General features: G+C 38.0%; 1 protein-coding gene across 1 annotated transcript; it reads left to right on the forward strand.

Moving 5' to 3' along the window:
- The first annotated feature begins 33,977 nt into the window (after positions 1-33,977).
- Positions 33,978-51,017, forward strand: LOC129241391 (homeotic protein labial). The gene is made up of 3 exons (XM_054877679.1): positions 33,978-34,840; positions 46,328-46,568; positions 50,412-51,017. Exons 1-3 carry the CDS (start codon positions 33,978-33,980, stop codon positions 50,790-50,792), a joined length of 1,485 nt encoding a protein of 494 aa, XP_054733654.1. The 3' UTR covers positions 50,793-51,017.
- Positions 51,018-72,089: the final 21,072 nt, after the last annotated feature.

A 72,089-nucleotide genomic window follows, 5' to 3' on the forward strand; every position in this document is an offset into this window, starting at 1 on the left:
CGCTGTACGTAGCACGCATACTTTTGATGGCAGACTTATCTGGCCGTGATGCAATGAGTCTTTAGGTTGACTGTTGCAGTACCTTTCAGGGCTTTTTCGAAAACAGTTTGGCAAATAAGTGCCACACTTTATCACCGATTTCGCTTAGTACGACGTTGGATTTAACAGTGCGAAGCATTCCCGTGTATGTTGTTTCTTCAGCCATTTTTCGATTATGATCGCATTGGATATCAGGCACAATGAACCGCAGGGCTTCCTATCCTTTGCGGGCTTCTTTTTAAATTAACTCTCTGCCATTTTTCTTTACAATCCGTCTTCTTCTTAATCGGCCCGATAACCGCTTACGCGGTTTTGATCGAGTTTAACAAATCACCCAAGTCGTTTCTTTCATGAGGTAACCGGTGCCAGTTGGACACATCAAGTGAAGTCAAGTCCTTCTCCACCTGACGTAGAGGAGGACTTCCACTTTTTCTGCTACCACCAGCTGGTACCGTAGCGAATACTTTCAGAGTCGGAGCATTTGTATCCATTCGGTCGACATGACACAACCAACGTAGCCGCTGGATCTTTATTCGCTGCGCTATCTCTATGTCATCGTAAAACTCATCGCTCCATCGCCTGCGATATTCGCCGTCATCAGCGTGCAAAGGTCCAAAAATCTTGCGCAGAATCTTTATCTCAAGCACTCCAAGTCACGCCTCATCGTCAGAACGAGCATGATGAGAGCCTTGTAGAGTGTATGTAAGTGTTATTCGACGAGAAAGGACTTTACTACTCAATTACCTACACTTTTTGGCAAGAGCAATTCTACGTTCGACTTCAAAGCTGACATTCTTATCGGTGTTAATGCTGGTTCCTAAATAAACGAAGTCTTTTACAACCTCGAAAACATAACTATCAACAGGGACGTGGGTGTTAATATGCGAGTGCGCAAACTGTTTGTTTGATGACAGGAGGTACTTCGTTTTGTCCTCGTACTTCACCAGACCCATTCGCTTTGCTTCTTTATCCTGTTTGGAAAAGAAAGAACTAATAGCTCAGATTTTAAGGCTGATGATGTTAATATCATCGGCAAACGCCAACAATTGTACACTGTTATAAAAAAATTTCGATCTACTCTTCTTGGGGTCAGGCGATATTTCTTTTCCATAAGCTACCTTAGTACTAACTTTAGTTCTCACTCTTTTAGCGAAGAGTTACAGTTTTTTCAACCAGCGCTATGATTCAACATACTGACAACAGATTGTTGATATCCTTTCCCATGCGCTCAATCAATTCTGCTAACACCCAGGTTTTTGGCGCAAAGTTTCTGTTTGCCGGAGTTTGCATACTGTTTTGCTGTCCACTTTGCACCCTCGGGATAATCACTAGCTGCTGCTGGTGGCTGGTCGGGGTAGCTGACAAGGTGCTTATTCGCCTGGTCACAGAGGATTCAACAGAAAGAGCTGGAATTTATACCGCTTCCTCCTCTCCTGCCGCTCATTGTCGGGAATTGATCATTTGTCAAATACTTATTCGCAACTGACCTGGTACTACAGGCTGTCCGGTTGTCTGCTACCTGCCGATCCCCTTGGTAGCTTAGAGCTCAGCTGACCGCAGAAGGGAGAGGGACTCAATTGTAATAGGGGCATATTTTTATATGCACATTAGCCCAGGCATACATACATATGTATGTATACTGAAATATGAGTTGTTGGTCTGAGTTTGAATGTCTATCATTTGTTTACACATTGAAGGTGCATTAATTTGATTGCGGTCGCACATCCTTAAAATCGATTATTGACAGAGTGCAAAGGTGCTATAAGTAGCTGCTCGTAAACCTGCCGGAGCGTGTGATTTATGACTATAGCTAATCATCCTAACTGACGGCGTACAAATAAACATATCAACTGATTAGCTATTGATATACCTACAATGTTTATTTATAAACCTACATACGTTGACACTTCATACAGAGTATGTGCATATTATATGTGCATTTGACTGAATGCTATTTCCTGCCTACCTGTTGTCTCACGAGCCCTGAAATCTATCGCTTCGAACGCAAAAACAAAGTGAACTTTCTGACACAAAAATATTTCATACGTGAGCTCAGCGATATTCACGTAAGATTATGTTTTCCTACTTTTTATTATATGTTTTAATGGTTACATTTTTTTTAAATGCTTATGTTTCTTAAAATCCCAACATGAATTGAGTCGATTCTATTTATTAATTATTTTCAGAAATTTGCTGTACGATGAGAATCTGTTCAATTATATGTTAGTTGACTATGTCGATCATATCCGCACCGCCTGATATGATTAACTCACTTGTCGTCTATTGAAATTTTGCCACAGTAGGGTAATAGAAGGTTAATTTCGTTGTCCATGAATTCTGTGCTTAGGCTTTTTATCTGCTTAGTTGTCTGCTCTGTACCGTAAGAAATGGAGTTAAAGTGCTCTCTCCACATCTGCACCTTCTACTATTTAAATGTCATTTGTCAAATTTGTGTTTTGATTTTGTCGCGTTTTCGCACGTGGCGTCAAACAAACTATTGCTGTATTCGTGAATGAAGATTGTTATGTCAAACTTCGAAATGAAATATATAAAAGGTATAGCTGTAGTTCCTAAATCGTATGGTATTCTTGAATGCGATTTGAGCCTGCGCATTAAAAAAAAAATTACCTTTACACAAAACAAGTTTTTTCATTCCTTGTCTGTGTTACCATGAATTCAACTTTTCCTTAAACTTTTGCTTAAAAAATGTCTCATTTCCGACCTATGGCTTCTTCTACACTTTCTTTAAAAAATATCTTCAGAAACCGAAAATACCATACGATTTGTCGACAACTTTCCGTCCGACAAATTTACCCACCCTAACGTACATATACCAGGCGCCGTAGCTGAATGGATTGGTGCGTGAGTACCTTTCGGAATTTAGAGAAAACGTAGGTTCAAATCTCCGTGAAACACCAAAGTGGTACAAATTCAAGGCGCACACCATATAGCACCAGTAATATTATATATATATATATATATATCTGGTACAACGGCCGCCGTAGCCGAATGGGTTGGTGCGTGATTACCATTCGGGATTCACAGAGAGGTCGTTGGTTCGAATCTCGGTGAAAGCAAAATTAATAAAAACATTTTTCTAATAGCGGTCGCCCCTCGGCAGGCAATGGCAAACCTCCGAGTGTATCTCTGCCATGAAAAAGCTCCTCATAAAAAATATCTGCCGTTCGGAATCGGCTTAAAACTGTAGGTCCCCCCATTTGTGGAACAACATCAAGACGCACACCACTAATAGGAGAAGAAGCTCGGCCAAACACCTAACAGAAGTGTATGCGCCAATTATTTATTTATTTTATATCTGGTACATATGGGGATGCAAAATTTGTATAGATTAAATTTCGCATTGGCAGCTCAGCTCAGCCCCAACGGCACTCAGTGGGTTTATTTTCTGCAAAAATACTATTTTTAGGTACCTAACTGAAATAATGAATTGAATCGGACCATGAATACGATTTATGGAAATATCTCTTATATGTTTGTCTGTCCGGTATACCGTTCATCCGATTACGATTGTTACGGATATGCCAGGGATGGTTTATAAGTTTATTTTACTTAAAAAACACCAAGCATGCAAGCCAGAAAATTATAAAATTTTTTTTTAATTTATGCAAGATCTATGATTCTAGATTTCTGATAGAAATCACTTGTTGGGTTTCTGTAAACAAAAGTAATCGAATTGATTGACAACCGTGGTAGTCAGGTGCCGCGTTCCATTGCATTTTAGTACGAATACTCGAAAAGGTTTCTGCAACCAAATGAAAGAAATATTGTCGATCATTATTCTCACTTGGATTTTAGGTGGTGATGACCCACATTCCGTATACATATGTGAATACTCTGCGCATGTCACAGAGAATCTGAGGATCCTGATACACAAATCGTTGTCGACGGAACTGTAGTTCCGCTACCCGACTATGACGAGATTAGAAGCGATAACGCGGCTAAGGAACAACACAGCCAGGGGATTCGACGGACTGCTGGCTGAGCTATTCATACATGGCGGAGAGGAGTATACGAAAAGGAGTTACCTGCATGTCGCGATGTCTGAATTTGGTATCCCGATAAAACTAAGACGAATGATATTGACATCATCGGCCTTAACAACCGCGCTGTCAGTTCTGCCTTTTTCAAACTGGATGAAGAAGCAAAACGAATGAGTCTAGTGGTGAACGCGATATCTCGTGTCATTTAATAAACAGATGGTGCACTCACGTATCGGCACTGTTGACAGTTATGATTTTGGGGTTGTAAGATACTTTGTTTATCTAAGAACCAGTATTAACACCAACAACAAAGTTAGCCTTGAAATCCAACATAGAATATATCTTTCGAACAAGTGCTACTTTGGACTAAGTAGGCAATTGAATAGTAAAGCCGTCTCTCGGCGAACAAAATTAAGAAAGCTCTCATTTTGGCCGTCCTAACGTATTGCGCAGAAGTTTGGACGATGACAAAATCCGATGAGTCGTCCCTTGGAAGATTTTGCGGAAGATTTCTGGATCTTTACGACAACATATACACACCACTGCGAGTAAAGATCCAGCGGCTACGTTGGCTGGGTCATGTCGTCCGAATGGATAAAAACGCTCCGGTTCTGAAAGTATTCGAAGCGGTACCAGATGGTAGTGGCAGAGGAAGAGGAAGGCATCCTCTGCGGTGGAAAGATGAGGTGGAGAAGGACTTGACTTCACTTGGTGTGTCCAACTGGAGCCGGTTAGCACAAGAAAGAAACGATTGGCGCGCTTTGTTAAATTCGGCCAAAATCACGTAAGCCGTTATCACGCCAATTAAGAAGAAACAACCAAATCTAGCATCTATCTTTGTTTTTTTAATTTTTAATTATGTACAATAATTAATTACGGAAGTGGTTCTTACTCGTAGTATTTCACACGGCTCTTTGCTTACTTACATTCTGAAGATTTCTTTATGAAATCGTTAGGAACGGGTGCAACGAGAATCCAGAGTCTCCAGTCAATTAATCTCTAGAGCCATTGGCAGTGTATTCACTTAACATGTGTAGCAAACAGTATACCTACGTGCCAACCCCTTAACTCCGTCACTTCCACCACTCTCCCTGCGGACCTGCTTCAACGTATTACTTCGCATGGTTGGTTAGCTATGTATACATACTCGTATACAGTATGTAGCTTCGCTAATTTCTATCGGACTCTCATTTGTTTAATGTATCTAAATTCTTTTTGAATTTTCATAACATACACAGGCACCTTCCCCATTTCTCTTTTCACTCCAACACGAACTCAACTACATCGGTTGCATTTGGAAGTCTTCTTCCATTCATAAAGTGTGGACAGTGGAAACCGCGTTTTCTTCTGCTTTGATGCAGACTGAGCAGTAATGGCGGTCATCGTGCCCCAACTTATGTAGGTATTTTCTCAATTCCCCGTGTCCATATAGAAACTGAGTCAGGTGATAGCTAGCACCGCCGAAACTCCGATTTAACCACGCCCGTAAGTCAGAAATAATTTTATAGGCCAATCGTCTCTTCTTTAACCGCCTTTTTATTTATTTCCAGCTCTACTTATTTCCAACTGTGTGCATGCGCGCGTATCGCGAATGTATTGCGAGCCTACGTGCAACGTGACGCAGTAAGAAAAGTCGCTACACTTGAGTGCTGTTGCGGCACTACTGTCTTCGAGATGATTGCTCTATAATGTGCCGCGAGAAAATCGTATTTTGATTTGTTTTCGCTTATATTTACTTGTATTTAGCCGCATGCACATAAATATAAGTGTGCATGTGTGTTGACTCAGGAATTTAAAATGCATTTGCTTGTGTTTGCATCATTTGTTGCTTCAGTGTGCAATTTTCCAACTCAATGGCACAAGCACCTAGTTGTTTATTTATTTGTTTATCAGTTTGTATGATGATGATCTATACATAAATAACTATATAAGTATGCAAGGGCATTAAAAACACACGTACATGTATGTGTTGTATGAAGATACCATCACATCCGTGCTGATATGCACCTACATGGATATATACATATGTATCAGTATCAATTTGTTTTTGATTTCTCATACGTATTTACTAACGAGTATTTGCCGTGTCAACTCAATTGCTGAGATAATGATGTTTGCAATCGATGACAAATCGCTGCTGAACTTCAAGCCCTCTCTGTTGCACCTTTCGTCGTTCCCATGCAAAATTCATACTTACATACATATGTACGCGTGCATCCTTACACACCATTCTGGTCATTCCTATTACTTATCTGGCTCTACACGTTTCCGCATTGCACGCGCACTAAGGTACCTGAATGCTCGTGCATATATACGTACACATATATATTCAAATTAACATATACATATACATACAAATATGTATGTATGTAAATAATTGTATCGATACTTAACATTTCAAGAGTATTTGCTTTCATGTAGCAATTTACTATATTTAAATGCACTCACTCGCGTCAATTTGCATTACCTACAGTATTTTAATTAATTTATAACGTTATCTGTGCCGATGTTATCATATGATTCGCCTAAAGCAAGCGCACAAGCAAAAACGAACGTTGGCTACTACCTGCTTTCGATTCAACACTTCCTTGCTCGCTAGAGAATTCCGCTGCTCCCCAAGCGAAAAAGTTGTATGTGAAGGCAAAACAGCTTAACGATGCTCAAGCTAAATACTTTGCTTTTTGCCTTTTAGATCACACGCGACATGCTTAGGCCAGTCCTTCCAAGTATAATCAGAGATTTCTTTATTATATGTTCGTAATCAAATTTGATTTTAAGTTTATTTTTCCTAATTTTAAATTCAATTAATTATTGTACATTTAGATGTATTTTGCCCCTTTTCCTCTTATTTGATAAACAAAAAAATATTTAAAGGGCCAAAAATATTTTTTTTTTTGTTTGGGCGGGACAGACTAGCAAGTACAGCACTCAAACAGTCCATTGTACTGCACTCGGGTTCCCTTTTTAATTTTATTTAAATCTATCGGACCTCAGTGGAAATTTGACTGGATCTTGTGGTGCTAAGGAGTCAACGTGGTCGCTACTTAACACATCAGTGCCAAAGACCTGAAGCCTGATTTGAGCGAAAGTGGGGCAGACGCACAGAAAGTGGTCCGCCGTCTCATTCTTCTCTCCATTAGCTAAGCAGGGTGCACTGTCTGTGGTGTCTAGAAAGTGGTCCATTATCAGTCCAACCAGCTGCCTATAGTCCCTTCTGCTTAATTACAGGAGGATCTGCGACAGTCGGTCGGACATGACAGGTATCATCAGTTTTGTTCATCTGCAGCCTCTCTCCCTACCAAGCTCGCTTTTTGAAGTGAAACTTCTTTTGTCTCGAAGGATGAAACGCTGTGAGGAGTAAAACCATAGCGTTTCATCGATATGTGACGCTACGCCAGCGCCATCTGTTAAAAGCGTGGCGTGGATGAAACGCTGTGAGGAGTAAAACTACGCTAAACTACGTAAAACTCACGCTATGCCAGCGCCATCTGTTAAAAGACTGGCGTGGCGTGTCGTCTTATCGAATGTAATTTGTAAATATGACATTTGATTGATGGCCGCCGTAGCCGAGTGGGTTGGTGCGTGATCACCATTCGGAATTCACAGAGAGGTCGTTGGTTCGAATCTCGGTGAAAGCAAAATTAATGAAAACATTTTTCTAATAGCGGTCGCCCCTCGGCAGGCAATGGCAAACCTCCGAGTGTATTTCTGCCATGAAAAAAATCTGCTCATAAACATATCATAAAACAAATTGAAATAAATGTATAAAAAAAAAAAAAAAAAAAATTTTCTTGTGATTCGAACCAAGGATTTCGGATCGGAAGCCCACATTGCTAGCCGCTGGGCTATCGCGCTGTGCTGTCGACGCAAAATAATGTATCATAAATCTGTTTACCATACCAAAGACCATACACTTTGCGAACGCATTTCGGTGGAAACAGTTGACAGTTATCCCAAACACAATATTATTAGTAACGCGAGACGCGTCATAGAGTGTGTGTGTAGTTTTGAGCAAATCTTACAAACATATTTTGTTTTGTTGATTGATTTCTGTTAAATATGGCATCAAATCAACAAAAACGGAAACCGAAAACAGGTGCTGAACGGCAACGTGAGTATTTGGAGCGTAAAAAATTAAGAGCTACTGTTGAACACCGTGACAGTGAATCCTCCGGTTGTACGATAAGTGATAATTTGTAGTACCAACAACAAGATGCGGAACTACCATTGATGCAGTATTTCATCGATACCTTGATAGATTAGAATGTAGATCATTTTTTACGTATTTCAGTTACCATAAAGCCCTTGTTTCATTTTTGGAAAACGAATCCAATAATGATAATGACAATGCCGAGAACCAAATGTAATTGAGTACAATAAATTCATTTCTTTTTATATTAAAATAAATAAATAGTTCTGTTTAATAAAATTCCATTCCATGCTTTCCATGACTTCTGCATGCATTATATTGAAATAATAGTTAAATTATTGATTTGTTGATAAAAGAAGTTTCACTTCAATCGTGCGGGTTCCGTGAACTACCACACACTTTCTTTTTTTTGGTTGAAGTGACCCGTTTGCTAACCGTAGCTTTGATGGCTGTGGAAGGAAGTGGCAGAACGGGCTATGGGCTAAGGAGGTTGGCATTCTGATGCTCTGACTCATCCTAGCTAAAGAGTTAGAGATCACATTACCCGCGATAATATGTCCACCAGCCTGGATTTACAGGATGCAACTACTCGTGAAATGGTTGGAGGGCCGTGAGGTCCATGAGCGTAGCTTTGCTGTCGCTGCAGAGACAAACAGATCTGTATCTCCATCTGTTTTACACAACAAAGTTCATTGATTCTTGAATGGTATACACATCCGTTTGAAAAATAGTTCCGCAAAAATATTGCAGAGTTGCAAAATCATACACAACGTTGGTTTCAAGGGGAATTTTCGCTAAATAATTTGTGAATTGAAAACAAGTTTTGAAGCGCAAAACTAATCGCAAATAAAGTTGGATGACTAATTTTGCGGTACCTTGTATTCATTAATTTTTACAAAGAATATTGGGCAATTATATAATAATTCCGTGAAAAAAAGCAAAACTGACACCTGCAAACATGGCTCCTAAGTAGCACTATCACATATTCTACACACATACATACATATGTACATGCATACTAACATGTTGTTTATCATTTAAAACTAATTTCCTTGATATACCCACTTAAGCTATAAATACTTAAAAATAAAGTACGAAAAGAGTTAATGAAATTAATTTCCCACTTCAACAACATTTGTACAAGTGCATACATACATATCATACATATGTACTTATGTACATATGTAAGCTAGCACTGCATACACTAGAAGCGGCCGAATTATGCTGACACTATGTCTGCATTGCACGTGGGAATTACTTAAGTATCAAAACTTTCAGGAAGGATGTCACGTGGTAATGAAGGTAACATCTGGCAATGCAGGTAGCATCGTCGTTTCAGGTTCAGTTTAGAATTAAGTTCATTTTCGTATTCAGTTCATAAGTCAGCCTAATAAAGTAAAGACGGAGTTTGCTCCACAGTATTTCTTAAAAAAATGATTTTAATTCCTAGAGTTTTAATATGTATAAGTACAATACATACATAGCACATGGGCTAAAAAGTCCCGGGCCTAGCAAAAAAAAAACACGTTTTGCTTTTGTGCAAAATTAGTTTTATTAATCGACGTCATTTCCATCCAGAACAACGCAATCATTCCAGCGCCGCTCTATCATTTCAACACCACTTTTGTAGAACGATTTATCTTTCGCCTCAAAATAAGTCAAAATAGGTTTCCATATAACCTCTTCATTCGAGCGAAATTTCTTAACTGCGAGCATTTTGATTAAGGTTCGCGAACAGCTAGTAGTCACTGGGAGCCAACTTTGGCAAATGCGGAGTAATTCGAAGTTTAATTCATGTAGTTCTGCCACTACTCAGAATCATCAGCAAGTTCTTGTTTTCGGTCAACAGTGAGCAAACGCGGCACCCACTTTGAAGAGAGCTTTCTCATAGTCAATTTCTCATGCAATATAAAGCCAACACATTCGTCTGACATCTTTACGATGTCAGCTAACTCACGCAACTTCACTTTTCGACCATTCAAAACGATTTTGTGGACTTTGTTTTATGTTTTCGGGTGTTACCGTCTCATTTGTACGTCCATTGTGTTGTGCATCATCGGTGTCTCTACCATCGCTGTATTGTATTTTCTGATGGAGCGGAGTCCCATATCACTTTTCAAGTCATTGCTTCGCTTGATTTTTTTCTATTCAAGAAGCAGTGTAAAACTAAAACCCGAAATTCTATTTGATCTATTTTTTTGAAAATAACAAAAGTAGCGTCACTCTTAGCACAACAACTCACGAACTAATGAATGGAATATCATGAAATTTTAACAGCTGTCCTTCCAAGGTTAGAGCCAACTGAAAAAGGGGTGAATGTAATAAAACTAGTGCCAGCTATGTGATAAGCCCGGGACTTTTCAACCCATGTGTTGTATGGTTTTGATCGCCGCCAAGTATGGAAACAACCGTTTGAATTTTGTAGAAATAAAAGTACAACGAAAATGCTTTCAGAGAAATCTCATATTTATTATTGACTAGGAATTCGCACCATGCTTATCACAAAATGAGCGCTATAAATAAAAAATTTATTATAATTAATGAAATATTGTATAATAAAAAAATAATTTTATGGAATATTTTTCGATGGCCCAAAGAAATGAAAAACAAATGTACATACTTCAAATGAAATTTTATACAATAAAATTACAGTGTATAAGTTAACTTATTATAAGTTTTTTTGGAAAAAAACAAACAAAAGCAAAGTTTTTTTTCGACTTAGGACGTGTTGTTCAATTTATTATCAAAAAATAACTGGCTAATCTACGCGATGGTCCCTGTCCCGTTGCAACTGCAGGCGCATGCGTCGAAAGGCGTTCCCACGGGAATGCAGGTGCCTTGTCAGCTTAATTTAGGTGGCGCGTGTTTGCTGTTCTTCAGGTGGGGCCAGCCTTCGCATTACTTGGTGTTATATTGGCTGTTGACTTGGATATTGTGGGAACTTTGGATTTAGGGAGTGTTAAACGTAGCAGCTGTAGCCGAATGAGTTGGTGCATGACTACCATTCGGAGATCAGAGAGAACGTAGGTTAGAATCTCTGTGCAACACCAAAATAAAGAAAAAGTTTTTTCCTATAGCTACCGCCCCTCGGTAGGCAATGGCAAACCTCCGACTGTCCGAATACTATGAAAAAGCTTCTCATAAAAAATATCTGCTTGAAACTGTAGGTCCCACCATTTGTGGAACCACATCAAGACGCACTCCACAAATAGGAGGAGGAGCTCGGCCAAACACCCAAAATGGGTGTATGCGTTAACTTTATTTATTATACGCGATAGAGCTGCAAACAATTGGCCCTGCGTAAAACATTGAGATCTAAGGTCCAAGCCGGACACCTTAGGTATTTGTCACTGAACTTTATTTATTGTCACTGCAAAACATTATTTGATTGTAAGTCAGTAAAATCTGAGTGTGCAGAGTAAGCGGTTGGAACTCATTTCCATTCCACACTGTTAGAGGATTTATATCGCGTAGTGATATTACCTAATTAGTTTATGCGGTCGCGTTCCGGAAGGGTTGAGAGAATTTAAATATTCTATTAGGTGAGCGCTGGCTCGTTAATATCTATTATATCGATCAACCGTTACCCCCGATGGGAATGGTCCACAAAGCGGGTAGCTGGGTGCCACATCAATTGAAGGAGAGGGGTATCGGGAGATGTGTTTGGTGATGTGTGTGATGCTTCTTGAACGGCAGAAGAAAAGGTTTTCTGCATCGCATCTTTACTGGAGATGAAAAATGGATCTATTATGATAACCCTAAGCGTCGAAAATGTTGCAGCCTGCCAGGTGAATCGCTGCCAGGTGAATCGCTGCCAGGTCCATCGAGCGAAAAAAAATATTCATGCTTGAAAGGTTATGATGTGAATCTGGTGGCAATCGGTACCGACTGCAGCTAGTGTGTTTGAATCGAGCTCTCAAAGGAAAGCGGTCGGAGTGGGATGGTAGACATGACAAACTAATTTTGCTGCATGACAACGCCAGACCACACGTTGCTAAATTGGTATAGAAATATTTAGAGGGACTGAATTGAGAAGTCTTGCCCCACCCGCCGTATTTCCCAGACTTTGTACCTTCAGATTACCATCTGTTCCGATCAATGCAGCCAGCCCTTATTGGAGAGCAGGTCACTTCTTTTGAGAGCATCGCAAACTGGCTCAATGGTTGGATGAAGTGAAAAGAACTCGAATTTTTCGTCAGAGGAATCCGAGTTCTGCCTGAAAGATGGAGTAAATTGTAGCTTTCAATGCCACATACTTCACATAATATCATTTATTATTTAATTGTTTAAATAGGTCATAACTTTGGCTAAGAAAGGACGGAAACTTATTCTCACATGTGAACATCGCTTTCTTTTTTGACTGAAAATGACGGGTGTTTTATCTTGGTTTACTTCGAGCTCTCCGCTCACTCGCCATGTCTGGATTGCGTGTCGTATTTATAAACCCACGTTTCGTGTCTACTAATAATGCGTTTGATGAATGCTGTGTCAAGTTGAACTTGGAAATCATGTTTTTGGCGATATCAATGTGATCCCTTTTTTCGCATGAAAACCAAGTGTTTAGAGACCAATTTTGCAATCCCAACCTTTTTTTTTAGTGTATTGAACGGATTTATAAGCAATGTTCATGCGCTTTGATGAATACTTTGTGGTTATTGATCAACTTTTCTTTCACTTTATTGCAATTTTTGATGACTCGGTTCAATATGTACGGCGTTATTCCGGCAATAGCGTTTCATAGGTATAACAATGTCTCATTCCTCATTTTGAAAGAAATGTGGTCCGATGATGCTGCCAAGCCAAAACCGCACCGAACAATTAATATTCATAGATAAATTTACGCTTTGTTGAACTTTGTGGATTGTGTTCTGTTTTGCCAAAAATGCGCAAAGGCCATTGGTAATTTTTACAGCAAAGTTAATAATCCTATCATTGCTATCTGAGCATCCGCTTGTTGTCCACCGTGAGCAATCGCGGCACCCATCGGGCCGATAATTTTTCATCGCCAACTTATCATGTAAAATATTAATTGGCGTTCCGGTTGACCCACCTATAGCCTCTGTTACTTCATGCACTTTCATTCGTCGATCAGTGAGAATCATGTCGTGGAATTTTTGAATGATTTCCTCGGTAGCCATGTCCGCCGACCGTCCTATTCGCTCTTCCTTAAAAACGCCCACTTTGCTTTTATCTCCCCGCATTTTTTCCCATCCAAAAACAAAAAGCGAATTACCGAACGGTATTGCTCTTTTTCCATCTTAGTCAAAATCACGAAAAACGTCTTACTCGAATAGCTGCCAAATCCAAACAACATATCAATCAGTTTGGAATTTGTTTTGCCGTCTTTTGATTGATGGCAGCACACGATGCTAATACCAAAATCCTTCAGAAACACCATCTGTCATCAAACGCGGGTACTTATTGAAGCGACCTCGTATATGATGTAATATATGTACGTACTCTTATATGGTATAACATCATTGTTTATCTTTGTGGCGGAGCGTCTTCCCAATTATTGGTATTTGTCTCGATTTTCTTCTACAAATGGAGGAAAGCAGAAAAAGAAAACCTTTAATAGACGTAAATTGATGTATTTTATTGTGTACTAATTCATTTTTGTATTCAATGGATAGACTTAATATTTAATGCATATTTCGATTTACAATTTCGCTTTTTAAATGAAAATTTAGAAATTATCCTCAATTTTGCTAAATGTAAGTTAAAATTGGCACTGCAGTGAGAGCAATAAATAAATTGCCACATATGTTCCAGTAATTTATATTAATTTCCCTAACAAAATAGAACACCAACAATTAAGATACAAATGACAACAAAAAATGCGTTGTGATAAAATACCAAAAGTAAACTAAACTACGCCCCCTTCATTACGAAAATGTTAACGGAAGAATACTGACAAATACGATAAAAGCGCCTTCAACTGCTCTTACTTCACAAGCTCGTAACGTACAGGGATGTGGTTAGATTATAATAGGGAAAAGTACGTGATGGCAAGACGCATAGCAAATCGACATAATCCAGCGCCCTTTTGCCAATTTGCAAATAAAACCCTAAATACACATCTGATAGATTGGAAGAGGGTGGGTATTTATTAGCGTGCTAATTCATGCGCTAAGTGAACAATAATAACTCACACTTGTCGATTGAGCGAAGATGACAGGATGACAGCCGGCAGCGACGTAAATACTAGTAAAAATGGCATGGCCGAAAGGGATTTGCAAAAGGGATTATTTTTTAGATAAATATCTCTTCTTCTTCTTAATTGGCGCGATAACCGCTCACGCGATTTTGGCCGAGTTTAACAAAATGCGCCAGTCGTTTCTTTCTCGTGCTAACCGGCGCCAATTGGACACACCAAGTGAAGCCAAGTCGTTCTCCACCTGATCTTTCCAACGCAGAGGAGGCCTTCCTCTTCTTCTGCTACCACCAGCTGGTACCGCATTGAATACTTTCAGAGCTGGAGCGTTTGTATCCATTCGGACGACATGATCCAGCGAACGTAGCCGCTGGATCTTTACTCGCTGCGCTATGTCTATGTCGTCGTAAAGCTCATACAGTTCATCGTTCCATGGCCTGCGATATTTCCAGTTGCCAACGTGCAAAGGTTCAAAAATCTTACGCAGAATCTTTCTCTCAAACACTCCAAGCGTCGCTTCATCGGTCGCTTGTCATCGTTCAAACTTCTGCGCCATACGTTAGGACGGGCATGATGAGAGCCTTGTAGAGTGTTCGTTTTGTTCGTCGAGAGAGGACTTTACTGCTCATTTGCCTACTTAGTCCAAGGAAAGTTACTGATTGCCATTTACTTGGGAGTGGCCAGGACGATTCTTCTGCATATGGTTCAAGCAGCTGACAACGTCCGGGATTAGCCCAGGTATCCTCTGGGTACCTTCCGAACACCCGTTCGGGAGTGAGCTAACGTGAGAAGGCGAAGCATTCCAGGATAGCTGGTTGTGCGCTGGGTTTGGGACCCGCCACTTAAAAATCTCCCCCAAATGAAAAGAATTACAAAGCCTCGTAGATAAATATCTATAACACTATATTTTAGTAGCTCGGGTAGCCGTGCTGGATCTAGGGAGATCTAGATAGAGAGAGAAATAGTACACACAACTACATAAGCGTACATGCTAACTGCAGAAATTAAAAATGGATTGTAAGGGAAATTATGTTTTGAAACTTTTTTCCTTTCTATAATTAAATGTGAGCAATAATGTTAACATAAATCGTCCATTTAATTTTGGTTTATATTTTGATGATTGATAAGTGTTTGCCAGATCTTACTCTCCAATTAGTGGTTTGCGTCTTGTTGTTATTGCACAAATGGAGATGCTGGTTGTGAGAATGGCAGTCAAGTACAAACCACTTGACTACGGCGGTCATCGCAGCAGTTATAGACATGCATAATATTGACAATTACTAAGAATGGGTAATTAACGATAATCAGGTTGCCCGTTTCTTTGATAAATTAGAAAACTTTGTCTGACATTTTAGGTTTCATGCCCAGTCTGGGTCGCGGAACCGTGCTCTACTGAATGGTAACCACCCACAATCCTATTTGGCATCGGCGGCCACTTTCATCGTCTTTATTAAGTATATATAGGGTAATCAATCATGAGGTGCTTTTTTCAATAGTTAAAAAAAAAACAAAAATGTAAATTATGTTCAAAACTTTTATTTATCATTTGAAAGGACATTCTTTGACATTTACTTTTTGAATATGACTTCATTCAAATGTTGGCCGCAACTACGCTTAAGGTGGTCCATTCTGAAGGTCCAATTTTCAATCACTCGTTCGAGCATTTCGACTGGTATGTCGTGAATAACACTATAACCGCTATATTCTCAATGCTTCTTGCTGGACGTGGTCTATTCGGTCGAGAATTATCCACCAATGAATATTCGGATTCAAATTTGTTGATGGTAGTTATGTCGAATAGTGTTTAAGGCAGGCCGATTATGTTGACCATAATGCGGTCTAAGCGCACGAAAAACATTTGTCACAGAACGCTGATTTTCATAATACAGTTGAACAATTTGTAGACGTTGTTGCGGTGTGAGTCTTTCCATGATGAAATGCCAAACGCTGTTCAATAAATCCACGATGACAGTTTGCCACAACTCGCACGCGATCTGTAAAAAAAACGCAAATGAAAAAAACTCCTCTTAATTGATCACCCTATACAAACAATAGAAATAACGTATAATCATGGCTTGTACATACATACATGCATAAGCAACGGGACATATGTAAAGTGTTGACTATTTATTTATTTTTTAATTAATTGTTTTGTGTTGCAAATCTTTCTGTTTATTTGATTGTCAAAGTTTTATGCAAAATTTGTAGAAAGTGTAAAAAGAGTTATCGATTACAGCGTTGCTGTATTCACTTGCACCAGAACTAATGTTCAGAACATCTGTTTGTTACCAACGCCTTCAAAAAGTAGAAAATTTGGCTACTTTCAGGCATTCTGAGCGCTTCTAACTTTGCTTGTAGAGGTGTTTTTATAAAGTACAGTTGAACAGATTTTGAGGCATAAGCGGCATGTGAAAATGCCTGAAAGGCCTGATTTGGAGTTCTAGCTTAAGATCTTACCCAGCGTAATCGGTGGGGTCTGAACGGTTTCGATTTTATTGGTGATGTTATGTTGGAACTTTGCGTTTTGCTACAATACAAATCTTACAAATCTTCCAAAGAAATAAATCCAGAAGTTCGTAGAAAGTTGCTTAGAATACAAGCTTATATATTTTAAATAAGTAAATGTTTAGTGCTGGAGATAGTGGAGGAAGCGAGAATTGGGTGAATATTACTAGAACTTCTGGGTGAGCAGCTTTACGGGTTTATTTATTTGAGCTCATAAGGTTTGTTAACGTACATCTGTGTGGTACGGTTAAGCACCTTTGGATAAAATTATTGAGCCTTGTGGCTCGGCGAGTCGTGGAAAGAGTTTGATGGGATGCATACTTCTTAGTGCGATTAATAAATTCCATTCACTTTATTCGACACTGCGACTTACAGTACAGGCGTATGCAAGTCAGGAGCAAGCGTTGGCTTGTTCGCAATCAGATTGCCATTTTCGAACTACAATACTCATCATCATCGTTTCTGGGGTACGGTCTTTTCAATATCCCAAGCAACAGTGTAACATTAACAGCGGATTATAAGGTCTTAAAAATTTAGATTCTTTCAATCTTTTTATTCAAAATACGACTCTTAATAATTATATGTGAAAAATTACATCATTTAAATGTCCATTACGAGCACGTCAATTCATGAATGCCTAATTGTTGAGAAGCTCGAAATATCGATGTTGAAGTTTGTACAGCAACACTTTGCGTTGCAGCAACAACATTTTCAACATAGCGTCCAGTTTTCATTTTGCCATTTATTTTTTTCTACAACCGCCAGAACTAGTTTCTTGAAAATTTTTCACCAATTGAATTGAATTATCGACTCATTCGGATATCGTGCAAATAATTTAGCATTGCGCCAATAACTATAACAAAGGGTGATTATTTAGAGGTATCAGATTTTAAATAGAAATGAAACAACAAAAATTCAAATTGATTGCTTAATCTTTATTACTTTTGTGTAGAATGACATGTATTTTTAAGGACAATCCCTTTCAAATATTGGTCACAACAGCTCCGTCATTCGGTCTTCCCTTAACACCAATTTTGAATGACTTGCAGGAGGACTTCGCTCGGTATCCCGTGAACAACTTTAGTAATGTTGGCTTGCAATGCCTTAATGGAAGCTGCTTTATCCACAAAGTATTTATACTCCACATACCCCTTAAATAAAGTCCAAAGGTATGATATCACACGATCTTGGTGGTCAATCCTCTGATCCGAGATGAGAGATAAATTGCTCACCGAAACGACGACGCAGTAAATCCATTGTTTCACAGGGAAGTAGCGCCTTTTTGTTGGAACTGAATGTTGTGAATATCCCGGACTTAAATTTTCGACATCATAAAGTCGTTTATCATGGCGCGAACACTACCATTCACTCTTACTCGGGCGCCTGCTTCGTCTTTGAAGAAATATACACCGATATACAACATTTTCAGTGGATGTAATGGCTGTTCTTGAATGGCTTCGGGCTGATCTTCAACTTAAATAAAGAAAGTTTGCTAATTGAGGTAGCCATTAAGTCAAAAAATGGCTTTATCGTTGAAAAAACTTTCTGCAAATTAAAAAAAAATTCTGCAAAGTTTCATGAAAAGTTTAAACTTTTTAATAATAATCTTTACAAAAATTTTCAGCATAGAGTTTTGTCATCCATTGAATTTTGGTACACGTTTAAATTAGTTCAAAAATTGCATTGGTTTTTGAATTTTTTTACTATATTAGCATTTTTACATTTTCTCTACATAACATTTTCCGCACTTTAAACTTGATCACTATTGGCCCAAAATTCGATGGGATATAAAACTGCATAGTCAAAATTTTTATAAAACTCGGATTAGAAAGTTTGAAAATTTTTATACAAACTTGTTGAGTTTTTGTTTTATTTTAGTTTACACGAATTTTTCAATTTGGCTTTCTTAGGAGAATGAAGTATTTTTTCGTAAAAAAATAATAAAATTGGTAACAAACAAATAAGCTATCAAAAATGTCTTTAAGTCTCTATGCTATAGTTATTTAATATAAGATATATTTCTGTAGGTGAAATCTAGAGGGGGAATTGTAATAAATCAATCATCACTGAGGTAACCTAAATGGTAGCTGATAAACCAACTATCATAAACAACTTATTTTTGTTATAATATTTAAAAAGCAACAACAACGAAACTTGAATTTTACATGAAATCTGAATTTCCGTTAATTTGACAAACCGTATGAGTGAGAAGTTGTTATGAGCAATGTATTGAGAAAAAGAGAGAACCTACACTGTATATATGTATATATAAGTGTATGTGTACTATACATATATGTATGTGTATTTGGCACTTACATCCTATGCGTTTGGCCAAACTTCTCCAATTTGTGTTGTGTGTCTTGATATTATTCCAGAGTTGGAGAAACTTACAGTTTTACGCCGTTTTCGAAATGCAGATGGCCTTTCATGAGGAACTTTTTCATGGCAGAAATACATTCAGAAGTTTGCCATTGCCTTCCGAGAGGCAACCGCTATTAGAAAAAACGTTCTATCATTTGGTATTTTATACGCACAGTAGCATTCGAACCTGAGCTCCATCGAATGGTAGTCCCGCTCAAATGCATTCGGCTACGGCAGCAGATTTCCCATTGCTCCATGCAATATGACCAAGAATAAATGAAAATTTGGGTGTAATAGAATTAATCATTGCATTATCCGTTGCTCAACGTACGTGCTGGAGTATGTTTTATTTAGAAGTTTACATTTCCACATGTGAAGACAAGAAATGTGTTGTGCTTGTTTTTGTTTTGTGTCCAGCCGAATTTCATTTTATTAAATCATCCCAGACATAATAACAAATTGTGTTCGTACAATACATTTAGGTGCATGCACTTATATTCTATTTATTTATTCATCCACGTGCATTTAACCAACATTTACCGAACGAAAAGCGAACTTAAGCACTGAGAATGTTTGCTTCTAGTCCAGTGCTCGTGCTTCCCAAACCATGTGTCCCTGCTTTCGTCGACGCTGCCTGATTACGTTTACACAGTGATTTTTTTTCTGTCGTAATGCTGGGCAACAGCAAACAATCTAAAATAACAATACCAAGCGGACGACTACATATGTATGTATGTATGTTTGTACGTCTATAAGAATGTTTGGTTGTTGGAAATTTTCCAAAAAAAGTTCAAACGAGTAGCACAATACCTTGATTTTCCTGATCTTCGTAAATGGTTACGTAAACACACAATTAAGTTTTTAGATTGTGATGAAAAAACTTTTAAGCACTGGACAGACCACGTAGAAAAGCTGAATAACAGCTTAAAATATATGTGCGCTTCTTTTATAGAATTGGACAATTACATTTATTCCTCATACGTGACTTGATGCAGAAAATTTCTTATTAACTTATTACGAAGTTATGATGGATAATACCCGTATTAGATATACGCATTTATATAAGTCATTAGTTTAATAATATCCTTTTAATGCGATTTTCATCATTTTATAGTAATATCACGAAAAATAACTTTTCGATGACTTGGTTTTTAAACTGAAACCAGTGTTTCTATTGGCAGTTGATTTTTGGTGTTTTGGTGTCGCGTATACTTGCTCCCGGTAGTCATTTTTAACAAACATACTCACACATGGCATTCATTCTTACCGTATACATAATTATCCATCGGAATAAGTTATTTGAATGGGATCCCCGATCGTCATCACACCTCTATAGGGGTACATTCGGTACAAAGCCCGTTAAAATGAAACAAATATAGGGTTTTCCAATAAGAGGTGTTATTTTGATATTCAAAGAAAAATGGTGAGGCTAGCATTTTTCATCTTTGAGGCCTTGAATCGACCCTGGGCTGTTGGCATAGACCTTCTTTTTCACGTGGCCGGCCCTAAAAAAAAGTCATCAGGTGGTAACTCACAAGATCTCGATGGCCAATTGTGATCACCTATTCGAGAGATAACACGGTATTGTTGAAAATAAATGTGGTCCAGAGCAATACCATCCAATTCCGGCCATAAAAAATCGTTAATCATCTCCCGATAGCGCAACCGATTCACCAATAACACCTGTTATTGGAAAACCCTTTACTTTGCAGTTGGCAATTAGGGAAATATGTATGGGCTCTGAGCCATCAATAGTTAAATGTAATAACATACATTTTGTCAAAAAAGTACCGGGAATTGTTCAATTAAACCCAAAATAATTGTTTAATTTCGAAAATTTATTTTGTCGCCTTCAAAAGAAGCTCCATTCGAAGCAATACCCATATGCCAACGATTAGTCCAGTCATCAAAGCACCTTTTAAACGCGTTTGAAGAGATCTTATTCAGCTCTTTCAGCGAATTCGTCTTAATGGCCTCTATCAATTTAAGTTTCGGGAAAAGGAAAAAGTCACAGGGGGCTAAAACCGCTGAATACAGTGGTTGTTCGATGATATTTGTCAAGTTTTCGGCCAAAAAAGTGTTCACAATATGAGCCTTATGAGACGGTCCAGCAAAAAAAATTTAGACATATGTGTAACGCGCCCTTTTCAGTGAACAATTCCCGATATTTTTTAACAGAATGTAAATAATATTTTCAATAAAGCGCACAAAAGCGCCACGAGTAAGGACTTATGTTTGACTTCTACTACATTCCAAGAACATCTTACTCATAAATACAAATTAGTTCTGCACACCTCCATATCTTTGCACTCTGGTCGGGAATGCTACGATTGGGGTATTAATTAGTCATATACTTTATAGGGATTTTTAATAGAATCGGATCGATGTTAACAGGCTGTGGCGGCTGCGTTCTTTTGACAGCATATGTCAAATCTATTAAGCACTACGGGCAAATGGTGAAACTTTATTTAGAATGATTTTTGGTTACGGTTATTTCTCGCGAAGGTGACGTGATCGTGCGATTTAATGTCGCGTGACATTTTCTTGGTGGGTTTCTGAGGTGGCAAGCCCACACCAATAAACCGCAATCGGACGATGTCCTCAAAGTCAAAATTACATTCCGCCAGATCTATGCAACAGAGTTATTAAAAATTTAACCTCTCTGGTGCGAAACCGCGGCGGATATTTTAATAGTACCATATCATATCATATATTACCATATGCAATCATTCCAGCTCGAAAGATATCCATCATCAAAACAAATTCAACACCCAGACTCACCCAAATTGTTATTTGCATTGATATAGCTCTGTTTTAGACATAATAGTAGTCGATATTTTTTAGTAGCCACAAAGGCATAAAATGCGTTTTTCGTAAATAACTGTTCTTAAAAAAGTTTTTTAAATTTTTACTGGTATTTTTTGGGAAGTTAAAACAACAATAATTGATTTTTGTGAAGCATTATTTAACAAACGAAATTATCATAACAAAACGCTTTCACCATTTTCTAAATTTCTGAAGTCGAAAAATGTGGCATGTAGTAGAGCCTTCCACGATTTAATTACCACCTACAACATCTGAATGACTCGGACGATGCGAAAGTTGTATCATAAAGGTACATCGGAATCGTCGTTACATCATTTGGTTACTAACTGGCATAGTGGATTTTGCATTGACTCCGCATTTTTTTTAGAAAAAAGGTTTCTTAAAAATGGAATTCCATATATTCCCATCCAACATACACGTATGTTACGCCGAAACTACTTGACCGATTTTAAGGCAATCGTCGGTAATTAGCACGCAACTTTTTTAATTACTCAAAAAATTGTCCAATTCCAACAATATTTATGTCGAGTTCAAACGAGATGGGGAGAAATACATGTGCTAAATTTGGTGAGTTTTATTATGTCGGCATTTTTCAAAATTTTATTTGTCGTATTTATTTTTGGATTCATTACTGGCATCAAATTTTACTTATTTTGCTTCATTTATACAGAGATATCACTTTTTGTTTTGGCGGCCGCCGTAGCCGAACGGCTTAGTGCGTGACTACCATTCGGAATTCAGAGAGAACGTAGGTTAGATTCTCGATGAAACACCAAAATGAAAAAAAAGTTTTTTCTAATAGCGATCGTCCCTCGACAGGCAATGACAAACCTCCGTGTGTATTTCTGCCATGAAAAAGTTCCTCCTAAAAAATATCTGCCGTTCGGAGTCGGCTTGAAACTGTTGGTCCCTCCATTTGTGGAACAACATCAAGACGCACACCACAAATAGGAGGAGGAGGAGGAGCCCGGCCAAACACCCAGGAAAGGGTGTACGCACCAATTATATATATGTATACATATATATCACTTTATTTGTTGAAAAGAACCATTGTATGGCAGGTGACGTGGTTATTAGCTGATTTATCACATATTTAGTACCGAACTACCTTGGCCAAAAAGAAATGAAATATGTGTACCGAATTTCATTGAAATATATTAATTTTTACCCAATTTATCGTACGCATGGACGCCAGAACAGACGGACGGACATAGCTAATGTGACTAATGCCCATCAATCTGAGCATTTTGGTATACTTATATAAAGTGTATGTTTATATCCATCTCGACTCCTTTGCACTCTTACCTACAACCATGATATGAACAAATCAATGCAGTCTTATTCTGCATTTCAACTTGATTTTGAAAAGCAAATATAACAATATGAATTTCAAATGAATTCTAAGGGAGACTGAAAATTCGCAATCACTCTCATTTACTTAGTCCTATCATAAGTTATGTTACAAGTTAAACCCGTTAAAGATATGAAATTATAACACTTTTTTAACGAAGTTAGTTTTGTTTAATGATGTAAATATTAAACAAAACTTTTAACACTCATTCGAAATGGTCACCATTTGCTTTAATACAAGCCTTCAAACGATTAGGCCATTCAGCTATTGTTATTCGCACGGTTTCCATGGATATTGACGTTGCTGCTCGAACCAAAGATTGTTTGAGACACTTCAAATTTCTGTGAGGCCTTCAACAGGCCATGTTCTCAAATTCTGACCACAAACTGTAGTCAAATGCATTCAGATCTGGACTTCCAGATGGCCAATCTTCTGCGGCTATGAACCCATGAATATTGTTTTTTAGTCACTGCAGGGTGGTTTTTGCCTTATGTCCTGGAAAGGAATTTGCTGGAAGATCCATCGCTCTGCATAGAAGAGAGTACTGCTCAACTGCTTCACCTCGCCTTCTAAGACATTCGCCTTGTACACTTTTGCCCCTGTCTTAACATCTTTTTCGCAGAAATGAGGAGACGTAACGCCTTTACAAGACGCTCCCCATCAAATCATTTCGGAGGCTGGATGGTGGCCACGCTGCACCTTTGGAACAACATTTTTTGCGTCTTTAGAAGTTTTAGAATAGATTTTGTCGTTTTGCTTATTAAAAACTTCTTTAACAGTGAACATTTTCTCATCTGTGAAAAGAATATTTTCATTGCCGTTGACCGCGAGCCACCGATGAAGCTGCTTGCATCTGTCGAGCCTAATTTTCTTCAAGCGTGTTGTCCAAAGATGACCAGTTGAGTGACGGAGGGATTTCATGTGGAGATAATCTCTGTATCTGGTCGATGCATTCACTTCCCTGGACGTGGTTTTCTGCTTTCTAAGGGGACTTCTGCGAATTCTTTCTCGGACAGTTTTCATGGCTGTGCTGGTTTGAACCAGACGTTTGGAAAAAACGATTGATCGTGCGGTAAAGAAACATTCTCGAAATATTAAGTTTTTTTTAGCAATAATCTCACTTGCACTTTTACCATAGTTCTCTAATGCAAGCATGCAATCTTTAGCTCCCCACTCCATTATTAACAAGTGATTCGATTTTTTATAGCGTGATCAGCGATTCTCTGCATTGTCGAATGGTGTATATGAAGATGATCTTTACCCTCACCCGCCAATGATTTTTTTTTCAGCAATAAGGTGACATAAATTGTCCATAGATTTGGATAGAGCACCATTGCTTTCTAAAGATTTGTTGTTTCTTGCAAACTGTGAAGGGTCTACCTTAAAGTTCTGATGTATTTTCAACAGCATCGGCTTCTGTTGCCATGTATTGTTTCATGTAATCTTGCATGGAGTCATGCCTCGTTCATTGTCGCGGAGTTACTAAATTTGTAGTTAAACTTTGCGCCGTATTTTCCTCGTCGGAATTCCTTCCACGCTAGTATACATATATCCCACAAGTAACTTCCACCTCCCTCACTAGCTTCTGTCTCACATTTATTATGCGCAATTTTTTCCTCCATTCAGCCCTTCCAACCTGATATTCTAACGCTGATTAAAACAAAAATATTACCAATGCTTACTACACCAGTAGTACCAATACTTGCAGCCATTTACATATTTTTACCATAGAACTTTGCAGTTTAGCTGCTGTCATAGATCTCTCCACAGATTCTCCATTGCAATTCGATCACCCTTAACAAAATTCTTAACTACATTAGTGTGTTGCTTTCTAGAGCTTATTAAAGTTTTTTCTTGCTTTTCTGTTCTAATGACCAAAAACATGCCGATTTCGAATTCCAGCACGTGCCAAATCGTAACGATTTTAATGTGTTCAGAAATGCGATGTGCAGCGCAGTTCAAGCAATTTTTAGCCGTAATATCATACGACAACGAATTGCATTACATGCCCGTTAATCTGCCCTTTTAATTTCCCTTCACAGATGTCCTAATAAATATATCTATGTTCTGTGAAAAAAAAAATTTTTAATTATTTTTTTAAACGAACCCCGAGAAGCCCCCAAAATTTATAAAAAAGTTTAAAAATTAAAAAAAGCAAATATATTTGTCTCGTGTTTTTGTTTTTGTTTTCAGTTACAATTATTATAATCAGTACTTTAGTGGAAAATAAACTGTGAGACTGGCATATGTTTTTAAATCACAAATTTCTTAAAATACAGGTATATACCCATATCCGTGCCTACATATACTCGTACAAATGTTTCCATCCAAAGAAGTTAAATAAGAAGAACAATGCTTTAAAGTGCGTATAAATACGAATTTAATTCCACTTAATCGCAAATTTTATTGATTTGCTTTATCGATTTACAAGGTTTCCTATTCACTTATTTTTATTCTTCTACTAAACGAAAAGTAAAAGCTTCATTATATCTCACATACATACATACATATGTAGCATTTACGAACGTGCGTAGTAAACGTGTATAATGGGTGTCTAATTACGGCAGTCTATTTGGAATTTAATCATCTTAATACTATTACGGGCCGATTTAGCACTCCGGCCTGAAAGATGTATTGTGAATCATTCATGGATCACGAGTTTTTCTCTGAGCCCAACTTCCTTAATAAATTTTAGTAATTGCCCTATTTTATTGAGTTTTATTTCCTTCTCTGGTAAAATATATTTACCCAGGGTGTGATGTCAGCACGTGCATGGAAGTTTCATTTTCCTCCCTACTGAACCTGGTAGATCCTACTGAACCTCCTTTGGAGTATATTTCCACGTTAGTAAGATGATAATTCAATCTACAATATCCTTTTGAAATTCCATTCTAAAATTATTCTTATTTAGTTCCACGCAATCTTTAGGTTTCGGTTAAATCTACGTATCATTGTTATTGATTGCGATAAATTTAATGCTAGGTCTGGTTATGGGGAATTGCACGGTGTGTGCCCCAGGAAACTCCTAAAACTCCTCAACCGTAATCGTAAGAGTATTGTGAAGATAGTTTAAAATTGAAAAGGTAATAATTGCCGCAGTAGTATTGCCTTTTTTGACGATTTTTGAAGGGACAGGCGTTGGTGTTATGCCAAAATATGATTGGAAATTTCGTCGAAAGAACTTATGTCACGAGGCGTCCTTATCTGTCCTCATTACGAGAGCTGTTGTTAACATTTCTAGCCACTTCTAGTGTTGTCAGGCACCATCTCATGTTTCTATTGGAAGTCTTGACATATTTTACCATAAACGTGGTAAGAATGTGTAGTTTACAGTCGCTTTAAAAATTCATTTCGGCAAAAAAATGGAGTTAAACCTTCAACATTTCCGCGCCATTATTTTTCATAATTTTCGGCGTGGACTAACAACTCAAGAATGCATCCGGTGGACTAAAATGCGGATAGCAAACCCCATCCTTTACCATAAAAAACTGGTACAATGAATTTTCTCATGGTCGCTGTTTGCTCACCGCACAATTCCGGGCAATCAGTTGTTGTGTGAGGAAATATCGGTAATAAAAGAAAACCTGAAACTGGACAAATGCTTTGAAAATGGTTCAAACGAATGCAAAATTTATTGAGTGTTTGGCTGAGCTCCTTCTCCTATTTGAGCAGTGCGACTTGATGTTTTTCCACAAATAGAGGTACAGTTTTATACTACCTCCGAACGACGAATGGTTTTTTTTTTAATGAGGAGCTTTCCGGCGGCCAGCGTAGTGGAACGGGCTGGTGCATGACCACCATTCGGAACTTGGAGTACGTAGGTTCGAATCTCCATGACACAAACGCACTAGGAGGCTTGCCATTGCCTGGCCAGGTTTGACCGTTATTAGAAAAAATGTTGACAGGATGCTTCAGGCTTGCAGTTTTGAACAAGGGCACTACCGAATGGTTGTCACGCATCAACCCATTGGGCTAAGATGGGCGGCTGTTTTTTTTTATATTTCAAAATAAGTGGTTTGAATGGGCCACCCTTTACTTTAACTTTGCTCAAACAAATGGAAACAAAACTTATACATACATGCATACTTACCTTAGGTTGTATCAAAAGCCAGTTAATGAAATTCCTTCAGCTTCAGTAAGTTATAGCAATGCTGTCGATTGTTTTCAAAGCAAATGGATATGAGGTGCGACAGTCGTGAGTCAGATATTGCTGCTTAGGACGGATAATTTTAGTTTTCCTATTTCTATGCTTACTATTACCGTTATACTATAACTGCGGGCATCTGCCTCACATAGATAAGGTCAGTGACTTCAAGGCTCAGTTGAAATATTAACGTTTAAGTGTCGACAATTGCCTTACCGAAATGGGCTAGTTCTGCATTAATCTTGAATAAGTTCGATTTACTATATGCCGATTGGCACATTTATACAAATGTGCTGTATACATAGTGTAGGAAGAGATATCGGTTTTCCCAATTTCCAATGCAAAGTTGATGGATTCAATTAAAGTTCAACAACCCACGAGAGTGGTATTGAATGTCTCCCATTTATTAAGAAATGTTGTAACAGTAGCAAATACTGAAATGGAAATAGTGTTTTGCAATGATGTTTTGCTACGGTTATAGGCAAAATGTTATCTGACACCTGTAGTATATTTAAAAGTTATTCGTTATTGAGAGGTTCAGTTTACCGTACAGTGGTTAGGATGGGTTCACCTTATTTTATCGATGTTGCACTAAGATTTATTCGCCTCTGAAGGACAGATAGTTTTTATGAGAATTTTGCGTACCGAGCATTTTTTTTTGTCATCTCAGTGTTACAAGAGGCTCTAAAGTGGGAGCCATGCCAGGATGTCACGCACAAACACACTAGACTAAGAGACTAAATTTATATTATACTTAAAAAGAAATCAATTATTGGTATTAATTGTACAACCCCTCCAAATATTTGAAATTTTATTGAATCAGTTTTCGTGACTTATTATTGATATTTGAAGATTGCTGATTTATGCATTTTATTCAAATTTTACACACAAAATTTTTAACAGAAAATGTGTCGGAACATCTCCCTATTGTATGATAATTTCTGAGAATTACGAATACAATACTTCTTCAAAATAATCCAACGAACTTTTTACGGAAAATGTATAAATAAAATGTAATAAGATTATATTCGCGTAACCAATCGCAAACTTCCAAAATCATTTATAAATTTCGGAAATTCCATAAAACTGTAGAGCACTCCATTTTTATACATCTATACTTATATACAGTTGACGCTTACACCTTTTTTTTGGTTTGTTTTTGTTGTCGGTACAGACTAGCAAGTACAGCACTTAGGCAACATTAAGTCCATTGTACTGCACTCGGGTTCCCTTTTTAATTTTATTTAAATCTACCCGATCTCCGAAGAAATCTGAGTAGATTTGTGGTGCCAAGGAATCAAGGTGGTCGCTTCTTAACACATCAGTGCCAAAGACCTCAAGCCTGACTTGAGCGAAGGCCGGGCGGACGCACAGAAAGTGGTCGGCCGCATCATCCTCCGCTTTCCACGTGCTTCGGCCATAGAAAGTCTGCCGCCATCAGTCCAACCAGCTGCCTGCAGTCCCTTCTGTATAATAACAGAAGGATCTGTGACAATTGGTCGGACATGACAGGTAACATCAGTTTTGTCCATCTGCCTATGATAGTCTTCCCAATGATAGTATGTATCAACCATTTGGCTACGGCGGTGGCTATTTGAAGGAAAAAATTAATCCGCACACTGCTTATTACCGCATAAACTGCCTAGGTTAGTAAATTTACATAATAGGACTATGAATAAGTTCGTGCGGTTTTTTTCGAAATTTGAAACTTTATTGACGTAAAATGGTTACAAATTTAATATTCAAAGTATTGTCCATCGCTTACTACTACTTTTTCCCATCTTTCTGGCAATTCACGGATTCCCTTTGTGAAAAATTCGGTCGGTTTTGCCGCAATCCACGAATCGATCCATTTTTTGACTTCATCGTAATTACGGAAGTGCTGGTCAGCCAGGCCATGTTGCATCGATCGGAAGAGATAGTAATCGGATGGCGCAAGGTCTGGACTATACGGCGGGTGGGGTAGCACATCCCATTTGAGCGTTTCTAAGTATGTTTTGACCACTTGTGCAACATGTGGCCGAGCATTGTCATGTTGCAAAATAACTTTGTCGTGTCTATCGGCGTATTGCGGCCGTTTTTCTCACAGTGCTCGGCTCAAACGCATCAATTGTCGTCGGTAGACATCCCCCGTAATCGTTTCATTCGGTTTCAGTAGCTCATAATACACAACACCCAGCTGGTCCCACCAGATACACAGCATAACCTTCAGGCCATGAATATTCTGCGCCGACGTCGATGTTGAAGCATGGCCAGGGTATCCATACGTTGCCCGACGTTTTGGATTGTCGTAATGGACCCACTTTTCATCGCCAGTCACAATTCGATGCAAAAAACCCTTTCTTTTGTGCCGTTGAAGCAGTTGTTCGCATGCCATAAAACGGCGTTCAACGTCTCTTGGCTTCAATTCATACGGCACCCAATGGCCTACCTTTCGGATCATTCCCATGGCTTTTAAACGTTTGGAAATGGTTGATTGATCAACTCCCAAAGTTTTTGCAACCTCTTCTTGCGTTTGAGCCGGATCTTGATCGAGCAATTCCTCCAATTCGGTATCCATGAACTTTGGCGGCGCACCCTCGCGTTCTTCGTCTTCCAAGCCAAAATCACCACTTTTAAAGCGTGCAAACCACTTCTGGCACGTTCGCTCAGCTAGAGCATGCTCACCATAAACTTCCACCAAGATACGATGACTTTCGGCTGCTTTTTTCTTCATATTAAAATAATGAAGAAGAATTCCCCGCAAAAACACATTATTTGGCACGAAATTCGACATTTTCAAGTGTGGTAAAAATATTGTTGTTTACGCTTCAAATAAAAAACTTATACTGACGTTTGTGCCTTACGACAGTAGCTCTCCAATGAATGTTTGGAAATGTGGATCGATGGAATAATAATCAAGTTACGCCATCTGTTGTAAAACCGCACGAACTTATTCATAGTCCTATTACATTCTTTGCATATTTTCATCAGCAAAGGGGCTTAAAATATACGTGTCTCTATCATTTTAAGACAAGAAACAGCCTTTTTAATTTAAAAAGCGTTACTTTTTCAATAAAATCAATAAGAAATCGCAGAACCTCTGATTGTTTTCCAATTTTTCTTAGAATATTTTTCAGTTTTTATAAGTATCTAATAAAAACTACGATACGAGGGGCAGTTGATTCGACCACGACCTAAGCTGTTTAGCGATACCCATCATCCCGTTACTGATCAAATTAATTGCGGGACTCATTGTTAGTATGAATAGTTGTTAAATTTATAAAATTGGCTGAAAGAGTAAATCTTACAAGCAAAATAAAGCAATAGCAACGAGACCTTACACTTAATTATTATATTTATATTTTAAACAAAGGATCTTTTAAAAGACGCACTTACTATTGTCTTCAAAATACGGCTCTTAGCAATTATATGCCAAAAATAAGATTCTTTAAATGTCCACCATGAGCACATCTACAGGTGAAATCCCCCAAACAGTCAATTCATGAATGCCTAATTGTTGGGAACTTCGAGTTATAAATGTTGAAGGTTGTTCACCAACACTTTGCGCTGCAGCAAAAATATTCCTGACAGAACGTCCAGTTTTTTAGTCCCCAGTCCTTTTTCTATCCTCGCCAGAACCAGTTTCTTGAAATTTTTTCAGCAACCTTTAAATAGTCTAATCATTCGGGCGATTATTTCCATCAAAAAATTACGAATTCTGCGATGTTGTTCTTAAAGATCGACCAATTTCATAACACGTTTCAACAATTTTAAAGCGTTGTTCTATCATATCATATAAAATTGTGCATCTGTCTACTTGACAAATGTCAAAGATGACAAAAAAGTTACCAACATTTAGGCGTACCATTTGAAAGAGCCTTAACTATGGTAAAGATTGGTTATTTTATGGAATTTCGTGATTAAGACTAGAAAGACTAAAATTTAGTATGCACTTTTATTGTGAAAAGACCGTTGTGCCCGTTAATGGAAACTGCTTTCTTCCGTATGATCCGGAGCCTAAGGAAAAGTAGATGTAGTGGAAAAAGGCGGGAAAGGCCACCAAAGAAATTCAAAGTGTGGAAAAGGGAGAAAATCCGCTTCGAAGTTTATAGCTACCACTTTTTTTATAGCGAGGGATTTTCAATAACTAATGACTTGCTTAAAGGTACCCCAATGAACGACAATACTATCAGGAACATGAGGATGTTGCAATGGAGAGATGGCGCACCCATTCACTTCGCTCGATTTGCAATGAATGCCTTAAATCTACGGCATTGATAGGAATTGAAAGACGGAGATTGTTCGGACAACAACGAGACAAAGGCGAAGTTTGACAAGATTTTGTCAGATGTGGATTCGTTAATTTACTGAAATTAATAGAAAAAGTTGCAAATAAAATAAAGAAGAGCAAGCGTTTTCGTCGTAAATCTCGTCTAATGGAATACTCAAGAAACGGGCTCCTTCGAAAGGGTGGGACCAAATAGAGAGAAGTGTTAGATGAGTAGACTTTAATGGGTATGTGAAGAAGTGGTTATTTCCATGCCGTGAATCTTTGCATGCTTCACATACGTGTGTTAAGAATGACGTGATTAATTCTGGATAAGTAAGAGTGTAACCTGCCACAGTATCTAGGACGCCAGTGTTACGCTGAAGTTTTTCATCTGCTATGGATGGTGCTGGTGGGTTGAGGGCTCGTAAATATTATATATTAATAGACTTTCGTTTAATGCCTGTCTGTATTCCGTCGATCATGTCCATATCTTTTTTTGTATTTTGGTGTGCTTTTTTGGGTATAACCTCTTCATAGATACAATATTTTAAATTTAATTTTTAGAAGGTATGCCTATTATTTTCTGTTTATTTGTACAACTGAGTCGTTATTTGTTTAAGCAAATATTTTGTTACATTTTTTAATCTGAAAATTTGGAAATAAGAAATGGATTGTATTTTACCTTAAAGTTTTTACATACTTTTATTATGAAATATGAAATAATCGCTTAGATCACCAAAGAGATTTCAATTTTTTTAAGTTTCGGGGTTTCATTTTGGGTTACCGTTCTTAAATATCGAATGCTTCTTTCAATTTCGTTTTTATTTTTCTATTCTACATTTCGATAATTGAAATTGCTACGTCCTCAGTTAAGCAAAATAATTTAAAATATCCATGAAATTATATTTGATTATGTAATATTTTCTACAACTGTAAGAAAGCATGCCTAATTCAGTCAATTTAGAACGAACACACACTAAATACGCTCTTGCCTCACTCTACTAGATATCAAATGTAGCAAATTGCAGTGCTTAAAGACACATTTTACCCTCAAAATAAGTTGGTAATTGTCAAGAACTTACTGCAGAACAAATACAATGATTTCTCAAAATTACTTCCCCGCAGCACTGCTGCACTTTTTCTCTGTTGCGAAATTGCCGAAGTGATACACGTTTGTTTCGCTGTGCCGAACTAATGATGACGATGAGAAGCTTAATGATGGTGATAAAGCTCACACTAGACAAACTCCAAAGAACGACTAGCTGAAAAAGGAGGCAGTTGCTCCTCACCGCTAGCGAAAATGTTTCACCACTTTCTCACAGCGCTGCCATTTCATCTGCGGCTACACTCCATAATGATGGTAATTATCCCTCGTTTTTCCAACAATTCCGACAATTTGCAATGTGTTACGCAAAACAAAAAAATAAAAAAAAAACAAATAAACGTTACAACTCAACCCCATACTGCATTCTGGCCCAAAGCATGGTGGATTGCACAACGAAGCGCGATGTTATAAACAACCACGCCCACACAATAAAATTTCATACAAGTCGACATTTTAACCGCAACAAACACGCCCAACGACAGCGTGCTCTCACTCTCGCCCAACACTGACCAGAGCGAGATGGCAAATAATTGGAAGTCTCCATCTTTGAATTAGTAAACTAATATAGGCTTTAGCTCGGTGAATGCTGCGTGGGCTTTGGTGTGTGTGTATGTTACGTTAGAGAGCAGCCAGAGAGTAAGCGTAAAAAGAGCGCAAATACGCAAATGGTTGAACGCTGTAACAAGGGTGCAAGGTGTGGTGCGACTCAATTGTGGACGCTTTGCAGCAGTCAGCAGAGAAACAGTCGTTAAGTGATTACGTTCAATTATCACGTCGAGGTATATGACATGCAATCGAAGAGCGCCTTCGCGCAGTTGGTAACTTACACTCGCCACGGTTAAACGTTAAAATGGTCTAAATTTGCCGATAAACGACCTTTACTAATAAATACGAAAACAGCGAAGTATTTAATTGATCAATTAGGTACTGATAAGCTCAATTAAATTTTTGCACAAAAAAAAAATCAAAAATACAAACACTAACAATACTTTTCAAAAGTGATAACGAATTTTTAAGTGACTGTGAAATAAAAACACTGAAGCTATTCGAAAGTGTTACGTTCTGTTCAGTTTAGTGAATTTAAGAAAAATGTCTAGCGCACAAGTGTCTCAGCCTCCAACACTGCAACAGCAGCAACATCAACAGCAACAGCAAATTTCGCATTTCCTGAATCACATTGCAGCCGCACAACAGCAACAGCATCACCAACAGCAAAGCTCGTCGCCACAACGCAGTGATTACCAAAACGATAATAACACTAGTTCCACTTTGTCGCCTCGATCACCTACCCATTCCAGTCCTATACGTTCACCTCACTCACCGCGCTCGGCCACGAATTCGCCACCAAGTCCCCATCCCGAAAGCAATCATCCCGTCTTGCACCTGCCACCCACTTCCAACGCAGGCTTGCCGCTAATAGTGGCTCCTATACCCGCTTTGCCACACCTTGCCTCTATGGCGCCCACTTCCGTGTCCAACAGTTTGCGTGATCAGCGCATATTTCCACCGTCAGTCACACAAGCACCGCCACCACCACCAACCATAGCAGCGCCACGTTTATACGATGCATTCGCGCCGAATGCGTTACCCGTCGGCCATCCCGCCTTGGCAAATGGCTGCTATCCCATGCCTCGCCTGCCGCTGAGTAACGTCATGTTAGCGCAGCAAAACGCATCCACTTCACCTCCAGTAGCTACCGCGACCGCTCAAAGTCAACCGAAGAAATCTTTTTGTATCGATGCGTTGTTGGCGAAAAATCAGAACAACGACGATGTACTGGAAAATACTGCTTTGAAACCGTTGACGGACGATCGGATAGCTGCATTTCATTATGCGCGCGATAATACAGAACTGAATCAAGCCATTGCCGCCGGCATTAGTGAACAGGAGGCCCTACAACGGATAAGAGACTCCCGCGAGTATGGCACACCAAGCCCCGATGGCATGTCGAGGTGAGTACGAAAGTTAGGTAGTATTGGTGTAGGTATTTAAAGGTTCATCACAAAGAATTCGATACGGAGAGATGTGAAAGGAAATTAGTTACTTTTTATTAAAAATGGGCGGTGGCATGCAAATAGCAATACAAGCTTTGTGAAAAAAATTTTTTTTTTTACTATTTTTTTGTATTTTAATTAAGCTTATACAATGTTAATAACTAATATATTATATAAACTGGGTTGTTTAATTTAATTGTAGCGAAAAATTCCAATTATATGGGAGGTAGTTGTGGTTATTATTAGAGTTTACTTATTTTCAGGCCAAGAGTGTATAGGAATTTAATTGAAATATGTGAAGGACGGACGTACAGAAATATAAACGTTGAGTGCACGTAATTCACGCAATACAAAACAAAATATTGTATCCTTTGTATTCTTATTCTGCAGCCTTCGTAATAAAAAAGTTCATACCCACAAGAATAAAATACATATATCTTAAAAATTAACAATTTCTTGTTAAAAAAAATTAGCATTATGTTTTAGAAAAAGTAAGGGAGTTTTCGGTAGGGTCAGCAAAATGTTGTGTCCAAATACCAAGGCAGGAAGCTTATGAACGAGCATTGTTTGGAATCATTAAACGTTACTACCGAAATTCTGAGCCGGCGGTCGCAACTTTAAGAGGACTTACTCCTACTCTTAGTCATAATAATTGTCTCATCAGTTAATCAGTTTTTATTAAGTGAAGTATAATTTAATAAGTCAACTGAGAGAGTGCGTAAATCGCTTATAGAACTGACTGAGTTCCCTTGACGTATTCGTGTTTGCAACAACATTAAGTGTCAGTGAAACGGTCAGATTCATATTTTTGGACTTGGAAACACTAATTGAAAATAACAAATAAATGTCAACAGGCAGATAAGCCAAGGCATGAACTTTTCATTATATTTTCTGAATGTCATATAGAAGTGGTTTAAATAGTGTTTATTTATTTTTGCCTAATTTTCGGCTCACTATATAGTAGGTGCGAAATTGAATTTTGAATTTTACTAACTCTTCCGATAAGCTGAATGAGAACCAGGCATATGTAATTTGAGAAAATAATCCCGAATTATGATTCTTCCGCTTGGAAATTCATCATGTCTAAACCTGCTATATCCGCAGGCCTCGCAAAAGTGAGAATCAAGCTTACTCAATTTTGCACCGCGAGAGCAGAACAGCTGAGGGGAAAAGGCTGAAATGATTCCACCACATCCTCTAGCCAAGCTTCACACGTGGCTAGAACGATCTCGCGACCTTCACGTGAAGCTTAGCTTTCCACGGGCATACCACGGGTAATTAGGAGAATCTCAATCCTTTAGTTTTCGGGAGAATTATCTAGATAACTCATCCGCAGTTTCTCGCAATGCCTCTGTGACCAGGTACCAAGATGAGCTTAATTTCAAAATATTTCGATGTAGTCAAAAGGAAGTCAGGAATTTTCCGGACTAGTTTCAAGCACACCATCAGTGAGCCTGGGTACCTAATTGCCCTTTAATGACAGTTGTTGCCCAAGTGAGTAGTGAGTTAACTGCTTCTCTGATTGTAGCTACCTCCGCGAGAAACGCACAGTAGAGGTTAGGTTGCCCTACTTTGTGCTTGATGAGGAATTTTTCACAAGATACTCCTACACGAATCTTTCCGTCCAACTGTGAACCATTCGTGGGCAGGTTAATCAGGTTCTCATCTGAAAATGCTGCAACTTTCCCACTCTTCGCTTGGGAGGATATGGATGGAGAAGGTCCCACTGGGTTCAGCGAGAATGCACTTAAAATTGATCAGTCCTACGGGGATGAACTAAAAGTTTCTACAAGAGTGCTCGTAGCTAAAGTCAAGTTTGTAGCCCAAACTTCTCAGTTTTATTGCGGCACGCAAAGTGACAGCTTTGCCTGTGACGCCCATGGGTACCACGCTTAGCCTTGCTTTAAGCGCTAGAGTTAGAGCGGGTCGGAGCACTCATGACTTCAATGAAGGCAGAACTTTGCATTCTTTCCAAATTCTTAACCGACGTTATTCCCAAACGAGTTCCATCAGTCCAGAGCTTCATTCAACATAATTGGCTTAATAATACTATTGCAGAGCGAAAAGAAAACCATGAGGGAGGGGCTACATCCTTTGGAAATATCGTTGTTTCGGTCATATAAAATAACTAATGCCCTCTTAAATTGCCCTCAACATAGGGCTTTCATTTTTGCTTTCTGTCAAGGAATAGCCCTACGAACTGTACCGGTAGGCAACCCATTTGACAACTGCATTTATGAAACTCTGCATCGGGTCCTATAGAATATCCAGAATCTTATTGTTAAGTGAAATAAGTGCCACTACGTGGGCGGTTCCTTAAAAGCAAGCGGTTACTCTATCAATGCTATTATTTTGTAATTCTTATGACTATTTTTAGTAAAGTTCTCGAGAAAAGGAACGCAGCATGTCTTCAGCACGTGCTTCGATGTTTGAAATCTAGAAGCAATACTCTGGGGTGTTTTTATTGCCTTCAACCGGAATGAAAGAATAAACTGAAGCAAACCAATCCCAAGGCGGCCGCCGTATCCGAATGGGTTGGTGCGCGACTACCATTCGAAATTCACAGAGACAATGTCGGTTCGAATCTCGGTGAAAACACCAAAATTAAGAAAAACATTTTTCTAGTAGCGGTCGCCCCTCGGCAGGCAATGGCAAACCTCCGAGTGTATTTCTGCCATGCAAAAGCTCCTCACAAAAATATCTGCCGTTCGGAGTCGGCTTGAAACTGTAGATCCCTCCATTTGAGGAACAACATCAAGACGCACACCACAAATAGGAGAAGGAGCTCGGCCAAACACCCAAATAGGGTGTATGCGCCAATTATATATATAAACCAATCCTGCGAAGAGGGCTGCTTTTCAGAAGCTGATGGTACTATTTTTTCACTTTCAATATTTAAGGGTGATAAATTACAAGATTTGGCCGAATCAAATTTGTGAAGGCAACTTTGGTTGTTACGTCATAGGGGATTTGGCAGAGAGGGACGAATGAATTGAAAAATGCGTAAAGAGAGCTTAGTTGAATACAATTCGTCTTCCAGTCAGTCGTTGTTTAGATGGCAACGAAGTAACATTGGCAGTGGCTGGATTGAGTTTTTCGTATATTACCATCACAATCTCAATTCTTGCTAACTTCTGTTGTAAATGAATCGCTTTCATATCCCTTATTACGTCACTTAATAAGCTGATTTTATCTAAATCGCTAAGAGCCAGGAATGGTCTGATGTTGGCCACACCTTTGCGATCTATCCACCGTGCATCTGTAGTATACTTTTCAATAGACTTGTCATTGACAGTAAAGGCATTGGCTAATTTGCAATAGTATTTTGTTGCAAAATCCACAATTTATTTTTTTTTAATTTAGCATGAACTTTGCTGATTTGTAGATGACATTTCCATCCAAACTCGAGTTTTCTTTTGTACGAATTTCGACACTCGCAATTCTTACTTATTATATAAATAAATCTTGTTTTAAAGTCCATTTGAAAAAAAAAAAAAAATAAAATTTCGCATATTCCGCTGTGAGTGCATTATTTTCACAAAATGTGCAAGTTAATTCTTAGCACTGTGGCCCTTTCCGTGAAATATTTAAGACTACGCTGAATATATCAAAAAAATGTTCAGATGCATAAAACTGAAATAATGCCGCTACTCTTCTCTTAATTTTTTTTTTGTTGTTGCATGTTTTGTTATACAAATATAACGATTATAGCTGAAAAAGAATCTATAATATATTAGTGGTGCTATAGGTTGTCAAAAAAGTCTTGCGGTATTTTTAGTGAATTTTCAATTGTTCATAAAATTGGTTATAATAATGCGATTTAAGTCAAATATGCCCCGTTTTGTTCGATGACGAGTTCCCAACGAGATGCCAACTTCATAATGCCCCTCTTATAGAAGCTCGCTTCCCTATTGTCAAAAAACTCGGAGATCCAATTTTCACAGGACTCTCTTGTGGACAACTTCCGACTACCAAGCTCGTTCGCCATGGACAGAAATAGGTGGTAATCACTTAGTGCGAGATCCGGACTATACGATGGATTGAAAAGAACCTCTCATCCGAGCTCCCGGATCTTCTGGCGCGTCACCAAAGATGTGTGTGGCCTGGCGTTGCCCCGATGGAAGACAATTCGGCCTCTGTTGATCAAAGATGGCCTCTTCTGCATGAGTGCTGCATTCAAGCGGTCCAGTTGTTGGCAGTACAGGTCCGAATTGAGCGTTTGGCCATAGGGAAGCAGCTCATAGTGGATGATTCCCTGCCAATCCCACCAAACACACAGAAGAACCTTCCTGGCCTTTTCGACCACGACCGTTTGCGCTTCACGTTGTCGTAAGTGACCCACTTTTCATCACCAGTCACCATCCGCTTCAAAAACGGGTCGATTTTGTTGCGATTCAGAAGCGATTCGCATGCATCCATACGGGCAAATTTTTGCGTCAAGTCGTGTGGCACCCATACATCGAGCTTCGTTTTGAATCCAAGCTTTTTCAAATGGCTTATAACAGTTTGATGACTCATGCTCAGCTCTTGGTCGATGCTACGGCTGCTACTATGCCGGTCTCTTTCGATCAATTCAGCGATTTTATCGCAATTTTCGACGACAGGCCTCCTGGACCGTGGCGCATCTTCGATCACCTCTGCACCAGAACGAAAACGTTGAAACCATCGTTGCGCGGTGGAAATGGAAACTGTATCGGGTCCATAAGCTTCACAAATTTTATTGGCAGGATGAGATGCATTTTTGCCTTTATCGTAGTAGTACTGTAAAATATGCCGTATTTTCTCTTTATTTTGCTCCATGTTTGCGACGCTATAACTCACGAACGACTAAAAGCAAACAACAATTAATCAAACACGTGTTAGCACGTGAAAAGAGCTTTCCAAAAAGCTCTAGCGTGAACCGATGCGACGAATACAACTAGAACTACGCGCTTGCAAAGACAAGCTTGCGGAAAAAAGGGTGTATGCGCTAATTATATATAATATATAAGCTGTTCGCCCAAAAGTCTCAAACTTCTATAATTTTGAGGTTTACTTTATATTTTGTCCACCATGAAATACAAGCTTTTAAGATAATATAGGAAGCGAATAATAAGACTTTTATATTTAATTTGAAGTCTTTTTCACAGTCCCATTTTGCAGAGTTGTTGTTAATTAGCACTATTTTTAGACTCGTTGTCGACCAATAAATCCCAAGTGGGTTACGGGCACTAATTACTGACATAACACTAAAGTGTCCGCATGACGTCGCAGCTGATTGAATTCTTACAAATATTTACAAAACTAATTCAGCAATTGAAAATTGATTTAATATCACTTAAAGTTGACAATACGTTATTTAACAGCCAATAAGCTTTCAATTCACCCGCAAATAAAGTCTGACAAGTGTCATACCCAATATAGCTGGTGACAGTCTCAAATATTCAGGCTATGCTTGCGTAACTGTGTTCAAATTGGAGTTATATTTTCGCAGAAACCTATATGTGTATGCCTACATATACATTTTCAATATATATTTGTATATACATACATATGTAGGTATTTACATGGGTATATGCATTTGTAAACCATGCCTTTGGTTTTTTGCTTGTTGTTATTTCACTGTTAAGCGCCAATTTTAGTGCTTTTATTTAATATATTTTTAATGCCAATCATTTTACGCGGATGTTACTCACAGCTGCTGTCAAAGCACCTTCGAAAGAAGGTCAGAAAAAAGAAAGAGGTTTAAACAAAGAAAGCGTGAGAAATTAGGTGTTTACTTTTGAATTTAGATAATTGACGCGACAAGGCTAGACATCGCCTGTTATTTCGGGAGTTTAATTAGCAAATATTGTTGTCGATTGGACATTAAGCTTAGTGTGCAGATTATACGAAAAATGATCACATATGTATGTATATGTACATATGTATGTGTCTGTATATATACAGCAGATCTTTCCCTGCCAGCCAAAAGTAGTGAAGAAACTAGATAAAAAGTGGGTATCGTCAACTTTAAAAGCGGGAACAAAAGTGGTTAAAAAGGGTCTTTCAAAAGTGACACTTAGATGTTAGTAGTGAATGAAATGAACAAAAAATGAAGAAAAAAGTGGTTCTGTCGTGTATAGAAAAAGAATAAAAACTGGACGTTCTGTTGAAAATATTGCTGCTGTTATCAACAATTAGGCATTCACGAATTAACTGTTTGGCGGAGCATTCCAATGTTATCTTTCTTTCCCTGACCTTTTTGAAGGAATGTAATAATTACTAATACAATTGTTGTTATAATACAGAATTCGATTTCTATTTGTTTATTTAACTTAAGGCTTTTATAAATATTATTATTGTGAAGTTAGAAATCCTAGAAAAAATCGTGCTGCTTGTTAGGAATAAGAGCAGTAATTAAAATTTAATCATATTAGTTGAATATTTAACAAACAAAAAAATGAAATTTGTGGGCAATAAAAAGAAAAAAAAAACCTTTTGACGGATTTTACCTGTAGATGTGCTCGTGGTGGACATTTAAAGAATGTTGTTTTTGACATATAATTTTTACGAGCCGTATTTTGAATAAAAATAGTGAAACCTGAAAGAGTCTAAAATTTTGCAAGTTTTATTTTAAAGCAACATCGAGGTGCGTCTTTTGAAATACTCTTTATTTCTGAAGGGGCCTGCAGAATATATCCAATTGCCCCTTGTGTGTTCGAGTTCCAAACGACGACGCTTATAGCATTTGAACTGTTCCACGGAAAGGATAGCTATTTTTTATTAATATATAAAACTAAAACCAACAATTTATTTGATTCAGTTCAATTCTGTTTTAAACCAGCTGCTGTTTTTTGTGATAGACTTTTTCAAAGCTAAAATAAAGGATTTTTCAATTGACGCGGGCCGATTTTGGCGCCCTGTGGCAGCCATTTTGTTTTGGTGACATCTGTCAAATCTTTTATTTATTATTCAGTTGGTGGCCATTCCAATTTCTTATGGCCCATATTGAACCAAATGGACCTAGACGACATGTGGTTCCGGCAGGACGGCGCTACGTGCCACACAGCAAACACCATTTTATTTAATTTCAACATCTACCCGCCCTTATTGAAAAACCCTTTATATTTGCTCGTTTTCATAAATACATTTTTCTATCATTCAATGCTTTGACTAATTTCTCATATGTAGAATATTTTCTTGACTTTTTACTCATACGTGAAAGATAGAAAGCATGAGAAAAAAAATAAATCCAAATATTTGGAGGTGCGCTAGTAACGCCATAAAATTTGCGTTTGTATTGGTATTCAGCGAAAAAGTGTGAGCTTGTATTGGAATTCTGAGAAGAAGTGGTTAGCCATGGCTGGCAGGGATTATAGGTGGATGAGTAGCATCAACCCAATCACACATTATGGTGCCAGCACTTACCGACGTCAACGCAGGCCCCTGTCAGCTGTTACGATGAAACTAAGGAGAGCCCCACGTAAATGAAAATGTGCCACCCTTTCCTTTACACCAAAATGCGAAATCGCGGTCGTGCATCAAAAATTACGCCGGGGAATTTATGCATTTGTCTTCCCTCATTAAGGAGAACCGACGAAGTTCGATCAGAAATTTGTCAGCACTATTATCTGACAGGGTTGGCAAAACCCCTCCACCTAACCTAACCTATGGTCTGACAGGATCGTAAAACAAGTGGGTCGCGTTTCCACTTTCCAGGTAAAACCTACAAGAAATTTGTTATAATATTCATAAGGTACAATTGTTGCGATTGTATGGTTATTTTCGGTTTCAGCTTCATTCAATTTATTTTTTTGTTTGGGCTAAACAGAAGCCTTTGCTTACTGTTTCACAAAAGACAAAGGGGTTAATATGGGCGAAACACGGACAAACCTGGATTTAGGAGCAGCGGGATGTAATAATATTTAGCAACGAACCGAAATTTTATGTTTGCACCGGTGGTACTAGATCCAGAGTCATACGTAGGAAAAAGAACCCATACCATAGGAATTGCCTGCGGCGGACGGCATGGTTTTACGGAGGCTTGTCGGCAAAGGGTTTTAGTAAATCGCACTTCATAAATGACACAAAACGAACTCACTTCCATATGAGCAAATGTTTCGTATGAATGCATTTATCTTCCAGCAAGACGGTGCGTCATCCTTTACAGACAAAATCACAAAAAAATGATTTCAGACAAACAATATTGGTACTTTGGACTAGTCTCCGTCAAATCCTGACCCTAGCTCCATCGAATCTTTATGAGTGCTCTTGAAAGTAAGGCCGTCTCAGCCCTCAAAAACTATTTTGGAATTAAGAGCAGCAAGTTAAGAAAGTTGGAACTCCATTACATCGGAAGAGTGCGGTCAACTGGTATATTTCAGGAAAAATCAATATAGAGCAATAACTGCCAATCTTTGCAGCGTATCCCAAGCCGGTCAGGCAATCTCAGCAAGCCTTTTAGTGCTAAATAAAAGCGTAGTCACAGAAAGAGAGAAGTAGAGAAATCATTTATTCCGATAGACAGGCAGTCTAAGACAGTAAAAGTGTGTTAGAAATGATTAAAAATACCTGCATAGTATTTTTTTATTAATCTATTCTGAATGCAAGGACATACATAGTAACATTAAAGGTAGATGAGCTAACTAAATTGGACTAATTAGTCAAGACAAGGTCGAACATGGTCGACGCCTCCTATGCGGATGCATGACTTTGTTTAGAAGGCCGGTTGAGATTGCTTTGTCTTTGTTTTCTGGAAAACACTGCGAATGACCCAAACTAGCAACTTGTTAAAGGCCATACAATGGTTTAGAGCGGACCAAGTAGAGTAAGGATAGGATAGTTCCGCTGACTTAGCTGCGTCACCTAACCAAACTAATAATCGAAGAGCTACATACACATAGAAAGTTTGAATCCATTTTTTCTTAATGTACATTGCGCCTCCTTTCAAGCACAGTTTGTCTAAAGGATGTGTGACCAGTCAAATTCAAACTTAGGCGTATCCTTTTCGAAGTACGCGTTTGGAATTTGTTTGTTTTGTGAGAAATTTAGGAAGCGCATATCGTTTTTTCAAAATAAGTTTCGCCTATGAAAAAGGATTTGAAGCATGGCTCGAAGACGTGAAGGCATTATAAAGTGGCTAATAGTGACGGCTATATATTTTATTGAATAACTTCTGCTCAAATATGAACGAGACGTTATCAATAAAACGGTCCGCGGATGACATATGGCAAAAATAAATTTTTTGTTTTTTGGTAGGACTGTTATAAGCTTACATGGCAAATTTCAGCGTGATATGTCACATAGTTTGTTTTCTGTGCTACTGTAAACAAGTCAAGCTCGAGTGTGTTCTTCGAATTTAACGAAGGAAATTCAAGTTGAACAAAGAATTTGTTTGAAATTTTGTTATTCCAACAAAATTTCGGCTTCAGACGCCTTAAAAATGTTGCAGACAACCTATGGGGACTCTGCTCTATCGCGTGCACGTGTTTTCCAGTGGTACAAATCGTTCAAAGAGGGCCGTACATCAACCCAAAAAACCACGCCAAAGTCGATCAAAAATTAAGGTTATGCTGACTGTTTTTTTCGATTACGAAGGTGTGGTGCACTCGGAGTTCCTTCCGCAAGGCCGATCGGTTAACGCTGAATATTATTTAGACGTTTTAAAGCGTTTGCGCGGGAACATTCGCCTTAAAAGGAAGGAATTGTGGGACAACAAGTCATGGTTCTTGCATCACGATAATGCACCAGCTCACACATCACGTCCCGTTCGCGATTATTTGAACAAAAATATTGTTAATATCGTTCCGCAAGCACCGTATTCGCCTGATATGGCTCCATGTGACTTTTTCCTGTTTCCCAAGCTCAAGTTGCCGCTCCGTGGAAAACATTTTGAGGCAATTGAAGTCATAAAAGAGAATTCGAAGAACACAGTCGAGCTTGACTTGTTTACAGTAGCACAGAAAACAAACTATGTGACATATCACGCTGAAATTTGCCATGTAAGCTTATAACAGTCCTACCAAAAAGCAAAAAATTTATTTTTGCCATATGTCATCCGCGGACCGTTTTATTGATAACGTCTCGTTCATATTTGAGCAGAGGGTATATTGCGTATAATAAATAAATCTTATAATTCCAATGCAGTTTTTTGGAATCGAATAGGTCAAATATGAAAGTTCCCAAGTTATGACGGCTTCAGTTAATTTTCTTCAAAATGTATGTTTTGGTTCAGGGTACACAAAAGTGGTATTCTTCCATTGCACTTAGAGGGAACGGCCACACTGATATTTTCCAATCATCTATTGTTTAACTTTACTTAATTAAAAAGTGCATATTCTTAGGATTTTTTTTAAATAACGCTTTTAGCAACAAAAAAACAAATGTAAATAAATGATATACCTATAAGAAAGCAATTTTAACTTGCTTCCATATATGTAGTAACTTTTTTTCAAAAACGACTGTAAATAAAACTGTAAATTGAAAATTTAGGAGACAGTTTTGATAGTTGATCTAACTTAATGGGCGCTTTCTAAGTTCTAGGGACGTTATATTTTGAAATGATCTCAGATTGGATACTTTTCAGAAATAAATGATGTTGTAATCAAAGAAGCCTTGGACAGAATTCAGCAGAATAACTTTAAAAAGTTAAGCCTCAAGAGAATTTGCTAAACAAAAGATTTTAGATAATAATATAAGAGACATTAAAATGTATCGAAATTTTATTATTTTTTTATCGCATATTATATTCACATTACGATTTGTATGATTTTCGCATTTCCAAATTTATGTGATAAATGAAATCTCAGGGGTTCCGAGAAAAATTTTCAAATACCATTGCATCTAAAATTAGAATCAATTTGACAAAGCGGGGAACGTCATTGGATTTGGACCACCTCAATTAAAATGAATCAACTATCAAAACTTTTCCAAAAAATAAAGTTAAAAATTCAAGCAAACTTAAAAAGAAAATTCTTCAGATCAAAATTTCGGTGCCTAGCACGCGCACAATGAAGGAGTGCGCTAAAAAACCGCCGCATGGAGAGCCATGTTACCTCGCCATTTAAAATGATTTATTTTGTTGCACTCATAATCCTCGTATAAGTGTTTTGAAGTTTTACGTCTAAAAGTGACGTCAAAAAAAAAAAAAATCAATTCTTCGTAACCGTCTAATTTATATGCCGCTAGAGTGGTTATATCCCATAAGCCGAGTGCAGCATGTTCTACTATAAACAGCCTCAGCCTCAGTAAATCACTTCGTTCAAAAGCATTACTATCTAATATTACTCTAGCAATCTAGCTTGTGTAGTCTAGTTTTTATAACAAAACAAAGAATTTCGAAAACTCCAACCAGTATAGAGATATAAGCGTTCCAAAAAGCAATGTGTCCTACAGGGTGCACAAAACTCAATAGTTATGTTTGATAGTATGATAATTGTTTCTAAAAACTACTCACACTTTCTCTCTTATATTTGTATGTTCCAGATCAGAATCTCCCACATCTTCGCATCGATCCAGTCCGCCCATTAGTCCAGGTTGTGAAGATCAACACCATATAGGCATTCCAATGGACTTTCACGATGAATTTAAAAAACCTATCCCTCCACACAGTCCCATCAGACCGCAAGACTTCCCCCTTTATACCGGCGGCCATCCGTACCAATTGTTGGCACAAGGAGGGTCTGCGTTTCATCGTCCATTGGATCCAACAGGCAAACCTATTCCTGTAAGTATTGAATTAAAACAGTGATGAATCATTATTATAATAATTATAAGAAATCAAAATTGTTGTATAAGAATCTGTGTAAGGTATAAGTATTAGTAAATAGTAAATAGGGAGAGTGGGGGAAAAAATTTGATAAGCCGAACTTAATTTGTATGGATTGACTTCCTAAATGTACTTTGCTTTGCAATCGAACAATGCCACGCGTTCTTAAATGTAACTTTTGTAACTTTGACAACGCAGTTTGCTCCTAACAGCAGCCATTGCGTAGTTGATGCACAAATAAAAGTGGGTTGCTGAATTCGAAGAGTAATTATTTTTTGTCGCATATTTTATAATAAATTGATCGATCCACTTAGAATTTCATGGTTTTATGGTTTTCATAAAAGTTTTGTTCTTTGGGATTTCTCTTCTCAACGCACTTTTTTCCAATAAATCCTTAATATCATTTTGGCAACTGCCAATCCATTTGAAGGTTTTACATCTATTAAATCCAAACATTCTTTCAATATAACGCTACCATTTAAGTAGACAGCCATGTTTATCTTGGAGTTGCAAAGCCGTAAAAAAGTATTTACAATGGAAAATGAAGCCATCGATGTTTCTGTAGTTGTTCTTCTAACACCATAAACCTTCCCCATACATTTTTGTGAAGAGTCTTTGGTGGATATGAGTCCAGTTCGTTCCGGTAAAGTAGATCCGAAGGTGTGGTAATCCGAATCAATATTGTGAGAGTATGCCACGCCGCCGGAGATTCGGAGATTCGGCAACAGAATTCTGTCCGCTCATTTTATACGTATTCTTACGCTCTTTCAATCAGTCGCTGTTCAGGCGGCAAGAACAATCATTGCATTTATTTTTTCGTATGCCACCAACCGAAAAGCTGTTATAACCCCTACTATACCAATAACGACAAAGTAGGTAGGTAGGTGAAATGGTCGAAGTACTACTCTGACACTCCTCAAGTAGCACTAAAGCGCCGTTTTGATACCATTATGAGACCTCCAATAGGCAGATATCTACAGCCAGCCAGAGCTGTTGATGTAATGGAGACGATTGATGGGATTTACGTTGGCGCACTGCCCACACAGTAACCTCCCATCGTTTAGCAGTCAATCCCGGACATTTACAGATAAAGTGTTCAACGGTCTCTTTTTCTGAACGGTCTCCAGCAGCTTCTGCAAGGATGGGTAAATGGCAAACCTAGCTTTTCCGCGTGTGAGCCGATTGTCCAATCACCGTTAAACACAGCTACAAGTTTGGAAATTGAATAGTTTATTGTATTGGGGCTAAAGGTTTTTCGAAATAGCACATAAAGAAATGGAGCTCCGTCTTTTCTGCGTTTTCCTGAGAAATAATTTATGCAGCTCCCATTTAACAACTGTCAGAGGGATGCCGATGACCGGGTAGGAGGTCCCAGAGGCCGATTCAGTCCCCTTCCTGGCAAGCTCATCAGCAATTTCATTTTCCTCCATGTTCCTATGTGGTGGATCCAAGATCAGAGAAATGTTACCTGCACACCCAAGAGGTTTGATCTCCTTCTTATAGGAGTTGACTAGTTTGGATTTGCACCATAGCGTCGTCAGAGCCTTGACGTTGGCCTAATAAGTCGGAAAAGTTAATTTATAATACTTTCAAATTCATCTGCAGTTTAACAGAGTTGATATATTTACTTACAAATTGTAAAAGCTTGGTTTGAATTACAAAACTACAAATATCGTGATGCGGTTTTCTTTTTATTCGCTGGATTTCATTTGCAAAATATACAGAAAGAAGGCAAAAACTCACTTCAGCATTTTATATACAATAATTCGAATACAGGCATGTCGCCTTCAGAGAGTAGGGGGGAGATGCTTGAGGCTTATTAGTGCACAACTTTCTCTCTAAGTACTCTTACAGGAAACAGTCCGGCACTGGCGAATCTGGCGAGGGAGCAGATTAGTCGAAGTCACCGTTTTTGTAGTTGAGTCAGAGAGGGAGCATTGTCTTGAATAAGTTCATCGTCTGCCACGCCGTATAATATGTTGAGCCATCGTGCTGGAACTAGTAATCCTGCAGCAGTAATGAGCCAGTAATGGCAGCGAAAATTCGGTGTTCATGGGGCTATATCGATCACCATACAATTTCTTCGTCATCCTCGTAAAATATTGATCCAATAATGTTCCTAGCGCACATAACATAAAACATTACGATTAGAAGATTTGCAATGCTCCAGAATCGACTATTTGGTTATTTAGCTCTCCGCTGAGAGTCAAATATGCCTCATAACTTTTGACGAGTCGATTTAAAAAATCTTGTTCATTCTGTCCCAATTCACTCATGTCATCGCCATATACCAAGCGACTTATCCAGAAGCAATAAAGGTTGAAGTAATTGCCCTTCATAGGGGGAAACAAATACAGGCCTGTCTTTATAATTCTCTATAAAGTAATTGCGACGAACGCTGGTGAAACGAGGTTCTGGGGTTCTCAAGAACATCTTTACAGGTAAGCTCCATGTTATCCAAACTCAATGTACGTATTCGCTGAGGTTGGTACGCAGTTCAAGCATTCCTGCGTTACACAAATTCCCGCACCAAAGACTTCTTTGTGTTGAATGAAGACGATGGGCGATTGCGGTAGGATATTCAAAGAGTTATAGCTTGAACACGTTGAAATCACCGGGCCACTGGCTACACCTGTCAAATTATATCAGCACCTGATCATATGCAGCTAATTATTTTGGCGACGAAAGGACTACGCGAGAGATAAATAGTTGTGGCCAGATTAGATCTACACTTGTGTTTCTCTTTTGGCAAAAAAGTGGATATCTTCTTCTTCAGATTAACAGCTCTAATTTTTTTCTTTATGTTTTTATATAATTATGTTTTAGAGATATTTTATAAATCACAAAAATGGATTTTGAGGAAATTTTAATCGATGAAAGTCGAAAGCGTCTGGCTATTTCTGACAGCAGCGGTTGTAGCTGCAGGTAGAACCTTATGGTCGCGTGGTCTGTAGTCCAGCGCACCGAATGTATTCCGGCAATTATTTTCAAAATAAAATTTCACGATTTCTGCGTATTCTGCAGCTGTTTACCGATCCATGATTAAAATTATACTACACATAGGTTTCATAAACGCTATAGAAGAAGTACATGAGTCGAGAAAAAATGTCAAAATTCTCTTGTACCAGGGATAGATGGAACACCCTGAATATAAAATTAAATACAAATAAAATCAGAAATAGTTAAAAAAAAATAATATTAAAAATGGTGTTTTTCTGAAAAAAAAATTTAAGTACGTGCGTGTTTCAAACAACAAATTTGTAATTTTTATTATGGTATTTTTGAATTTCTTAGAAACATACTTTAGACTTTTTTTCAAAACCGTAGAGCCAGGTTTAATTTGGATGGAAAATTTATATTGCCCCACTTTTGTATATTTGAAATACACTTTTCAGCATTTTAGTATTTATCTGATTATAAAACGTAGGCCATAGAGCTCTCCTGCGCTTTCCTTTTTACAACCACAAAGCTCTCCTCAGCCATTATTTTTTGCATCCAGGTGTATTACCCAAATGCCTTTAAAAATTCATGACCTTCAGACATTAAGTAATTAAAGTGCGGTGCTCCCAAAGCTTCGCTGCCACCATTTTTAGTTGGACTAGTGTATACAGAAGCGTCATCCCTACAAATTTAGGCAAATTATTGATGGATTATATTAAAAAGAATTATCCTTTTTTTCGTATGGATACCTAAACTGCCTTGACCATTGTTATTTTTATATGTAGTATATTTTGTGAAGAATTTTTGAAAATTCTGCGCATCATAATTAATATACAGCTTTACTTCTGTCCCTCTTTGCAGCTATCCATGGGCCATACTTTCATGCCATCTCACCTTCAATTCGAATTTTTGGCTCGTGCTGGTATGCTTCACCATCGTATACCCGAACTGGCAGCCTATCCACACCATGCCATTCTGGGTAAAACACGCCGACCACGTACGGCATTCACTTCCCAACAGCTACTCGAACTCGAAAAACAATTCAAACAAAACAAATATTTATCCCGCCCTAAACGTTTCGAAGTGGCCAGTGGCCTGATGCTTTCCGAAACGCAGGTGAAAATCTGGTTTCAGAACAGGCGTATGAAGTGGAAACGTTCGAAGAAGGCGCAACAGGAGGCAAAGGAACGTGCCAAACAACAACAGCAACAGCAACAACAGAGTACAAACAACACCAGTTAGTTGCAGACCGACGAGGTAATTTTACGAAATGGGACACACGAATTGACTCATTATTCCAAATATTCATCCAACGGATCAAACGTTCGCACTGCCACCAACAACAGCCCCAACAGCTATGGCAATAATTATAATTCTAGTCAAACACTTACGCCGGACAACGAACTTGGAGCATAGCATTGTATCCAGATGATTTGCTGCCTCCTACTCGTATGTTGGTGGGTAAATGCTGACGGGCGTTTGCTGAGGAAGCTACGCTTGATGCCGCTGCTTCTGGCGCCAATTGCACTTTTCGTACGTGCATTGGCACTAGGCGTTGCCTTTTTGTTTGCTTTGTAATTAGTTCAATTGCGTTAAGATGCGTCCATGTGAAACTACATGAATTTGAAACTACAACAAGTAGATATGTATGTGCACATGGAATGGGTATTGATTTCTGCTCAAAATTCAACGTTTGGGGGAGCAAAGTGGCGAAGAAATTATTCAAAGGGTATGTGTAGATGATTTTATTGATTTCTAGGGAAGTTCTAAGCAGACACTTCAATGATTCCATTAACAACAAATTGCATTGTGTGATACGACAAATTATAGTATTTATTGAGAAGAGTTGTATTATGTAAATAAGTATATGTATATTGTATTGTAACTGTAATTATGTACATGTAGAAAATTTTACTAAAAACTGAAATACATAATTTACAAAATAATTTCAAGCAAAAGCTTCAATGGTTTTAATTTATGTTGTTGGAAAATTTTATATTTTAGATTTATCGATTCAAAACTAGTGTTTGAATTTGCTGAAAAAATTTGCATCTCATTATTTGGCAGTATTACGAAAATATAACCAATGCCCTGCGGAAATGTTGCGTGTTTATATAAGAATGGAACAAAGCAATTCTACAAACTCATTTCATATATTGAATGTAGTGAAACTTAAGCGATTCAGCTCGAACGTTGACGAACGTTCGTATGTATGCGCACGTACTTTATAAATTCAGCTAGACAACGCAGCTTTTTTAGAGGAAAGAGATTCCACATATTTGCCTTGTGAGACCGCAACAGAAATCCAAGCCCACGGTGGAAATAATACAGACCTGGTGCCATCCGCGAATCCCTTGCTGATTTGCTGGCGTAATAATATAATTTGTGTATGGATTTTACTGTCTTATTAGATTTTCATTTTTATAGTTACTTATTTACCACGATGTACATAATACAAAGGTACCGTACCGCAATACCGCTCGCAGTGAATTTGGCGAAATCGCCGTGTGTGGCACATCAGAATTGTGCAATTTAATCGTGTGTTGTTGGTGAATTTCTTCTTTTTCTTGCTATCTTGTTGTCATTTTCACATTTCTCTCACGCAATTTCACCTATAACACATCACGCCTCTCTGATGGGCGAAATCTAGTATTCTATCCTTCTTAGTTATTCACGAGCGAAGTTCCCCTACAACAACACTCTCATCCTTACTTATTTATTGTTATCTCATCGTTGTTGCAATCTTCTAATCTATTAATTTTAATCTAAATTAAATCTATGAATACGTTGAGAAAAGAACGCGAAGAGTAGTGTAGTCAATTTAATCAAGTACTGGTAAGCCATGCCCCTCTTCCTAAACTCTCTCTAAATAAGAATTGTCTCTTGATGTTTTGTTGAGAAAATTGAAAGTTGCAAACGCCAGCAAACGAGTATGAACTCCATGGCCTAAAACCTATTTATTTCATCTCTGGTTTGGAGAAGAAGCAACCAAATTTATTTATTTATCATCACTGAATAAAAAAGCTTTTCACTGACTACACTAAAACTAAATAACCGTTATTCTTACTTTTAGAATGCATAATACGGCTTAATATCCCTTCAGAATTTAAGAAGTAAGTATCAATAATCTGACTAATATGATTAATATCTGTAAGAGCTCGACTGAACCCCAAAAAGTTCCCGGAAAATACTCAGAAAATTCAAAATACAAAGTACTCCCCACCAACAGCAACGCACTCATGCCACTGTTTGATCCAGCTCTCGAAATATTTCTTGAAGTCTATTTTCGGTAAAGCCATAGAGCCGTCATCGATTTTCCGTTACTTCCTTTCGACTGCTAAAACGTGTTCCCCGTAGTGTTTTTTTGACTCTGTGAAACAGAAAAAAGTCATCAAGAGCCATGTCAGGTGAATACAATGCCTGTTGGATGGTATTCGTTTCGTTCTTGGTGAAAAATTCACGGATAATGATGACATTGTCCGACGGTGCGTTTTCATGGTGCAAAATCCACGGGTTGTTTTGCCACACTTAATTTTTTTTTTGTTACGGATGATTTCACGTAAACATTTCATAACGCCCAAATATTTGTTTTTTTTTTTAACTGTCCGATCTTCTGGCAACAATAAAAAGTCCTGCTCTACAATACCGTAAACGTCGCTTTCATTTTTGACTGAAAAGGACGTAGTTTTTTAGTTTATGTTCATGTGGAGCTCTCCACTCACTTCCCTGATGTATGTTATGAACTGCATGACATACTCATAAACCCATATCTCGCCTCCTGTAATGATGTGTTCGCTTATGATTTGATAATGATGTATTGGGTCAGGTTCAGCCTTGATAATCATGTATTTGGCTATATCAACGCGATCCCATTTTGAAAGAAATCAGTTGCTTTGGGACTAACAACACGCCACAAGAAAATCGTTAACTACAATGTCCTCAGCGGGTCGGCAAGCAATGCTCAAGTTCTTTGCCTGCTCTTTAATTGTTAATTTGTGGTTATTGATCAACTTTTCTTTTACTTTATTGATGTTTTCATCAGTCTTCGAAGTCGAGGCCCTGCCACTACGTTCGTCATCCTCCATGGATTCACGATATCTTCCGAAGCGTTCAGTTAGTCGTAAATGACTGTTTCACATTGAAACTCGCCGAAACAGTTTCCCAACATTTTTAAGGTTTTCGTACCATTGAATTCATTTTTAACGCAAAATTTAATATAAACTCGTTGTTGCAAATTCAAATTCATTTGTAAAACTGTGAAAAATCGAAAACAAGTGGGGAGTAAACGGCGTAACTTTTACAAATGTCAAGCAATGGCGATAAAGCAGGATTGTTAGTCACAGAAGAGTCAGCCTAACAAAAAAAAAAGGACTCACATAAATTGACTTTGAGAGTCTCTTGGCGATTGATCCGAGAACTTTTTGATCTAGGTGGTAATTTGATTTAGCTATGAATAAGTAGAATAAGTCATGTTGACGCAAGTCCCTAGTAGGGATATTGAGTGGTATATTTTCTGAACAGACAGGATATTTCCTTCTGTGATTCTAAACTCAAGAGTAAATACCGGGAGTTGTAAGATGCCTCAGGTTGTGAGAAATTTAGAAACCTCAATGAAAATCTTATACAAAATCATTTGGATGCCTCTCTATCATTTTTATATATGACACCTGCGCGGGTCTCCAAATAATAGAACCATATTCCAAACGAGGCCTAACAAAAGCGATAAATTATTTCTTAAGAGCAGTAAGCTCTTTATTGATGTTAAGAGAAAGTCTATTCTTCACTCACCAGGCCTGAAGCCTGTCAAAATCAGACAAAAAGGAAAGGAATTAGTCATTATTGTTATTTCGAAATATATCTTCAGGACATGTGCATACTAAAGCAATCTTGAATATAGGAAGCAAGATGATAAATACTAGAAGCATGCCTACTAGCATGCCCTGGGTCAGGTGTTCCTTTACTTGGTAAAAATATCACCTTTATAACGACCATACATACTTGAGATAAGATTTTATGTTAGGGACAAATTCACATACATGGTTTTCAAGAGGATCAACAACCCCTTTTATCTTAATGAGAGCAATAAAGGAGATGGTAATTGCTAGAATATCGCGATCCAAAATGCATGGCATTTGCTTTGAGCAACGAGATGTAATTATTGCATTCTCTAAAAAACGAAAAGCAGAAAACTGGAAAGCCTTGCAACTTTAAACGCGTATAAACAATTTGTTAGTTCATTCAATCAACCAAATAAATAAAATTATGTAAAATGTTACGAAAAGAGTGAAAGCTAAAATATGTCAAAAAATTTACCAAACCTTACTCCGAGTACTTGGGACAAGTGGTGGTACATACTCCCGTGCCTGTTTTTTATATACCCACATGCAAGGTTACCGAGAAAGTCATCCTAGATACATAATATTCTAGAAATAATGTAATTGAATAAACTCAAAAGGTAGTCCAAAATAATGAAACATTTATCCAAACACTACCTGGTGAGTACCGGACATAATTTAAACAATTGATAAAAGTTTATGGAAAGTAATGAGAATTTGTTTCGGGAACAGGCGCGAGTCATGCCACCAAAAAATTATAATAAATAAAAAACATCAAATTGTCTTTTTTAACTGTGAAGGCTTAGTGCAAATTGTATTAATAGTCAACAGGAAAACTTATAACTTTGCCAATTCTTTTGGCAATATAGCTTGTTGAGTTTGTTTGTGAGAGGCACAAATAAGGCAAGTGCTCGGCGATTTTCTGTTATAGACTCTTGACTGTCTTGGACTCTTCCTTTGGAACGATTGGGCTGTGGTTTCGATGTCATAACCATATATCCATTACTTGTCACCAGATGATCCTTTTATGCAAATCTGCATCATTGACGTCATTCAACAGTTCCTGAGCGATACTAATGCGACGTGGTTTTTGGTCAAAATTCAGTAATATTGGAACGAGCTTCGCTGTCACCAGCTTCATGCTCGAATTTCCGAAAAGATTGCATGGCATAAGCCAACCGATATGCCGATATGTCGATAACCTCAGGAACTTTTTAATTGCGATTCGACGATTCTCCTTAACAATTTTTTCACTTTCTCAACATTTCATCGGTTGTTGATGTGCTGGGGCGTCCAGAGCGAGTGTCATATTTCACATCTTCTCGACCTTCTGTGAAAAGCTTGTACCATTTGTAAAAATTTTTTTGACTTAGAGTACAGTATACCAGTGTCAATATTTCAAGTGTTTTTGAGCACTTAATTCCATTTTTACACAAATTACGAATTTAATCCTACTTCTATGATCCATTTTCTTCGATGGCAGAAAATCGCCGAACACAAAACACTTGTCTTATTTATTCCTCTCACAAAGAAACGAAACAGGCCATATTGCTAAAACCGTGAACATATCTTCGAAACGAGTGTACCAAAAAATAAAAATAAAAATAATAATAACACTGTGCGACAGTGATATTATACTTTTATGGTGACCTAGTACAACTTGTAGGTATAGAAAAACTAAGAAACATGGTATAGGAGAAATTTCCAATACACCCCCAAAATCTCATTTTATGGCCATAAAACCGTTTTTCAGTAGGTTGATGTGAAGAATCATTCCTAACTTCGCCAATTTCCATCCGATTTCGAATTTGTGTTTTTAGTTCGAAAGCACAAAAACAAGCCTTTTTGACAGTGTATTGACAATTTTTCTGAAATGACAACTGACGAGACTGTAGACGGAAGTATTTGGAATTTTTTTATTTTTTCTCTATTTTTTCAACTTCGACATAATTTTATACGATATTATCCGTTATTGAGGAATTTTTTTTAGTACACTATTCTTATATTATAGTAAATTTAATTTTGTGTCGAATGAGCTATATTTGACTGTAATTGAATTAAAATTAATGGAGTTGTGTGAGTTTTAAGATTTAAAGTTTTTTTTTTACTAATTTTGTATGTAGGTATAACTTACGCTAAATGGGAATAAGGGCGCGTTTCGAAGCATGAAAATGATAACAAGTGTCATTATAAACACATAATATTTATTGGAGTACTAGCGAAAACCCACCCGTTCCGCTGGTTGTCTTAAAAAAAATCTAGATTAATTAATTAAATTAAGCCGAAAAATACTGTGTGTTTTTTATAAAAAATCTCGCGCATGAATAGTAATGAAAGAAGTTTTGAATAGTAGTAGCAATTAAAAAAACGTTTGATGTGATTTACTTTATTACTTTTTTTATTGTAATGCTCTTTGGTATACAATATTCTTCGTTTTTCCATGCGTTGTTGAATAAATGAACAATACCGATGGCTTACCAACTCTTGAGCATGAAACATAAAGTTGGCCATGAGAAAAACATGGGTATTCTAAATCAATACCACAAATTGATAAAGTTTGGCCTTGTGACTTATTAATAGTAATCGCGAATGCAAGGCGAAAAGGAAATTGAAGACGTTTGAGTTCAAACGGCATATCCGATGGTATCATTGGTATTCGCGGTATTAAAACGTCTTCACCAGAGTATTTTCCATTCTAAATTGTTGCTTCAATGACGTTATTCATCAATCTCTTAACTGTTAATCGAGTGCCATTACATAGTCGTGGTTGATTTATGTTTCTCAACATAATAATCGGTGCTCTTATTTTCAAGTTTAGCATGTGTGGCGGTAATCCAGGTACATCAAGGGAATTCAAAAATTCAGTGGGATAATTTACAATATCATCTTGATTTCTAACAGTGTCAACGGATCGATATGTTTGTTCTGGACTTGGTATGTTAGCCAAAATAGCCGCATTCATTTCATTCACATCTTTATTTTTTCCAGCCATGATGGCTCGCTTGGTTGTAAAGTTATTAAGTTATAAATTAAATTATCGACAGGAGCTTTGCCATTTCCAATATCCAATAATTGCTGTGAAAATTCAGCATCTGATGGATCATTTTGCATTAGAACACGTGCATTTGTAGTTAGTTTGAGTGTTTGAACATGTCTCCACAAATATGATGATTTCAAACATGCAGCCAATTCATCTGCTACAGTTGCTCGAGGAATAACAAGCAGTGTTTGTCTAAAATCACCTGCCAGCAGCACTAAGGCACGACCAAACATTTCATTTTTACTACGTTAAACTCGTAATGTCCTATCAAGCGCTTCCAGTGACTTTTTATGTGCCATCATGCACTCATCCCATACAATTACGTGTGCGAAAAAGCGGTGAAGGGGAAGAGAACTGTTCTAGCTTTGATTTGATACCCACAATGTAAAAACACATCCTAGGGTTACCCGGGTCCTCGTTTTGGCCTTCGGCAGCGCCACCTGGTGGTGAGTGGAATCAATAAACATATTATACTAACCTTCACCGTGGAAAAATATATATATATACCAAATTTCATAATAATCGGTCCAGACACACACGACCAAAATGTATTCAATTCTAATGAATGCTATGTGCGGTACAAAAAATACGTGTGGCAAATAGCAAAAACACACTCACTTAACTGGCGCACCACACACACACGCGTTATCGGATTTCAACCAAACTTCACAGAAACCTTTGCCAAAGCAACACCAACAATGTGTGAAACTTTCATTGTTTTCCTTACACGCGTTGCTGAGACTACCGGAGACAAATGCACACTTTTTTTCGGCTTAATTTTTATATATATAGATTGTGCAGTGCAGCACTGTACGGTATGGTATGGTGCGGTACGGTGCAGTACTCAACGGAACTGGTTCCAAACTTAAAAATGCATTGGAAACTGCCCTTTGGAGTTTAGTATGGTACGGTACATTTGTCATTCTCTACATCAGTTTTGAATACTTCTCTGTAAGAAATTCGATCATCATCATTCATCTGAAGCCGTCATCAACTAAATTCCATTGTTCAAATCGAGAAGCGAGCGTTTCAGATTGTCTTCCCGATAGAAGTAAATCACGAGAAAGATCCTGAAAATCTGAATTCGATACAATGTGTCGTTCTGAAGACTTAGAACCAGACGGAAAGTACTCTTCATCATCAGGTTTATTGTTATCAGTTTGATCATCATCAGCACTGAGTTGAACTTCCTTCAGTTCATGACCTGCAGTTGAGTCAATCATATCGTCCAAGACTTCGGGGTTCTTAACAGTTGCAAAATCAGCACACTTTATGTGCTTTCGAGTTTTATAATGATGCCCGTTTACGTCCGTTTTACAAAAATAACATTCATCTGGTTTATGATAAGGCTGATGATGCCACATCATCGGAGAATATAAAGAAATTCGACTTTTCTGGCAAAGTTTTGCTTTATATCTCTTGAATTTTAATGAACACTCAGTACAAGCAAATTCCGGTTCATACCAGCGATCCGAAGTATTATATGAGAGCTTAAAGAAATCGTTGTAGCCGTCAACCAGAGCTTTATTACTCTGTAACTTCAAACAATGCTTTTGATCCACAAACCACATATGAAACAAAACTTATTGCGATTATCGCATCCCACAAATTGAAGCAAAACAATACAACTTTGACGTTTTAATAAGGTTAAATTATAATAACAAACATCTTTTATTAATCAATGTACAGTATGAACTTTGGTACACTTTGGAGCTTTTTCATATTTCTATTGAAAAAAAAAGTGTGATAATATGTCAGATATTTTCGTAAGTTCTAACCAGTTCTGTTGTATGCAGTACAGTGTACTCTTATGTATACATATATACTGCAATAAATATTACGTATCTATAATAACGCATCAAAACACGACCTTATTCCCATTTAGCGTAAGTTATACCTACACACCAAAAAAAAATAAAATCTTAAAACTCACACAACTCTATTAATTTTAATTCAATTACAGTCAAATATAGCTCATTCGACGCAAAATTAAATTTTCTATAACAGCAGTGTACTAAAAAAAATCCTCAATATCGGATAATATCGTAAAAATTATGTCGAAGTTGAAAAAATAGAGAAAAAATAAAAAAATTCCAAATACTTCCGTCTACAGTCTCGTCAGTTGTCATTTCAGAAAAATTGTCAATACACTGTCAAAAAGGCTTGTTTTTGTTCTTTCGAACTAAAAAACAAATTCGAAATCGGATGGAAATTGGCGAAGTTGGGAGTGATTCTTCACATCAACCTACTGGCATACGTGCCAAGTTGTTAGCTTCAATCATAAATTTTTAGAGTTCCAGTGAGGAGCATAGGGTCATAAAATAACAATATGAAGGGACTAAATTAAAACGATCCTCTCTGGTCAAGTGTCTCAAAGATAGACTTTAGCGTGAGGTAATTATCGTAACATGATGTACATATTAAACGGACATATTGACGCCCATTTGGGCGGCCGCCGTAGCCGAATGGGTTGGTGCGTGATTACCATTCGGAATTCACTGAGAGGTCGTTGGTTCGAATCTCGGTGAAAGCAAAATTAATAAAAACATTTTTCTAACAGCGGTCACCCCTCGGCAGGCAATGGCAAACCTCTGAGTGTATTTCTGCCATGAAAAAGCGCCTCATAAAAATATCTGCCGTTCGGAGTCGGCTTGAAACTGTAGGTCCCTCCATTTGTGGAACAACATCAAGACGCACACCACAAATAGGAGGAGGAGCTCGGCCAAAAACCTAACAGAAGTGTACGCGCCAATTATTTATTTTTATTTTTATTGACGCCAATTTGTGGAACAACATCTAGACGCACCCCGCATAGGAGAAGGCGTTCAGCCAAAGACTTAACTGAAGTGTACGCGCCAATTATTTAGTTCTTTCATTATCGCCCGAAAGAGGTACACCTCGAATATATTTTCTTATTTTTCAACTTTCCTTAGTGGCATCTGCGAGTATTTTTAAAAGTGCAGCCTTGTATTCTGCTGTAATACTGACACCCTTTTGATTATAATCAAGCTTACTGAACATCCAAACAACGCAAGGAAGGTACGTACCGCTCCTTATTTATATCATTACGAGTATATAGACTATTGTGGCCGCCGCAGCCGGACGGGTTGGGGCGTGAATATCATTTAGAAGTGCGTGGGTTCGGAACCCTTGGTACAAAACACAAATTGATAGAACGAATTGTTTGTAATAGCAACCGCTCCTCGGCGGACAATCGGAAACCTTCGACTTTATTTCTGCCATGATAAAAACTCCTCTAAAAAACCGTTTGCCGTTCGAAGGTGGCGTAAAACTGTTGGTCCTCTATTTGCGCAAAACATCACGACACACACCACAAATCAGAAGAGGAGCTCGACCAAACACCAAACAGAAGTGTACGCACCAATTACATATAATTTGGCTTCGACACGGTTTTATAGCGACATAATAAAGTTTCGTCTCCAGCGAAATTCGGTTCATAAAATTGTACCTGTTCTCATTACATAGATTCAAAAGATCTCCAGATTTGTTTTTTGCATTTGAAGTGGTGTCAACTTGTGCTAGCCTTAGACATAAAGAACACTCATAGATGATTATGAGGGGACTTAGTACTGTGACCTGGACGATCTACAGTGCACTTCGTAGATGATACTCAAACTAATACAGTGACTTTTTCATTTTCAAACGTGCATCTTCTAGAACAAGTTTTTCATATTTTTCAATGAAGTCTGAGTACGTCGCTCAATAGGCCGGCCTCAACGCTAACTGCTTTCATGAATGTACTATGCCACTTATAAATCATTGTTTCTAGTGTGAAAGAGTCCCCCAGTACATCTCTCTATATAAATATTATAAAACTTTGCTCAACAAGTCTGCCTTCTCTCTCTATTCTTTCTATTCCATCAAATGTTTGACCTCTTCTCATATGAAAAACATTTTTCTATGTGGACCAATCATTCTAACTTAAGAAGATGTGTCAGGCCTCTAATAATATATATTCTTTCTCTGACATTGTATGGATTTCTAAAAAATAAGTATCTTTCTAATATGAAATTCTATGATCAATTTTACCAAAGTTTTTGAAAATTATTCTTTGTATACTGACTAATATTTCAAAACACCAGAGTCTGAATTCCCATCAGTTCCTGCGAATGTCAAATTGAACAAAATCATCATTCTGCCGAGAAGAACCCAGATTGTTATTGTTGTCACCAGTCATATGGCCACTTTAGCACGTAATTCATGCGATAACCTTAAGTGGCACTCGGATGGCGTTTAAATGCGGATGAGAGCAGAAGAATATAGAACAACAATAAACGTAGGAAAACGAGCGCAACAGCACGCAAAGAAAATATATTGCAGGCATTTTTTCTGATTGAACGTAGATGAGAAGCATGAAAAGGGGAATAACAATATGACGACCGGTGATGTTGATGAGACGGTTATGTTCAGTTGTATTTGGGCAATAACAATGATGAACAATTTTGTTTGAGGACAATTCCATTTCAAACACATACAGCCATACCACACTCAGCCAAGTATGCTGTCGTCCTGGTGTCGTTTGCTTAGATAGAAACTATTATTTGGAATTGTTGTCATCATTATAAGAGGCCTATGAATGTGTGATTGGTATTGAATTTTACGCGCAACATTTGTTGTATGGAATCATTTTTTACTTTGATTTGTGTATTTTTAAGCCCTGAGGTGAGATTACGAACACAAACTGAGCTCAATGGAATGATGGAATGCCGTTCACCGATAATGACAGTTTAAATAGTTATAATAATGATTAATTTCATTGTTTCGATAATGTTGAAAATCAAAGCTTCTTTTGTCAGGTAATTTGCCACAATTACCTATAGTGACGAGCAATGCAAGGGTTGACGCAGAACGCTGCAACACACATACATAAAACGAAATGAAACAAATTTTATGTGTTTATATGCTTACTTACATACATACATCTCCACGCAAATGCAAACAAATGATGATGATAAGAGTGTGTGTGTTTGTATGCGTCTGATGTATGTTTTATTTTATTATTGTTGATGACAAATGTTATTTGCCGCATCTGTTGCAAATTAAATTGAGGTTAGCGTGCACTGCTCCGGGGACTCTGCATTATCCTGCTGCTGCGCACTTTCCGCTTTCCACACCCAACAAATTTGAATCAATTGCGACTTCTAACACCAGCAGCAATAGCAACAGCAACAGCAGCAGCAGCAGCATGGAATCACCACCACCGTCGACTGGTTCTGTGTAAACGGATTAGTTTTGTGTGATCGCGCTTGCCAAGGGTTGTTGAGGGGTGTTATTCCACTTTTGGTAAGTGAACTGGTGCGTGTTGACATGAAAGCAGCAAAAAATCACTTTTATTCTATATTTATTGTGTTTATTGAGCGCGTTAAACATCAACGGCAATTATGAAATTTATTTTTGTTATTGTTTTTTTGCCAATACCCAGCAACATGGTCTGGTGCGGCCCGATAAACTGGGCAGATTTGAATAGGCGACGTGCGCTGATCTCCATGTCAACACAGATGATCACATTCGGCTCACAACTGCCATGCACAACTCTTCGCCCTCGTATTCAATTCGAAATATTCATATGGGGATTGAATTGATGACGTGCTAAACTGCTTTATTTACATTTGTGATTGCCGCTTTGTGCCTTTGAATAATAATAAATTGGCCACCGGCATTTTAAAACGTTGCGTTTTGATAATTTTATTGTTATTCGCCAATTTATAGTTTATTAGAAATATTTGCAGATGGTGGGTGCAGTGCACTGTTTACATGCGATTAGACTTATCTGTACCTTTATATACTCGTGTGTATGTATGTATGTATGAAAGTAGATGTGCGTGCCTTATCCTTTTAAATTTGTTAGTAATTTTCAAGTGAACGCCCTAATTAATTTTCAGTTGAAAGGTGATTTTGCGGAATTACTCGCAGCAGTAGCTGCTTTTGTAGAAATAAAGGGTGATCAGATTGGACGTAAATTTTCCAATAGGGTTTCACACGTGACTACCGTCAAACAATGAATTTACTGGGTCGTCGTTTTTATTAGCACTTCATCCCTAGTTTCGGATCAGAGGATTGGCCACCAAGATCGTGTGATATCACACCTTTGGACTTTTATTTGTGGGGTATGTAAAGTTTAAATGCTTTATAGATAAACCTGCTTCGATTGAGGCATTAGAAGCCTACACCACTAAAGTTATTCACGAGATACCGAGCGAATTCCTCCAGCGAGTCACTCAAAATTGGTGTTTACGGATGGCCGAATGACGGAGCAATTGTGGCCAATATTTGAAAGGAATTATCTTTAAAAATACATATCATGAATGATTCAACACAAAAGTAAGAAAGATTGCCCAATTACTATGAGCTTTTGTTGTTTTATTTCAATTTGAAATCCGATACCTCTAAATTGATCACCCTTTAAATGGGACAGATTTTCGAAATTTACGTACGAGAGCAATGGATTGTTTGGGAAAGGACGAATAGCTTTCCAAATTGTTTATAATCACATATTTTTAATTTTGAACTTCTTAATAATTTTTATAAGAAAAGGGCGATTATCGCCTTTTCACATTTATAAAATGCAGCATTTTATTACAATGCAAAAACTTTATATTTATTTATAATATTTTGAATCGTCGCATGTCTGTTTTTTTGTTTTATTAATTACTCTTTTTTTTTTAATAAAAATTCACGAGGGCAGTAGCCGAAGCTGAATGGATTTGTGTGGGTAATCAACATTTGATAAGGGCCGTTTCGAAAGCCTGTATGGGCATCAAACACCGAACTATAGCAAAGGTTTTATCTTATAATAAATAGTAAATGATAAATAGCCCGCACCGCCATATGCTTCTCGTCTATTACTAATAAACCTTAAATTTCTCTAAAATCGTAAGACTTCCTTTTACTAATAAAATATATGTAGAGAAATTGGTAGTCCGTCTTTGTTTGAATGAATCAGATTTATTGTTACCCAAAGTCCTTTCCGCATAAAATCTCTCTCAAAACAGTCGACAACCTGCAAGGTAGCCCGGAAATTTTGCACATCTCTTAACGAGATTCTCAATGACGGCATCTTATGCAGTTCCCCTATCAAGGATATATTCGCTTGTCGAAAACGCGACTTAATTGCTTGATGGCCCCTCAACTCGAGAAGATAGATGACATCATAAAAGCACACCTTGAAGAATTGCTGAAATTACGATAATAGTTGATATACTAAAATATTCCTACATCTACTCATAAAGAATCAGACTAGTTCTGTTAGAACTAGGGTTCGCATGGTCCATTTATGGCTTTGACCCAGCCAAGTCACCTAACCTAACTTTTGCACAGAAGCACATAATTGCGTGCATATGAGTAAGAATAAACAGTGTTTCTCTGAATATTCCATTGAATTATTTTATTTAGCAAATCGAACTAATTCATCACAATTCATATTTCATTTCAACTCCACAATTTGCTTGTTTACACAATCCATCTGTCGCATTTTGCCAGCGCTTAAATTTATCAACCCCAGTCTGCACAGTACATTCCACGTTAGACGATTCAGAAGCGATTTAATAAATTCGATTGAAAATGAAGGCAAAGGACTTAAACGAAAAGCTGCAAGTGCCAGTGGATTGATTCCGATTTAATCGTTATGAGATTCTACAATCAAATTTCTCTAATATTCTCGCTAATTATCAAATGTATGCACCATCTACTTACATACATACACGCATACAACGTACGAGAGTGCATACTGTAAGTATAAGCACATTAGTCAGCCTCAGCTAAAGCTAGAGATGGACCGAAATTCAGCAGCTACACATACAGAAGATATACAAGCGGAAAGGGTATGCAGAAATTGTCACCATATGCGTCAACACGCAATAATTCACCAGCAAATAATCCAAACAATTGACCACGTCGCTAATGCGGAGGGTGTTAAACACTCTAATTCCACCGATACCATATACCGTCACTAATGTTGCTGGCATAAGCGGAAACGTTAATTTTTTGTATGATGTTATTGGAGTTGCGGTGGCAACAGGGTTGTTGCCCGATAGCCTACAGTCAGACAAGAACGCGTACACTTGTATGAGCGTCCTTCCCAGTTGACTGCACTAATTGAATTTATTCTACCGATCAAGTGTTTTTCCGCCCATATCGAAAAGTGCGCCCATTGTTGTTGTCTATAGTACAGAATTTGGAGATAAATAGAAATTAGAGAACCTTATGTTTGTGTAATTAATGAAATGATGACAAACATTAGTAATGAATGGGTAACAATATCGTAAAAGCGGTGCACTTCGAGTAAATTCACGAAAATAAACCAGAGGGTTGATGTAGACGAAATTATAAGAAATTTTTAGCAAGCCAATGTGCCATTTAGATCTCACTAAATTCTTTCATATAACGTCTTTTCTCTTCACATCAATTTTTTACTTTCTGAAGGAGTCGAGAAACTGTGCGGCTGGCTATTTCTATAAAACAATCCTGAAAGCTGTGCCAACTAAAGAGGAATCGGCACTCTTAATGCGCAGGTTTTACCTTATCAGTGTAATAATAAATCTATGTATTATCAGTGATATAACGAAAGTTATCCACAAGCACAGCGTGACGAATAAATAAAGCAACTGGCATAAATAAATATATGTATATTGGTAGCACTGGAAGGAGCTGCCAAAAATTACATTTGTTTGAAAGCACTTAGTGAGTATTATTAAGATCGTGTTAACACAGGGACATTTTTGTTACTTCACATGGAGCGGAGCACACGCTTTATTAACACGCTTCACCTCAACGCAAGGTAACTATTTGTCTAGATGAACTCTAAAGAACGGTTTGTGTGTAACCCTTCAGAGCACAGATTTAGTGCTCTTATCGAGGAAATATAAAATTCCCCAATTTGTGAAGCCATCATTAAATGGTGTAAGTCTAGAAGTAGCAGATGACGCCAAATATAATATTAGGTGTAATTCTCGACAAGAAACTAAATTAGAACATGAATGTCGGGTACGGAGTAAGGAAAGTTACTGTAGCTCTACTCCCTAAAGACAATAGGATGCAGGCGAGGTCTTCCTTCGAACAACAATTACTGCCTGTATAGAATGGTTATAAGACCTATCCTCCTTTATAGTCTGGTGGTCGGCTCTCGACAAGACTACGATTTGCAACAGGCTTCAGTCGTGGCACTCTTAGAATTACACCCTCTGATGCTCTGAATACTCTTTTCTTTTTACCTCCCCTAGACTTGGTTGGCACAGTTGCTCGGCTTACCGTAACTAATCAATAGCAAAATTTAGATGTTAGACACTCGATCATAGCACTCCTTAGTCCAACATTAGTCGAACTAATCCTGTTGACTATTGTTGGAATGAACCATATTTTAACAGGTTATCTAATACTAGAATTCCTGCTAGAGGTGAGTGGGTTGACAATGTACCTGGTCGGGACAACTACTTATGGTTCCTTGCTGATGGCTCAAAGTTTGACGATAAAGTTGGCTTTGGCGCATACAGTAAGAAGCCAAAGTAAGCACTTCGGCTCGTCTTTTTAATCACTGTAGCGCTTTTCAAGCTCAAATTCTAGCCATTCTGCTTAGGCGAACATGTGATTACCTTTTGTGAATTATATATGAATTCTGATAGCCAAGCGGCGATTAAATCTCTTGGTGCGGTTGTCACTAATCCCATCATTCCTCGCAAATGCCGGCCGTCTCTTAACGAGATGACGGAATACATTCCGCATTTATTTGATATTGTAGGTGCCATTACATAGTGACATACCAGGGGATCATAAGGCGGATAAACTAGCGAGAGAGGGCACTACCACTCGCCTCCTTCTTGGTATGCAGATTGGAGGTATACCTCTCTCAACCTACAAACTGCGTAGTGTAAGTAGCACTGTCACTTCAGCCAGCACTAGATTTGTTGATAGCCTGACAAGATTGAACATACCTCTTTTCGACTATTTCAGAAGCTGCAAGAATGAGCACAAAGAAGCGTCTGTCAGAATTTCCTCACTATCTGGTGTAGCATGCCACTAGGTTTAGATACTTCGGCTCGCCGTTCTTGATTGTTTTTGACGACCTTAGGGATATAAATGGGATATAGGTATATAAACCTTAGGGATATATATAAGCAAAATAGTTTACGAGGAGTAGACGGCAAACTGGTACTGTGGTATTACAACGGATCGTTAACGGCGCAAGGGAGTTGTTTTAAAATTAAAGGCAAGTATACAACCAACAACAAAATTGAGAACGAGAACACAAGGCATGTTGACCAAGCACCAGCAACTAGGTGACCTTCTTCTTTCCTAGAAATGTCTCCCGGTAGGGCTCCATAACCTCCTCCATATTCGAATAGCTCCCTTTACAGCTAAACACTTGAACACCAAACCTGAGCCACTATCTGTTTATTATCTTGTTGCACGAAGCATTAAACTTAACTACATAAAATTAAAACATCCGTGCAAAATAACCTCGTGGCTGTGTGAACTGATGTTGTCAAATGCCTTCAGTCTTATCGCAATTTTGCTGCTTTATTTTTTAGCTATGGAATCCATCATATCTTCTTACTAACTATGCCTTAAAATGATACGTTGATACTTTTAACAGGAATGCTGAAACATGCATAATATTCTACTTAGATGTTCCGCACAGTCAATGGCACCTGTTAAGATATAGATGACAAAGATATTATTCTACCATAGAAAATTTAGCGATCTCAATTCAAACTCATCATCAGTTTTTCTATCCGCCTTATGCTATTTATATGTGGAAGTGATTTGGAAGGGACGCTATGCGTAGGAGGCAGCGTCTTGAGTGTATAGAGATCAGAAAAGTAAGTACTATTTCGGTGTATGAAAGTAAGCATAGCATACCCTGTAAGCAACAACGTGGTGTGGCGAGTTTATGATGTTACTCTTTAAAAAAAATCGTTGGTAACATTTTTCCATGTTCAAATATAGCCGGTTATTCAAATACCAAGGCTGCACCCTATCAACTTAGTCCTCAGCCTTAGAAACATTATTTATGATCATCTATATAGAGTAGGAACTCAGGGTGTAAATATCAATGAAATTAATACATTCAGCGTGCTGAAGCCACCCTAAAGCACTATTTTATTTCAGACCTGACCTTTTCTTTCATCCATTGATATCAAGCGATACGAATGTGCCTGGAGGTGAACGAGGATAAGACGAACTAACTCCGAATTCTATATTAAAATTTCGTGCATTTGCGCCGCTTTGAATGTTACATTTTTGATGTACAATGAACAACAACGGAGTTGAAATCTAATGAGAATTAGAAAATGGAGTTACAACGAACCTTCAAAAGTCGCTTCTAATGCCTGTTTTAATATACCGCAGAGGCCGTAGCTGAATTGGTTGGTGCGTGGTAACCATTTGGAAGTGCGTAAGTTCGAATCTCCGTTCATGAAACAGCCATTTGGGAATGGTTTTTCCTAATAGAGGTCGCCCCTCGGCAGGCAAAGGCAAACCTCCGAGTGTACTTCTGCCATGAAAAAGCTCCTCAGAAAAAGCACTTGCCGTTCGGAGTCGGCTTAAAACTTCGCACCTCCCCAGTACTCACACCACAAGTAGGAAGAGGAGCTCGGCCAAACACGTAATAGAAGTGTACGCGCCAAGTGTGTTTTGACTAAATTAATATTTAGCAATGGCCAGAGTAACTGTTTCGACTTAACTAACTTGTGATTTTTAGTTTTGCTTCAGATCCACCGACAAAGAAGGAATGGCTTGTGTGCTTCATTTATTATTCCATTATCAGCTGCCAAACCATAATTATCGATATCGACAGTTCTCATGCAGCTAAAAAAACAAACTCATTTACGGTTGCATACTGAACCTTCCCGATGAATTTTTTACAGTCTTACCGATTGCGAGGACAGCAAGTTTATATAAGTAATACAATTTGAGAAATGAGTTTCGGGTCAGAAAGTGAAAACTTTAAGGATTTTCTGCCACTCAATCCAATCGTTTTTTACTTTTCATGTATGTATATATGTACAGGATGGGCCAAATAAGACCTACTAATGTTAAGCACAAATAACTTTTTTATTTTTTGACATATTTATTTTTCTCTTTTTATAGGTTATAATTGAATTGTTGGAAAATTATTATGGAACCCTACCGCAAGACCACCAACAACGACTACAATACGCTATTCGTTTTCCATTTAAATGGTTATGACAACAAACAAGGGCAACACACCAACATCAGTTGCACCCATCTAAATGTACTGTTTGGTGCGGGGTTATGACCACTAGAGTTATCGGTCCATATTTCTTCGAAAATGAGGATGAAACGCCAGAATCGATTCCAGGAGCTTCTTACAGAACATTGATTGAAAACTTTTTGCGGCCACTGACGGATCAGTATCCTAATTTGTGGTTTAAACAAGATGGAGCAACTGGGCATACTGTTAGTAGTAGTAGTAGTAGTAGTAGTAGTAGGTGTTATTTGGCCCACTCTGTATATAAATATAGGGTGATCAATCATGAGGTGCTTTTTTCAATAGTTAAAAAAAAAACAAAAATGTAAATTATGTTCAAAACCTTTATTTATCATTTGAAAGGACATTCTTTGACATTTACTTCATTCAAATGTTGGCCGCAACTACGCTTAAGGTGGTCCATTCTGAAGGTCCAATTTTCAATCACTCGTTCGAGCATTTCGACTGGTATGTCGTGAATAACACGCGTAATGTTGGCTTCCAGAGCTTCAATCGTAACTGGTTTATCAGCATAGACCTTGGACTTCACGAATCCCCAAAGAAAAAAGTCCAAAGGTGTGATATCACAAGATCTTGGTGGCCAACTCACAGGTCCTAAACGTGAAATCAGCTGCTCTCCGAAATGACTTCTCAATAAAGTCATTGTTTCACGAGCTGTATGGCACAGAACGCTGATTTTCATAATACAGTTGAACAATTTGTAGACGTTGTTGCGGTGTGAGTCTTTCCATGATGAAATGCCAAACGCTGTTCAACAAATCCACGATGACAGTTTGCCACAACTCGCGCGCGATCTGTAAAAAAAAACGCAAATGAAAAAAACTCCTCTTAATTGATCACCCTATATAATGAAACATTAAACAAATAACAAAACAGCAACATGGTGGGAAAGAAGAACGGAGGTAACGGGTGTTTTTTAGAGGATTCAGAGAAGGCTTTTTTCGGAATGAAGCGAAAAAAAACAATGAAGTAGCCCATATTTTGGATATATTGGGTTCCTTATGAGTAATAAAAAGCAAAAAATTGAAAAAAATGTTCCTTCATATTTTAGCTAAAAGGTCAATGTTTATGAAAGGGAGTTATGTAAAATGTTATCTGATGAGCTTAGTTTCGATCTCGCCACGAAACTCCACTTCTAATAAAACGTTCAAATAAAGGAGTATATTTCGGCGGCCGCCGTAGCCGAATGGGTTGGTGCGTGATCACCATTCGGAATTCACTGAGAGGTCGTTGGTTCGAATCTCGGTGAAAGCAAAATTAATAAAAACATTTTTCTAATAGCGGTCGCCCCTCGGCAGGCAATGGCAAACCTCCGAGTGTATTTATGCCATGAAAAAGCTCCTCATAAAAATATCTGCCGTTCGGAGTCGGCTTGAAACTGTAGGTCCCTCTATTTGTGGAACAACACCAATACGCACACCACAAATAGGAGGAGGAGCAAGTTGGTGTTATTTATTATGAATTGTTACAAACCAAGCGAAACCATCGCTGGGGATCGGTATTGACTTCAATTGATACGATTGAGCCGAGTACTGCGCGAAAAGCGGCCGCAATACGCGGAGAGGCATGAAACCGTGATTCTACAGCATGACAACGCTCGGTCTCACGTTGCCAAACCCGTTAAAACCTACCTGGAAACATTGAAATGGGGAATCCTACTCCACTCGCCATATTCTGCAGATATTGAGCCGTCCGATAATCATCTGTTCCCATCGATAGCATATGGTGTAGCTGACCAGCAGTTCCATTCATATGAAGACATCAAAAAATGGCTTGATCCGTGGATAGCCTCAAAAGATGAACAGTTTTACCGCGACGGTAAATGAAATCTACCAGAAAGATGGGAAAAAGTAGTAGCCAGCGATGGGCAATACTTTCAATGATTCACTTGTAACCATTTTTTCAGAATAAAGTTGCATTTTCATTAGAAAAAGAGCGAGAACTTAGTTGCGCACCTAATATTATATTAAGGAAAGTTTGTTATACCTATATATAATATATAAGTATATATTAGGTGGGCAAAATGAAATTTGTAGTTACTCGTAGTGACATATTTCAAAAGTTTATTGTTGTTGGAAGCCAATCTATACAAGTTCTATAAAAGATTAAGATCTGTATAAAAGTGCAATTGGAATGGGCGGAAGTTCGCATTATTATAAAGTATAAGTAAGCTCCATCCCAAGGAGTCTTTGAATTGGTGACCCACATAGGGTCAATATACGTGCCGATTAAAAAGTGGCATGGCATCTTAAGTAAAATTTATTCATCGTGTAGTCGGACCAGTATGTGAACATTTTTCTAATGCTGCGGATTAGCCAGAAAACCGTTTGCATAAAGATTGCCTCAAGAAAGACCTTGCCACACGAATTCATGCAGAAAACGTTTTGAACAAGGGTTAAGAAAGTTTCTTGCGTGTT

Source organism: Anastrepha obliqua, chromosome 3 (genome assembly GCF_027943255.1).
Source record: "Anastrepha obliqua isolate idAnaObli1 chromosome 3, idAnaObli1_1.0, whole genome shotgun sequence".
NCBI classification, from domain to species: Eukaryota; Metazoa; Arthropoda; class Insecta; order Diptera; family Tephritidae; genus Anastrepha; species Anastrepha obliqua.

Bases quoted from the DNA above. Each gene is read 5' to 3' on its own strand.
- LOC129241391 (XM_054877679.1), top strand. From the start codon at position 33,978: ATGTCTAGCGCACAAGTGTCTCAGCCTCCAACACTGCAACAGCAGCAA. The intron at 34,841-46,327 runs GTGAGTACGAAA...TGTATGTTCCAG, and splicing joins AGCCCCGATGGCATGTCGAG to ATCAGAATCTCCCACATCTT. The intron at 46,569-50,411 runs GTAAGTATTGAA...CCCTCTTTGCAG, and splicing joins CAACAGGCAAACCTATTCCT to CTATCCATGGGCCATACTTT.